The 72089-nt window shown below is 42.8% G+C and overlaps 2 protein-coding genes and 1 long non-coding RNA gene across 3 annotated transcripts; 1 reads left to right on the top strand and 2 right to left on the bottom strand.

Annotated features, from left to right (window-relative positions):
• Nucleotides 1-5679: 5679 nt before the first annotated feature.
• LOC122061662 lies at nucleotides 5680-9931 on the bottom strand. The gene is made up of 2 exons (XM_042625075.1): nucleotides 9706-9931; nucleotides 5680-6185 (listed from the first exon to the last, which is right to left on the bottom strand). Exons 1-2 carry the CDS (start codon nucleotides 9929-9931, stop codon nucleotides 5680-5682), a joined length of 732 nt encoding a protein of 243 aa, XP_042481009.1.
• Nucleotides 9932-15236: 5305 nt separating this feature from the next.
• LOC122061860 (proteasome subunit alpha type-5-like) lies at nucleotides 15237-49093 on the top strand. Its single transcript, XM_042625376.1, has 6 exons — nucleotides 15237-15428; nucleotides 15507-15608; nucleotides 32011-32069; nucleotides 47624-47726; nucleotides 48532-48597; nucleotides 48723-49093. Exons 1-6 carry the CDS (start codon nucleotides 15252-15254, stop codon nucleotides 48813-48815), a joined length of 600 nt encoding a protein of 199 aa, XP_042481310.1. The 5' UTR covers nucleotides 15237-15251; the 3' UTR covers nucleotides 48816-49093.
• LOC122061861 lies at nucleotides 19081-19444 on the bottom strand. The gene is made up of 2 exons (XR_006134731.1): nucleotides 19247-19444; nucleotides 19081-19187 (listed from the first exon to the last, which is right to left on the bottom strand). It is a non-coding gene; the product is annotated as an uncharacterized LOC122061861 (long non-coding RNA).
• Nucleotides 49094-72089: the final 22996 nt, after the last annotated feature.

Raw genomic sequence — 72089 nt, 5'->3', positions numbered from 1 at the left:
ATCAGAAAATTGCCGGGTAACATCCTGGGGAACAACCGGATCAGATTGCTGCCTCTGAGGTGTGTCTTCGATCCGTAAAGTGTTGAGCTGAGGGGGTAATGTAGAGGATCCTTCTTCAGCTCGCTTGTCGGACCTCCTCATAAAGGCAATCATCTCTTCCATAAACTTATCAAACTTGGCTTCAGTCCTCTCAAGCCTAGCATCAGTATTCTGTTGGTTCTCGGCTAACTCACGATATAATTTGTGCAACTCAGCATTGGTGATGTGACTTGCCATGGTTAGAAAATTGCAGGAAAATTTGCTCTGATACCACTTGATGCGGATCCGGATTCCAAGGACCGAAATCGGATCGCTTATGGCCCACAAGAATGACCAAAATCTCAAATTTAATGGTTGAAGGGTATTCTTGTAATTTCAGAAACAAGCAGGGCCTTAGAAATAATTATAAGGTAGATGGGGTAGTTCTAGAACTAAAACTTTAATACAAAGGCTTATTCTGAATTTTACCAAAGAGAAAAGGGGTAATGGAATATAACTTTTGGGAACAAGGGCTTAATTGTAATAACAGGAAAAATTCTTTTAAAATAAAAGAAACCTGTTCTTCTTCTTCTTCTTGTCGTGAGAACCAGAAACCAGCGGACAGAAAAAAAATTCCGATCGGTAGAACTCCTTCGATAGGGCTTGGTTGGACCTGAAATTCGAAACGAAGCTTCTCAGGATAAGGCTCTATTGATCCCACAAGATAAGCACCTGGATTTTCAATCTGGGAGGCTGCGGGAATGACCAGAAGTAGAACCTGGCGGTAGAACAGAGTCAGTCTCAGTTGCAGGTATGATAACAGATGGTAAAGGGACTTTTCGGCAGCTGAAGTCTGATGATTTGTGTCGCCTAGGAGAGGGCTTCCTGCGATCAAATCCTTGGCCCAAACAACTCACATATAAAGGAGCTCGAAACACCTCAGTAGGGCAGCAACTGTCACCCAGAACAGGGGCTGGGAAAGAGAACCAGCTAGAAGAAGAATGGAAGAAGAAAAAAGAACAGCAGGAGAAGAAGAACAGAGGGAAAAGAAAAGAAAGTCAGGGAAAGGGGAAGAAGAAAACAGTTCAGAAGAGAGAGAAAGGGAAACCACCCATGGCAGCCATCGTTTCCAACCAAAACATAAATTCTCAAATTCATTCAAAAATCTCTATTGAGTTCTCCATTACAGGGCTATTTAAAGAAAAATAATAACATAATTTTGGAAGCTAATTAAAAATGGAAACTAAACCTAGATAGCAACTAAATAAAAATCAAATCTAAAGATAGCAACTACTTCCATCGTGCAACTGCATCATAAGCACCTTCAGTCAGGTCCGCGACCAGTACAAACCTCGAGAGTAGCTATTGATGACATGGCAGCGTCATTAATACTCGGGTAGTTGTATCATTTTTCTTCCTTTTATAAGGAGTGAGGGTCAATTTGTGGCCCACTTGTTTTTCCTTCGGAGAGCTTTCCTTCGGGTTTGGTGCCTCCTTCAGAGAGCTTCCCCTCGGTCCCAATTTCCTTTCCCTTATCGTCTCTTGTTCATAAGTAAGTACCATGTCCAGTTCATCTGGGTATAGTCCCTCATCCTCCGAGAGGACAATGTCCAATCGAAGGGGTCGAAGCCCCAGGGGGATCTAAGGGATGTCCTCGGGCTCTTCCCCCTGATTCGCCCTCATCCTGCGACTCATCGTCTGCGGCCTCACCATCTGGGTCCGAGGGTGGCTCAAACGGTGAGGGTTTCAGGGAGAGGGTGCGTGAGTCCCGAGCCCGAACCCTGGACTTCCTTGAGGTGGAAGCTCTCAACATCGTTTCTACCATGGAGGAGCTTAAGTTGGGGGAACTGAGGGCTTCCTGTAGTATTTCGGATGCCTTTGTGCTCCGGCTGCCAAAACTGACAGACTGAGCCGGCTATCGGAACCCCGAAGAGCTGTGCTTGTACAAGGAGGCTTTTAAGGCCGGCCTTCGGCTCCCTTTCCACCCTTTTTTTTGCCGGAGTGTTTCGACACTACGGGATTTGTCAAACCCAGTTGACGCCGAACGGATGGCGGCAGATGTTAAGCTTCGTCGTCCTCTTCTCTAGGCACCAAAGGCCCCTTTCACTCCTCTTTGTCAATTGCTTCCTCCTCTAGGCCAGTAAAGGGCTTTCGGGCTGGTACTACTTCAGCCCTCGGAAAGACCTTCGCCTGCTGAACGGTTACCCCACATCGATCCACGGTTGGAAGGAGAAATTCTTCTTTGTGAGGTCGTCGGAGGGGGTGCCCTTTGGCACTGTCTGGGACATCCCTGATCTGAGGATGGTGAACTTTGCTTCTGCCCTTCATGGGACAGACGCAGAGTCGATGGCTATGGCTAGGCGACAGGACACTTGTCCTTTGTTGAGTCCGACAGTCTTAAGTTGGACGCCGTCTTGTTCAGATTAGGGCTTAGCCCGGGTGAGCCTTAGGCTTGTCTAAGTACATTTGGCGTCGGAGCCTCATCCTTCGTACTAACTTCTTTCGTGTCCTTTTGCAGTGAAAATCTCTAGGGCCGAAGCTAGGGCCGCTGCAGCAGAGAGGCTGGCCCAAATAAGGGAGGCCAGGGCGCGGGATGCGCAGTAGCAGCAGAAGCAGAAGAGGAAGATGGGGGCTCCCACCTCCGAGGCCCCCTTCCAAGAAGAGGGCTAGGGTCGAAGGACCCAGCATCGATGCAGTCCAGGCCCTAGCTGCTCCGGGCCATAATGTATCGTCTACCCAGGATACTTCTCTGGTGATCGAATTTCAAAGTCCAAGGGTTATCAAGGTCCAAGCCGAGGTTGGCTTCATCCCTCGCTGGTCGGGCAAGGAGGATGACACTTTGTTCGTCGAGCGTGTAGCCCGGGAGTTGGTGCAGAAGGGCAACCTTCCTTGAGATGCTGCCGAAGCTCAATGCAAGGGGACGACAACTATGATAACTAGCACCTGCATCTTTATGGCGGGGGTAAGCTTCGGCCTTTGGCCTATTATTTATTATAATTGCGTTTGCGCAAGCTTAGAACCAAGTGGGTCAGCTGGCGATCTAGGCAGAGGCCTTGGCCCGAGACCTTGGCCCGAGACCTCGAGGCTTCCGAACGCGAGAAGTCTACGCTTGAGAATGAGCGTTCGGTCCTCGAGAAGGTGGAGCACCTGGAGGCCGACCTTCACACTCGCCAGGAATGCGATCGGAAGCTTGTAGAGCTGAAGGCGCAGATTGCGGTGAGAGTTCAGGAGGCCGAGGTCCGAGGGGCCGATAGGTACAAGGCCTCTGAGGACTTTCGGGAGGTGGTCAGGCGTGCCATTGCCCCGGGTTCACGATGGGTGCTCCCGAGGTCCGAGACTGGGTCCTCGAGCATTACCTGGAGGTCTCCTTCAAAGACAGCGGGTTAATTTTTGAAGAGGGTGTCGAGGCTGCCCCAACTGCTACCGAGGTAGCCGACGACAAGGGTGGTAGCGAGGAAGAAGAGGTTCAATTGCAACACGAAGTGCCTCTGACTCCTAGCCACGATGGCTCCGATCGGGAGACTCTTCACCATGCCGAGGACGAGGCCCTGAACCCAATGGACGCCCCCTGAGGCTGCCTTTTCCGTGTTCCTTCCGACCTTCGGGCTAAGCTTCGTATTTGGGGGCTTCTCTTTTTTGTTTGTGGCCTTCAGGCCTTTTTGTGTAATTTTAGCCTTTGGGCTTTCTAATGTAATCTCAGCCTTCGGGCTTTCCGATGTAATCTCAGCCCTCAGGCTTTTTTGATGAATGCCCTAATTCCTTCGGATATCTTTGCTCCTCGCCCTGTCTTTTTTTTTTTTTTTTAAAGTCCACTAAGGGATCTTTAGCCCACAGGTTGGTGCACGAAGGCTGTGAGGCCTTATGCCAGTACTTTCTCCTAAGCGTAATATGTGCCTCAACCTGTCTTTATACGAGGCTTGGTCCTGTTGCGTCGACCTGTCCGAGGGCAGGAGCCTTGAAGGGGGGCCTTGCACAAGTAGGATTTCACCAAGTGTTAGTGTTTCCCTTCAGGTCCAGCTGAGGGAGTTTTCCTTATATACGGAGATTAGGGGGTGCCGCTGACCTGTTCAGCCCTGGGCCGAACTTCGAACCGAGGTAATGACCTTCGGGAATCGGCTTTGTCCTAAGCTCCCAACCGAGTGGAGTTCCTTTGGTTGGGACCGCCGAGGTGAGGACCTTCGGTTGGGTCCCTCGGCCTTAGCCTGAGCCCCCAATCGAGGTAATGACCTTTAGGGAAAGGACCTTCGGCAAGGTCTGCTCGGCTCGGCCTTAATCCACAACTGAAGTATGGACCTTTGGTTGGGTCCCTTGGCCTGAGCCTGAGCCTGAGCCCCCAACCGAGGAATATTCCTTAAAGACTTGTCCAAAATCAATTGCCGTGAACCAGCTTATATATTTTTCGTAATAAAAATCCTCTGAAGCGCTCGGGGTGGAAAACTACAAACTCAGACTGTTTTAAGAAGAAAAAACAAAAACTAAGTAAATGTGTATGCTACGACTACTGATAAAATTTCCTTAGGTTATTCGTGTTCCATGATCGGGATACCCTTTCTCCCCCCGTAGTCTCCAGGTGATAGGACCTTGGTTGTATTATCTTGGTGACTCTGTAAGGCCCTTCCCAATTTGGAGCCAACTTTCCTTGATGCTTCGGGTCTGATATCTCCGCCCTTCTGAGGACGAGGTCACCTATTCTGAACTCGTTTCTTCGGACTTTAGAATTATAATGCCTCGCAACCTTTCGCTGGTAGGCGGTGATCCTTTCTTGCGAGGATTCTTGTACTTCATTAAGGAGGTCTAAATTAGCTTAAAGCCCTTTATCGTTTTCTGTTTCATCGTAGTACTGAACTCGATGGGTTGTGGCTCCTACCTCCACTAGGAGCACAACTTCGGTGCCGTAAGTTAAATTGAAAGGTGTTTCTCCGGTGGCTGATCTCAGTCGTGCGGTAAGCCTAGAGGATGTTGTGTAGCTCTTCTGCCCATAATCCCTTGGAATCATCCAGCATTTTCTTTATTCCTTGAACTAGGGTACGATTGATTACCTCTATCTACTTGTTGGTTGACGGGTAACCAACGGATTTTTTCCTGTGGTCGATGCCAAAGGCTTCACAAAATGAGTCAAAAGTTGGGTTAGCGAACTGAGTTCCATTGTCCGTTACCACCCCCCGGGGGATCCCGAACCGATATACTACTGCCCTCTCTCGAAGTTCCTTATATTCTTTTCAGATATCGTAGCCAGTGCTTCGGCTTCTGCCCACTTCGTGAAGTAGTCTACTGCCACCACAACAAACTTTATTTACCTCGTGGCCAGAGGAAACGGGCCAAGGATGTCCATTCCCCACATGGCAAACGGTATCGGGCTTGACAAAGGAAAGCTCAGTAGCATGCTGCCTAGGGACGGGGGCGAACATCTAACACTCAACGCACTTTCTGACGAATTCCTCTGCATTTTTCCTCATGGTTGGCCAGAATAGGCCCTGCCTCAGTACTGCCAAGGCTCGGGCTCCCAGGTGTTGGCCACATATCCCTTCGTGTACTTCTTGACGTGTATATTCGGTGACGATGAGGTTTAGGCACTGAAGGTATGGTGTGGTGAACCCTATCTTGTACAACGTCTCGCCCTTCAATAGGAACCGTGCTGACCGCATTCACGCCTTCCTCGCCTCATCCCTGTCTTCGGGGAGGGCTCCCTTCCTTCAGGTACTTGATTATGGCATCCATCCAGCTAGGGCCGTTCTCACCAATGGGTAACACCTCTTGTGCACTTTCGGTGCTTGGCTGATGTAATACTTTAAAATACACTGGTTGTCCGAGGTCTGTGAAGTCAGAGGTGGTCAACTGCGACAATGCATCAGCGCTGGCGTTCTCCGCCCGCGGCACCTGCCTTACCTCGAACTCCTTGAAGGTTGCCACTTTCTTTCGCACCACCTTCAAGTATTCGGCCATCCTCTGTCCCTTGGCTTCATAGTCTCCATTTACTTGCCACACCACGAGCTGCGAGCCACTGTGTACCACCAACTCCTGCACCATCAAAGCCCGTGCCAGATTAATTCCGGCTATTAGTGCTTCGTACTCAGCTTCATTGTTGGAGGCACTGAAGTCGAACTGTAGGGCATACTCGATCTTGAGCCCTTCGGAGCTGACTAGTATGATCCTTGCTCCGCTTCCCGCTAGGTTGGATGCACCATTCACATATAATGTTCAAGTCTTTTCTGCCCGAGCCTCGACTACCTCCTGGGGTTCATATGGAAGCGTTGTCTTGGCTATGAAGTCAACTAGGGCTTGTGCTTTTATCGTAGTTCTCGATTTGTATTGGATGTCAAATTCTCCTAACTCTATCGCCCAGTTTACCAGGCGACAGAACGTATCCGGCCTCTGAAGTATCTTCTTCAGGGGTTGGTTCGTGAGCACGCATACCGTGTGATTGAAAATAGGGCCTCAGCTTTCTTGCCACTATCACCAGTGCGTATGCTACCTTCTCCATCTTTCTGTATCTTGTTTCTACGTCCAAAAGGGTTCAGTTAACGTAGTATATTGGTCGCTGTTTTCTTCCTTCTTCCTTTATCAGTACTGCGCTTACCGCCACTGTCAATACAACTAGGTATAACTGCAAGGTATCCCTGGTGTTTGGCTTCGTCAGTAGCGGGGGCGTCGTTAAGTTCTCCTTCAGCTGGTCGAAGGACTCTTGCATTCCTCTGTCTATTCGAACTTTTTGGATCCCTTCAAGGCTTTGAAGAAAGGAAGGCACTTGTTAGCCGATCGAGACATGAACCGTCCTAGGGCGGCGACTCTGCCTATCAGCTCCTGGACTTGCTTCACATTCTGCGGTGACCTCATATCTCGAATGGCCTGTATCTTCATCGGGTTGGCTTCGATCCCCCTCTCCGAGACTATGAAGCCAAGGAACTTTCCCGATGCTACTCCGAATGCGCACTTCGTTGGGTTCAGCTTCATGCCATATTCCCTCAGTACTTGGAACGCCTTCTCTAAGTCTTGGATATGGTGTTCTGTCTTAAGGCTTTTCACGAGCATGTCATCTATGTATACCTCCATGGTCTTGCCGATCATCCCCTTGAAGATCTTGTTCACTAACCTTTGGTAAGTGGCCCCTGCGTTTTTCACCCAAAGGGCATTACTTCATAGCAGTACAACCCCCCCTTGGTCACGAAGGATGTCTTTGGGACATCGTCCTCACACATCTTAATTTGATTGTACCTTGAGTATGCATCCATGAAGCTCAGCGCCTCATGTCCTAAAGTGGCATCGATGAGAAGGTCTATCTTTGGCAAGGGGTAGCTGTCCTTTGAGCAGGACTTGTTTAATTCTGTGAAGTCGATGCAGATCCTCCACTTCCCGTTTGCCTTCGGGACCATAACCGCGTTGGATATCCATTCGGGGTATTGGATTTCGTGGATGAACTTGGCCTTAAGCAACTTCTCCATCTCCTCATCTATCTTCTGTTGCCTCTCAGGGGCAAAGGTCCTCTTCTTCTGCTGTACTGGCTTCTTGGTCAGGTCGACACTCAGACGATGTTCTATTACCTCCCGGGCTAAGCCAGGCATGTCCGAGGCTGACCAGGCGAAGACATCAGAGTTGTCTCGGAAGAACGAGATGAGCTTTTCTCGTTGTTCACTTGGCATTAAGGCCCCAACTTGGAATTGGAGAGTGTTATCCCCTTCTTCGACGTCAACTTGTATAAGCTCTTCCGCCGGTTCCCCCCTCTGATAACTGGTGTCATCACGCAGATCTTCTATCGGGAGTGCCTCGCCTGTCTTTTCTTTTCCCCATAAGGTGGTGGCATAACACTTTCGGGATGCCTCTTGATCACCTCGACACTCGCCGACTTCGTTCTTGGTTGGAAACTTCATCTTGAAGTGTGGTGTGGAGACGACGGCCTTTAGCAAGTTTAAGCCGACTCTCCCCAGTTTGGCGTTGTATGCCGAGGTGATTTCCACTATCAGGAAGTTGATTATGACTGTTACTTGGTGGTCTTCGATGCTGCTCTTACTGGCAACTCGACCGACCCCTCTACTTTGACCGGGCACCCGAGAACCCTTGCAATATGTGTTCGACTTTCTTGAGCTTTCCTTTGTCTAGGCCCATCTTTTGGAAAGCTTCAAGGAACAGGATATCAACTGAGCTGCCATTATCCACCAAGATCCTTTTTACTCTACAATCGGCTATGGTCATGGTGATTACCAGGGCATCGTCATGTGGCTTCTGCACCCCTTCCAGGTCGTCATCCGAGAAGGAGATAACCGTCCCCGTCTTTGCCTTCTTGTTTGACCATTCAGCCACATGCACGCCTCTCACATAGGCTTTTGCTTTCCTGGCCAAGATAGAACTTTCTCCAGCGGCCAAGCATCTATTGATAGTTGCTATAACTCTAGTTGGGCTTTTATGATCGTCCTGGGGGTGAGGGTCACCTTTCTCGGGTGTTCGGTCCCTTTGCCATTCCTGATTGCCTCTGCGGGCTGTCCCCCTTCTTTCATGGCGGCCTTTGCCGTCTCTTTGGCGGTTTGCCCTGCGATCATTGCCGTCTTGGGCATCCTCCTTTTCACGGTCTACGAATCGACTTAGATATCCTCTTCGAATCATTCCCTCTATTTCTCCCTTCAGGTGCCAACAATCTTTGGTGTCGTGGCCGTGGTCCCTGTGAAAGTGGCAATATTTGTCCATGTTGCGTCTCTCAGGATGTCGTCTCATCTTCCCTGGCCACTTCATGGCTCGGGCATCTGGGGAGTCTTTTATCTGCATTAGCTCGTCCGTCCGTCTCCGGTTTAGGGGCGCATATCTTTCGAACTTCTTCGGCGGACTGGGTGCTTGATCACGTTCGGACTTTCGTCTCTTGCCTTCGGGAGGCTTATCATCACCTCTTGAGGTCCTTTTTCTCCCCCCTTCCCTTCAGCTTCTTCGTCAGTCTGGAGAGTTTCTTCCATCTGAATGTACTTATCACACCGAGCCCTTAACTCAGCTAGGTTCTTCGGTGTATGCTTCGCCAGAGACCTTTTTAGCTCTTTATCCTTGGCTCCTCCCAACAGGGCCATGAACTCTTCTTTCGGGTCTAGACCTCTAATCGTGATCTTCTCCTACTGGAAGCGCTTTATGTAGTTTCGCAGTGACTCTCCTTCATGCTGTTTGACGTTGGTCAGATTTAATGTGGTCTTCTGAAGGGGTTGGCTACTGGAGAATCTCTTCACGAAGAAGTAACTCAATTCATTGAAGTTGTGAATTGATTTTGTCGGCAGGCGGTTGTACTATAGCCTTGCCGCTTCTCTGAACGTCAAAGGCAAGGCGGGACACAATATTTTTCGAGACTCGGTGGAACTGCATCGCGACCTTGAAGCCTTCCAGATGATCGATGGGGTCCCCAGACCCGTCGTAGGTGTCTTATTTGGGCAAACTAAAACCGACCGGGAGCGGATCCCTCATGACCTCATTAGCTAGAGCTGTGTCATTAGTGAGGTCCGGCTCGCGAGTTCCTGTCTGGTTTTCTGCTACCTTACGGATCTCATCCTTCAGGTCTAGGATCATTTGCTTCAACCCTGAGTCTTCATGTCTTTGACCGTCTCCTTGGTTAGGTTCTTCATGCCTGGCCCCTGTAGGGCGCCGCATCCTTTCTTTGGTGCGGGGCTTCTCTTGTGGCTCGGTTTTGAGGGATCCGGCCGGACCTTCTCGACCTCGAGCTACTTCGGTCCTCCTCCTGAACTATTTCTGGCTGGACATGGGAGCCTCGCGTTGCCCCACCGGTCTTCTGAGAGACGATCTTGGAGACCTTCTTCATTATCTCGGCCATTCGGTTATACTTCTCTTGAAGGGCGTCGAACTGCTCCCTAGTCATGTAATCCGACGCCCTGGGAGGGGGTGGAGGATTACTGTCTCTACTCACCGAATGTTGGATCGAGCGCTGGTCCATCGTGGACCCTTCCCGATCATCGTTTCCCCGTTCTTCATTGATGTCTGCCGGGGGGGAGAAATTCTGAAGGTTCCCCCTCATTCATATTCACACTTGGCGCTGCTCTTGTTTTCTTACGATTGTTGGTTTTCCCCACCATTACTCTGTCGTTACCACAGACGGCGCCAATCTATTGCTACCGAAAATCTGTATGAGGCTGGGCGGCGATCCTGCACAAGCACAGAAGGCAGAAGCCCGGAGGTTTCTCCAGGATTAGTCTTCCGACGCCCAAGTTAGAGACCGACAGAACAATCTTTTTTCCTAGGAGTAATGGTGTGTGTTTCGACTTACCTCTTCTGTCTTTTAGGGTTTCCTCTTATAGGATTACCCCCTTTCCCAGTCCTACCAGGATACGTCTTCCTACCTTTGTAGGGAATATTCCCTATTCGGGTATCCCCTCCTCCTTACGTGGTTAGAGTCCTTCGCGTGCCCCCTTCTTCTGCTCTCGGAGTCCTGGTTGTGGTGGACGCACCTCGGCTGGGTGCCACGTGTTTCTACCTACGATGCCACGTGCCTTTGTCTTACTGGGTGGCTAATTTGAGCGTATCAAGATCCAACAAACAAGCTCTTAGTTTATCTTCCAAAATTTGAACAATCTCCTTAGGTATTTGATTAGATAGCACAAGAATAAATATTGTATCATGACCTAAACCCAGATACAGGTAAGGGTACAACCCTCGCGGGCTATGACCACATGATCCAAAACATTTACAAAAATTCAGGCATATGAGAACTCATAATAATTCATGTGTCAGCAAAATAAAACAACTCAAAGATAAAATATCCCAAAATCATACCTACGGTGGCAATCTAAGGTGTGATTCCAAAATTATGAAAAAACACTTTGTCAGAGTTTACATGAAACAACAGCCTACTACAATCATTTACTAAAGAAAAGTAAACTAATAGAAAGCTTTAGGTCGCCCTCGAAATCCGCTCTAAGCATATCTTCATCTCAATTATCTGTGATGTTAAAATAATGGATTAAGCTCAACAGCTCAGTATGGGAAAATAGTAAGAACACATCACAGGGCAGACAATCAACCAGAATCAACGGTTAAACCAAACAGTTTTAGTTTCTCAAGCCACACTTTTAATAAAACACGATCATTTAAAAATATCCTCTATTTTTTTTTTAATCACACTTTAGCCTACACTGAGGGAGATAAGCTACCACCGCTCATAATACGAGAGGGAAACATGACCTCCACAATCACACGATCAAACAATCACATTGTTAGTCACCACTCTATGACTAAGTATATACCACTGTGCATAGTGGGTATAAGTCCCGCGGCTCAACGGGACACCCCTCTTTGGTCTGGTACGGAGTAGTCTATTTACCCCCACACACCTTCACAAAATTACCGTTCATAAAATTGCTTTTTTTAAAAAACATGAACATAGGTAAAATCTCCACGTAAGAATCAACATCAATATACATCACACTAACAGTCATTTTCATCAAATATCAATTACTCCCATAAACTCATATCACACATAAACACAATTCAAAAAGTATAAGTCAGCACATATCAACGATATAAGCACACCAAACATCGTATCATACAATCAACCCACACACATGTGGTGTAATCCCACTATAATCCACATACCTCCATTTGCAAAAGTGTTACCTCTCCTTTGAGTCCTGAGTGTCCAAGAGGTCCCAATGTGAAATTAGTAATAGCCTATGTTAATTACTATCTCGCCCAAGATTTGGGTCCCATAAAGAATATTATATGTGGTCTCTATGAATTGAATCCTAAGCCTTGATATGAAATAATATTAGATTTGGGTCACACGGTTTGGGTCCCAGGAAAAACCCTAATGGTTTCCAAGAAAACCCTAACCTTAAAACAAAACCCTAAAAACAATTAGGGTCCCAAAAACCCTAAATATTGGGTCACAAAGTAATATGGGACCCAAAAAAAATATTAGATTTGATCCAGGTAAAGAAAATAAGACCCTGAAAACAATTAAGTATTAGGTCCCAAAAAGAATAAACCAACGTCTAAAACTTAGGATAAGACCTAGATTGGGTCCCAAAAGAAGAACCAGCAGAACCAACAATTTAAACTAAGGATAAGAGGAAGCTTCATTACCTGGAGTGAGCAGAAAAATAAAGAAGTAGGCACGAACGTAGTTGTCAAGGCGGTTTGCCTGGGGCCTAGGCGACTCTCACTTTTAAGTAAATGTTTTTTATATATATATTTATTTTATTTAAGCAAATGCCCCCTATTTGAATCCAATAAAAATATTTTAAAAATCAAATTCCGAAAGGATAAAAAGTCAACCCCCCAGTCCAAGAAGAAAAATTGGATTTTTGGTTGTAGGGCGATTTTCAACTTTCCAATGCTAAGGGTTTTTTTAGATCTGAAAATTTTATAAATCTTATCATGGTAGAACATTGCTAAAAGCTAGAAGTCCAGTAAAATAATCTTTTGGTTTGATGTCAATAAAATTGTTTCCATTCAGGCGATTTAATAGCATTCACCCACTTTAAAATAAGTTTGACCGGAACGTAACTTTGTCATAACAACTCAGAAATAAGTAATCTTAGACTTGTTGGAAAGCTAGTTTTGTGTTATACCTAATACAAATAGTCTCATCTAAAAATAAAATCATTTGACCAATAAACTTATTATAGAAGAAGAGCATTTCTCTAAATGTTAATAAGCCATGTTGATTTTTTGACTTGATGTGAGTGTGACTATGTTGATTTTTATGACTTGATATAGCTTAATGTTGATTAGTTTTTTATGTCATAGGGTATATGTTAAAAACATACAAAATAACTTTCGAAAATAAGGGAAATGAAAAATAACCATAGGCGATTTGATCGCCATGGCAACACTATAGCGGGCGATTCACCGCCAAATCGATTAGCCACCCCTCCACCGCCTTGTGTCGCCATGACGCCGTGACAACTATGGGCACCAAAATCCCCTTCCTCTCCCTTTCTTTCTCACGATTCTTCTTTCTTTATTTTTATAGTCCATCCCCTTTCTCCATGTTTCTCTCTCTTTTCCCCCTCTCTCTCTCTCCTACACTCCCACGGATCTCTAAAAGGGGTGGGGTCCACAAAAATGTTTTGAAAATAAAAGAACAGAAATCAATTAAATTAAACCCCCCTTATGTACTACTAACAAGACTCGAACCTAGGACCTCTAGATAGTCAAGGTAGTAACCTCTAGGCTAACTCATTAAGTCATTAGTTAAAGCCTAACTTTAAATATTTAAGCAAGCTTAGAAAATAACTTAAAAAAGATATATATTCTAAGGTTTCCTAAAATTTTGGGTGATTACACTATGTGTTTGAATAAAGTTCTTTGCTAAGTTTTTCAGTTTGGGTGATTCAAATTTTCCATATCAAAATGAAAGAGCATATTTTTCTCCAAGATTTTTTTTTTTATTTTTTATTTTTAAATAAATTTATTAATAGGTGCGAAAAAGAAGAAGAAAATAGAGGGAAGTACCCCATGACCCAATGGAAGTAAAAAAAAAAAAAAAAAAAAAGAAAAAAAAGAAAAAAAAAAGAATTAATGCTGGGATTTATATCTTTAATCTGGATGTATTATGTTGGTCTTTTTGAAACTGAGTTGGTCCCCTCCCCTGGAGCTGCAGATGGCTTATTCCAAATGGACCAGATTACCTTACGTGAAGCTTATTGTTAAAAGCATCGACTTTGTGGAAATTTTTTCTATTTGTTATTACTTGGTATCTATCAAGGAGGAAGTAGAAGTGGTGAGGACATAATCCAAGGAATTAGGGCATATTAGAGGTGACGCCGACGAACACAACATTTCACTACATTGTGGCTAGATGTCCCTTCTGTGGATGCATTTTTATATTGACTAATGTGTAGCCAACATTTCACTACATTGCGGCTAGATGTCCCTTCTGTGGATGCATTTTTATATTGACTTATGTGTAGCCTTTTTCATTTTTGTTGTACTTTTATTTTTCTTAGTGTTCATACTATTATGTGTTAATAATGTTGTAAGGGAGTAATTTAGAAGTTATTGCTGGAAAAGTAGTTTTTAGGGAGTTTTTTCTCTTTTCTCAATTTGGGTTTTAAAAGGTTGTATTTGGACAATCGATGGTATGAAGAAATAATGAATGAAAACAGGAACTGCTCCCCTCTTGCAGTGTTGGTCTCTCTCTCCCTCTCAATTTCTCTTCTTTTTCTTCTCTTTCTTGATTTCTGTTCTCCCAATTCCCTCTTCCTCCTCTTCTACTTTTCTTTTTCCCTACTTATTATCTCTCTGTTCTCTGCAGCGTGGTGATTCCCTGCGAACCTTGGAGTGAATCCAGGTTTGTGTGAAGCCAAGCCCCCTTTCTCTTCCCTTATTTATCTCTTATAGGCTACCACTCTCTCCCTTCCCCTCTCCTCTATTCCTTTTCTACCAGTCCCAGCATTCCTAGTTTTGTCTTCAATTATAGCCTTAAACACTATGGAGATTCATCATGTAACAGCAAGGAGGCAGCAGGACTGCAAAAGAAGACTTGTTCTAGTTTTCTTCAAACCTGTTCTGCATCAAGAAGCATTTTCGATGATAGTGTTCAATATTGGCCTTGTGTGATTGCTGTTATTGGGGATTATATCATGAGATGAGCTTTCACTATGAAGGTGTTCCTAGATGTTTCGAAAGAAAGTTACAGTCAATAGGGTTAATTGTGGAAGTCTGGATTGATGAGATGTCAAGACTCATGAGAAATTTTCTATCAGGTTGTCAGATGATTGAAAACTTGAGAAGTGAGACTATTGTTTTTCAGATATTGATTGGGGAAAGTATCGGCAAAAATATAAATAAGTCAGAAATATTTGGCAAATGGATATGATGAAATGAACTGGCAGGATCTCTCGTTTTTCTTTCTTTCTTTCCTTCTTCTTCTTCTTCTTCTTCTTCTTCTTCTTTTTTTTGTGTGGGGGTGGGGGTGGGGGTGGGGGTGGTGGGGGTTGGGGTGTGGTTGAGGATTGGTTCATCTGAGTCTTTTCCTTTTCTTTGTCTTCTACTTTCTACTTTCTTCTTTTTCCTCATTTTTTTTTTTCCGTTTGGTGTCTCTCATTTCTCTCATAGGTAGAAAGCATCTGTTTCTGGTACTAATAAAAAGTGGAAAAACATTGGCACTTGAGCTTGGTAACTAAAAGTGTTTTCTGTGTATTTTAGTTGATTGCTTTGAATGGGCTCATAAAAGTTTCTGTTCTTGGGTAGGGTGTTCTTTTCTGGATGAATTACAGTTCCTGGCCTTTGGATGCTCTTGGTTTGTGTGGGCAATGATATTTACTGCCAACTTCTGGGGATGTTTGCATTTATTTCATTCTTTATTTCTGTTTCAGGAGCCTAGCAGCGTGGAGAAAATTATGGAAATTGATGAGCACATAGGGTGTGCAATGAGTGGTTTGATTGCTGATGCTCGTACACTTGTTGAACATGCACGTGCCGAAACTCAGGTACGTCATTGTTTATATCAGATTGCCCCAATTACTGTGGAATTTGCTGAATATTGATTATGTGAATTTCTTTACCAGAATCACAGGTTTTCATATGGTGAACCAATGACTGTTGACTCGACCACACAAGCTCTATGCGATCTTGCCCTACGTTTCGGAGAAGGCGACGAAGAGTCCATGGTTATAACTAAATTTTCTGTTTTATATTTCTATTATACCTGGGGCACTTGAAATAGGGAAAAAAGTGAAGCTAGTTGTTATGTGCTGTCATTAATTTTTCTGACTGATTCTTGTTGAAGAATTTGTCCAGTACTTGCTTAGTTACTTGAATAGGATGGTTAACGTTAAAGTGTCTAGGTACAATGTAGCTAGGTTTGTGACTCATCCTTATGCAAGCTGTAACCCTAATTTCTTATTATAACAAAGGTGTCCTCTGTCACATTAGACATGCCAAATCATTCTCATATTTATATTTCAACTTGGTATCAGAGCCAAAAACCCTACTTAGTTTTTCTTTTCCACTGCCACCATTAGGGCTCTCTCCACATGGTCTTGGGGCTCCGGCTTCCCTGGTCAAGCATGGTTGACTGAACCATGCACTGCATTTGACCGCCTAATCCTACTGACATGTTCCCTCACCACCACCTGATCGTGCAGCCTACCTGCTCGCGCGCCAACGCCGCCTGTTGTGCCTCCCTGGTCTCGCCTCCCTGCTCGCGCCCCCACACAGCCACTGCTGCTCGCCTTCTTTGCAGCCCTGCTGCCATTGCTGTTTCTCGCTGCCGCTGCCCACCTCTCCTTGCAGGCTCCACTGCCAAGACTATTTGACTATGACTGGTCTGTTATAGGCCTACACTCCTTTAGTGGGTCGGATATGGGTAGAGGAGGGGTTTTTAAAGGGGTGGGTTGGGTTATATAAATTACCCGAGTACAATGGGTGGTCCACCGGGAATTTAGAAAACATATTAAGTAACTGGATCGGGAGATATTGGTTCAGGGGGGCGAATGGCGGTTCAGAGGAAAATTGGGTTGAGTGAATTGAGTGGTGTAATAGGTTCGGATGTGAGGGAAGGGATATAGGAGAGATACGAGAAATAGATGTTGGAGGGGATTTCGCCGAAGGCACAACGACCATAAACTAGCCATAAACTGAGAGAAAGGACAAAAAAAGTATTCTATGGCATTATCACTAAGTAAATTTTTGACGGATAAATTAAATTGATTCTGAATTTCAGCAACAAAGGCACAAAAAATAGAAAACAACTCAAAATGGTGCTTCATTAAATAAATCCAGGTAAAAATGGAAGCACCATTCTGAGTTGTTTTCTATTTTTTGTGCATTTGTTGCTGAAATTCAGAATCAATTTAATTTATCCGTCAAAAATTTACTTAGTGATAATGCCACAAAATACATTTTTGGTCCTTTCTCTCAGTTTATGGCTAGTTGTGGTATGGTAATCAACAACAATTATGAAGATAGACATTCACAAGGCCCTTATGAAGATAGACATAATAATCAACAAAAATTCTTTCCCTTATGAAGATAGACATAATAATCAACAAAAATTCTGTCACGAGATTGTCCGAGGTTTCAACCGCAAATCCCACTCCTCTGCTGCCCTTATGAAGATAGACATTCACAAGGCCTTTGCCTCGATCCGGTGGGACTTCATCTCCTCTATCCTTTTTCAAATGTCGTTTCCCCCTCCTTCGTTCACTGGATTCATTTATGTATTTCCTCACCTCGCTTCTCTGTCGTCCTCAACGGAAGCCCTGCCGGATACTTCTCCGCTGTTGGCATAAGATAAGGTTGTCCGCTCTCGCCCTTCCTCTTCTGTCTTGCCATGGAAGTCCTCTCCTGTTCCATCCAGTCCTCCACTGATCATCACCTAATCTCTCCTATCCCCAAATGCAAATCCCTTATGCTCACCCACTTGGACTTCGCAGATGATCTCATGATCTTCTCCAAAGCTGATCCCGCCTCTGTTTCCAATATCATGTCCTCCCTTCGGGCCTTCGATTCTCTCTCTGGTTTGAAAATCATTCTCCTTAAATCCAATCTCTTCCTTTCAGGTGTCTCGGGCTCTTGCCGGGCCCACTTGCTTGCCACCTCTGGATTTACCCCCGGGACGCTCCCCGTTAAATACCTGGGTCTCCCCCTTAATTTCTTCTCGGCTCTCTCCTCATCATTGCTCCCCCATTCTTGATTCTATCCGGAAGCGGCTCCAGCTTTGGAAAGGCAAACTCCTCTCCCATGCTGGGCTCCTCGTTCTCATCAAATCCGTCCTCCAGTCCCTTTTCCTTTATTGGTCGGGCATTTTCCTCCTCCTCTCCATCTCTAAATCCATCAACTCCCTTCTTTGTACCTTTCTCTGGAAGGGGCAGGAGGCTACTCGTTTCCTCCACCCTATGAGTTGGTTCAATGTTTGTCGGCCCAAGCCTGAGGGAGGTTTGGGTCTCCGCAAAATCAAGGATATCAATGCGGCTGCCATCTTTAAACTCATCTGGAAAATCATCTCTAAGCAGAAGAGCATTTGGGTCTCTTGGGTCTATTTCAATCCCCTCAAAAGAGATTTCTTCTGGATTGCCAATCCCTCTGTTGATGCTTCCTGGATTTGGAGATGCATCCTCAAGGTCAGACTTCAAGCCCTCTGCTGTCTCTTACACCATTTGTTGTGGTTTCGACTCCTTGCTCTGGCTTGATCCTTGGCACCCCGTGGGCATTCTCCTCCCCCTTCTCCCCCAGAATCATTTTCTCCGTAGGCTCGTCCTGATTATCCACTCTTGCCTCCATCCTCTCCCCTTCGAGCTGGGCACCCTCCCCTTCCGCCCCCTTTGTCGGACCTCTGGGCCGCCCTCCCCCCCATTCCTCTTGGGCATCGCGGATTATCGGACTCCATCATTTGGCTGCCCTCCCCTCTGGCCACTTTTCCTCTTCTTCTGCCTAGAACTTCGCCCATTCCAACGACCCTCAAAGACCCTCTTCTGCCTTGGCGTAATCTCACCTGGTTTAAAGGCCACATCCCCCGCCATAGTTTCACGGCCTAGCGAGTGCTCTCCTACTATCTCCCAACTCAGCCTTTCCTTCACTACCGGCACATTCAGGTTCCCACCTCCTGTTGTATGTGTTGGCATGGTACCGAAGATGTTAATAATCTTTTCTTCTCTTGCCCTTTATCCGCCTCTATATGGAAAATGTCCTTTCTTATTGCTGGCCCTCAAACCGATCCATTCTCCCCCTTCCCCGAGAATGGATATGGGTAGACATGATGTTCTTTGGCTCCACCATTTGTGACACAGTTGGGAAACTTGCATTTTGTGCCACCATCAACCACCTTTGGATGGAAAGAAACCTTCGTAGATGGACTACCAACTCCCGCTCCTTGGAAGGGATTTGAAAGGCCATCTACTTTGATGTTTTCTCCAAAGTTAGATCCCTCACCCACCGCCCGGTCCGTGACACCCCAAGGAACAGGCTCATTATTGTCTCCTGGGGTCTTTCTTCTTCTTTCATCTCCCCCCTCCCCCAAATGGCTGTCTCGCATAGTTGGTGGTTAGTGGCATGGTTTGTTTGCTCCTTCTGGGTTTTGTTTATTTTGGTTTTTTCTTCTGTTCCCCTAGAGTGGCTCTTCCTTGTTGGCTTAAGCCTCTCCCCCCCTTTTTTCCCCTTGTATATTCTTTCTCTCTTGGTACTGAATTATTTATTCATCCAAAAAAAAAAAAAAAATCAACAAAAATACCAAAGTATCTAAAACCCACCTTAGAAATAATGGGACAAGGATCCTATACATCCGAATGAACCAAAGTAAAAAACCCACCTTAGAAATAATGGGACAAGGATCCTATACATCCGAATGAACCAAAGTAAAAGGGTTCGCAGACTGTTTATTGACTCTAGGAGAGTAGCTTACATGGTGAAGCTTTCCAAACTGAGAGACTCACACTTTAAACTAGAAATAGAACAAAAATGAGAATCAAGCTTCTATAAACTCTACAAAGATTGATGGCCTAAACGACAATGAAACTGATTAGGCTTAGAATACTTGAACATGCAATTGAAGAACTGTCTTAAAAAAGATATAGCTCCCCAACCCGACGGCCTCTATCAATCATCTTCTTCGTCATAAGGTCCTGAAAACACATGAATGAAGAGAAAAGTTTACGGAACTGTTGTAAACTTGAGTCAATTTGCTCACAGACAAAAGATTAAAAGGAAAATTTGGTAATTGAAGGACAAACGATAATGACAAAGAAGAGTTAATACGGATATTGATAGTGCCTTTGACTTCACAACAGATCTATTAGCCAATGTGATAGTAGCAGAAGACTCTTGAAATGAAAAAAATATACCTGACACACCAGACATATGATCCGATGCTGAATCAATTATCTAGGGAGGAGAAGAGGAGGAAGACATACAGTGGCATTACTTGTCTGGACAAAGTAGCCGTTGAAGGCTGAGGAGGCTGAGTTTGAAACTAAGTATACCGTGCAAATTCTTGATTGTCATCTTGACCATTTTACCCTCAGACGTTTAATGACTTCACTCGTTGGTCCTAATCATCTGTCTTCCCCACCTTGCCTTCTCTCTTACTTCTATTAGTGGGGAATGATGATCGCACCCACGTTCAGCTATCTATTAATACGTTCCCACCTACATGCCTAACCGCTAGGGCCCATCCACATACATTCTAGATGAATCTTTCTCATTCCTCACTGTCCTTGGGTCTTGCTTCGAAAGCTGTCATGTAAGATTACAAAGAGGACTGCTACCGTAACTGCTTGTCGGTACAACTCTTCCTTTCCACTCCTGAGAGAAGACTAAGTAATTGTTGCCAAGTTGGCAAACTGCTTCTGAGGAGGTTTGTCATGAATTTTCCAAAAAAACCGTTGGATATGTCCTGGTTTTCCACAATGGGGTGGCATGTTCATGCTGCCCCTGAACTATCTGAAGTATTGGAGTTACTAGAAGGTTGCCCCTTACCACCCCCACTGCCAGTACTATGTGTTCCACCATGATTATTATTCTAAGAAACAAGAGTGGAGCTCTATGTTGATGTAGAATCATGAGAACTCTCTCAAGATACCCATAAGGCTCGAGAAAAGCTATCTGCAAGAGATGCCACTTTGTCATCTCCAAGAATCTGAGAACGAACAACATCATACTCTAGTCCGAGACCACCCAAAAATCCCATAATTGTGAGCTGCTCTCGCTTGTTCTACATCTTCTGCATATTACCACTAATAGAAAGTAAAGAGTTTTGCTCCTCATACATCCTCTTGAAATCAACAAAGTATTGAATATTCTGTGTAGAATACATAACTTTCAAATAATCCCACGGCTCCTTCACAGTGTCTATGTGAGTAACAATATCAACTATAGAGTTATCCATTGAGTTCAACTGTCCCAAAATACTTGCATTAAGAGTATCCCATTTAGTGTTTGTAGCAGGTATTACCTTTGTTAGATGATCCTATTGATCACGATCAATTAAAACCAGCTGCACAATTTTCTTCCACTGTTGAAAATTGGCAGCTCTTGCAAGCTGCTTGTCTGTGATCATGTGAGAGGATGAGGATACCACCTCGGTAACAACACTCTTTGCTTCAGCTTCAGCCATAATCACAAAATAATAATAAAAAATCAAATTCCAAAACCCTGTAAAAAATCGATTTTGACAAAACCTTGCTCCAGAGAAAATTTATCTAAAACCCTAACAGGGAGATAGATCACAAGAATGATTGATTCAACTTCACTAAGTAATCGAAACCAATCCAAACTGATGCACATATTCAAACTCCAACCAAAAATTTTAATAAAAACAGAGATAATAAGAATCGACTCAGAGAACAAAACCCTAAACTGGATAGTTAAGGAAGACAACTGCGGTTCACTGTAAGGGACCATAGATGGTGCTGCAATTTGGACCGAATGTCCATAGTATGTTGCTGAACAAAACCCCCAAAGGATTTGAGAAACAAGCTTCAAATGTGAAGGATATCCCAAAAATTGATTTTGGTAGGAGCCAAACCCTAAAATGTCTAATCGATTTTCTCCCTTGGAGGAAATCTTGTCTTTGAACAGTGGAATCAAATCAGCAACACATCACTACGAATGCCATGAGTCGATCCTTCAAATGGTTGATTGACTATGATCAGCCAAGCTTCTATTCCAAAATTCCAAAAACTAGGGGATGCAATCAATCCCTCTGAAAATCGATGTGACCTTTAGGATCAACAGTAACAGCCAATGAAGAAGAAAGACTTAATTTGTTTAAGGACCAAGCTTTGTTACCATGTAAATAATAAGAAAGATGAAGAGAAGGAGAAGAGAATGAAAGAGGCTGTACATTGGGAGTTACAATAGTAGTGTTGGGACTGCCCTCCTTCAATCATACAGATAAGAAACTAGAAAGTACATCTGAAATAGGTAACCAACTAACTTAGTAACTCTTAACAGGATAAGGTCCACTAGGACCAAAATAACCCTAAGGGGAATCGTGACTTGCGCTAAACAGCAAGCCACAATTCCTCTCCTTTCTCAATATTGACTTCTAACAGTCTTTTCAGGATTTGGTGATGAGCGCAATGATTGGTTATGGTATGGTCTAGGATGGGCTGTACTATCGGGAAGCAGTTCCCACTACAGTGCTAACCGCTGTAGTGGTTGGAAGCTTGTGGGATGTAAATGGGTCTTTACTGTAAAGATCAGGGTCATAGTTGTCACGGCATCAAATCGATCCAAGGCAGTGGAGGGGTGGCTAATTGATTTGGCGATGAATCGCCCGTTATGGCATTGCCATGGCGGTCAAATCACCCATGTGTCATTTTTTATTTTCCTTATTTTCTAAAGTTATTTAGTATGCTATTTTTTTATTTTCTCTATTTTCTAAAGTTATTTAGCATGCTACAAGCCTATAATATATACCCTATAACATATAAAACCAACATTAAGCAACATCAAAAATCAACATAGACCTATCAAAATACCCTGCATTTTACAAAAAATTGACTGCCTAGTGAATCAGGCGTGACCTGGCGTCCATGGCGGTGCCATAGCGACGCCTATCAGCCAATGGCAACCGCCATTTGTGAGTCACGTAAATCGTAGCACTGCCATGAACTTTTTCTACCAGGACGCCAAATCGCCGCCTTGGTGATGCCTAGGCGACGATGATCAGGGCAGATGGCCTTATTGGCTATTGAGAGGTACAAGGCCAGATTAGTTTCCAAGGGCTTTACTCAGACCTATGGCATAGATTACCAGGAGACCTTGCTCCAATGGAAAAAATGTACTGCTCTACTATCCTATCCTGCTAACCTTGGGTAGAATCTCCAATAGTTAGGCGTGAAAAATGCCTTCTTAAATGGTGATTTGGAAGAAAAAATCTATGTGGACCATCCCACTGTGTTGTGAGTTTACATCTAATACCGGGAAAGTATGCCGGTTACAGAAATCACTTTATGGTCTAAAACAGTCACCACGGGTCGGGTTTGGTCAGTTTCTCAAAGCTATGCTGCAATTTGGTTACAAGTAGAGTCAAGCTGATCACACATTGTTTGTCAGACATGATGACAGTAAAATTACTTCTCTTATAGTTTATGTGGAAGATATAGGCATCACAGGAAATGATGATACTGCAATTTCTAAAATCAAAGCTCAACTTGCAACAGGCTTCAAAATTAAGGGTCTGGGGCCTCTCAAATACTTCCTAGGTATTGAAGTTGCATGATCTGACAAGGGCATCTTTATCTCACAAAGGAAATATGTCTTGGACCTTCTTAGTGAGACTAGCATGCTTAGGTGTAAACTTGCAGACTCTCTTATTGAGACTTATCATCATCTTAGCAGTAATGGTGGAGATCCAGTTTATCAAGAAAGGCACCAACGACTTGTTGGCAAGCTGATTTATCTTTTTCACATCTGTCCTGACATCGCATATGCCGTAGGGGATTGTGAGTCGATTCCTCCATGCTCCGCTATCCACTCACCTCAAAGTAGTGTATCATATCTTGAGGTACTTGAAATATGCTCTTGGAAAGGAACTCTTGTTTTCGAACAGCAACAATACCAGACCCAAGGCCTTTACCAATGTTGATTGGGCAGGTTCTGTTGATGATCGTCGCTCTACTTCTGGTTATTGCACTTTCCTAGGTGGTAACCTTGTTACCTGGACAAGTAAGAAACAATATGCGGTCTTAAGGTCCAATGCTGAGGCTGAATACTGTGCCATGGCTCAAGGAGTTTGCAAGCTTGTTTGGCTTAGGGTTCTACTCAGAGAGTCTTGGGATATCTACTACTGGTCCTATGCGGCTCTACTGTGACAATAAGGCTTCCTTCCATATCGCTCATAACCCAGTTCAGTACGATCGGACAAAGCATTTTGAGATTGGCTGACATTTCATCAAGGAGAAGTTGGAACAAGGTTCCATTTTTGTATTCCGTTTGTCACCTCAGAGAATCAGTAAGCTGATGTGTTCACAAAAGGCTTATCTTGTAACTCTACAAGTTGGGCATGCGTGATATGTATGCACCAACTTTAGGGAGAGTGTTAAAGTGTCTAGGTACAATGTATAGGTCTGTGACTCACCTGTGAATCATCCTTATACTAGCTGTAACCATAATCTCTTATTATAAATAAAGGTGGCCTCTGTCACTTTAGACAACCCAAATCATTCTCTTATTTTATATTTCAATTTTTTCTTTGTAAGGCTTGAGGATCTGTGCTTTACTAGAAAGTAGATACCATTGTCTTGATCTTAGAAGTTCGTTTTTCCACTTGAAGAGCAGAAAATAACATTTCAACTGAATGTATGAAAAATTATACACACTTGTCAGTGTCTTCCCCGTTCACCATAGTTGTCAAGGCGTCGCCTAGGCGTCCAGGCGGTTTGCCTGGGGCCTAGGCGACAGCCGCCTTGTTGAACTGCATGTTGCCTTCTGTTTCGGCACTTATTTATGCCAAATATCATTCAAGTAAATGTTTTTTATTTCGTTTACTTAAGATATTATTCATAAATAAGCAAATACCCCCTATTTGAATCCAATAAAAATAGTTTAAAAATCAAATTCCAAAAGGATAAAAAGTCAACCCCCCAGTCCAAGAACAAAAACTGGATTTTGGTTATATGAACGATTTTCAACTTTTAAATGCTAGGGTTTTTCTCAATTATGAAAATTTTATAAATTCTATCATGTTAAAATATTGCTAAAAACCAAAAGTCCGGTAAAAAAATATTTTGTTTTGATATTCATAAAATTATTTTCATTCAGGCGATTTTAACAGTATTCACGCACTTAAAAATAAGTTTGACTGAAGCATTACTTTGTCATTGCAACTCAGATTTAAGTAATCTTAGACTTGTTAGAAAGTTGGTTTTATATTATAACTAATACAAAAAGTCTCATGTAAAAATAAAATCATTTGACCAGTCAAACTTATTATAGAATTAGAGCATTTTTCTAAATGTTGATTTTTTATAACTTAATATGACTTAATGTTAATTTTTTATGATTTGATGTGGCTAAATGTTGATTTTTAATGACTTGATGTGGCTTAATCTTGATTTTTTAGGATACAAGGTATATATAACTTACTAAATAATGTTAGAAAATTGAAAAAATAAAAAATAACACTTGTTCGCCTAGTTCGCCTTAAGGCGGACGCCTTCTCGCTTAAGCGCTTAGACAACCCTCCACCGCCTTGGTTCGCCTTGCCGCCGTGACAACTATGCCGTTCACTGCACTAATTGTATTCTTGCAGTTGTAACTAGTTTGACTTCTACTTCCAAAAAATTGGAACCTGTTGTTCTATCCCGCAATTATTTTGCTTATAATATATAAGATTCTGTGGTGTCTTTGGCTTGAATCCCTAAATATGTTTCTTTGAAATTTTGTAAAATTGTTCAATAAATGTTAGTTTTTTTTGCAATCTATTCAAATAAGGTCTTAGTGCACTGGCATGCAATTCATAAATGCTACCCATTGATCAGTGTTGAAATCTCAAGCAGTTCAACTTTTATTAGAAATAACAGCTACTGATCTAGTGGTCCCTCACAGTCCAACCATCAGAACTGGACAGTCTGCTGACTTGTCAACCGTTCTTGAGACTCCGTCGTTCAATCATGTGGTCAAATGACCCTGAACAAAAAATGTTTTTCCAATACTTTTTTTTTGGATGAATAAATAAATTCATTACCAAGGAGGAAAAGAAAATACAAGGGGAAGAGGGGGGGATCACAAACACCTAGACATAGGGCAGGGCCCAAAGGCACATGAAAAGGATACATTAGTTGGGGGGGGATAATAGATACAAGGAGACCCCAGGACACAACAATGAGCTTGTCCTTCGGGTGTCGGTGACTGAATGATGGGTAAGGCAGGCAAGTTTGGAGCTAACATCATAGTAGATGGCTTTCTAATTCTTATCAAAAAAGGGAGAGTTGGAAGTCCATCTACGAAGGTTGCACTCCATCCATATATGGTTGATTGTAGAACAAAAGTTGAGCTTCCCAGCTGTATCACAGATGGAGGATCCACGGAAAGTCATGTCCACCCAGATCCATCCTCTACTCAATGGAAGGATTGGTCTGCGAGAAGGCTAGCAAATATTAAGAACTCTCTTCCAGATGGTGGAAGAGAAGGGGCAGGAGAAGAAAAGATGATCAACATCCTCGATGCCATTCCAACAAAGGCAACAAGAATGAGAGACCTGGATGTACCAGTGGATGAGGAAAGACTGCGTAGGGAGGCAGTTGCATAGAGCTCACCAGATAGTGAAACTATGGCTGGGGATGTGGTCTTTAAACCTGATAATGTTTCTCGAAGGGATGGGGAGGACCTTTGAATCGAATGAGATCCCAGGTAGAGGTCGAAGAAGACCGACCCAAGCAGAACGGGGTACAGACAACTAAGTCGTCCCTACCTCTATAGCTTGGGGGAATGGGGGAAGGGAGGCTCAGAGGTCAGCAAGAGGAGGAGAGGAGGGGGGAGGGGTACAAAAATGTAAGAGTTAAGAAGGAGGAGAATTTGGTAGCTCGACTCAGGCCAGAGGAGTGCATAATCCTAGGAGTTACCAGGGCAAGGAGGATACCTGAAGGGTCCCAAGGGTCCAGCTAGAGAGAGGTCTAGGAACCACTGCCAATGGAGTAAGAAATGGCTCCCAAGGCTATAGGTTTGGAGGAGAGGATTTTACTCTAGATCCAAGAGGCATCAAAGGAGGGAGACAGACCAGAGACAGTTGATTTTGAGGAGGGAGGAGTAGACCCAAGAGACCCAAATACTATTCCTAGATTCTCCTAAGGCTAAGCCCACCTTCGGATTTGGGAAGGCAAACTTGATCCTAGCTAAAAGGGTGGAGAAATTTAGAGGAGTCTGAACCTTTCCAAAGGAAGTAGCAAAGAAGACTCTTAATGAGTTTGATGGAAGAAGCAGGGAGCACAAAGATACCAGTCCAATAAAGGTACATAGATTGAAGAACATATTGAATAAGGATAAGGAGCCGCGTGTAAGAGAGGAGTTTGCCTTTCCAAAGCTGAAGCCTCTTCCTAAGAAGGTCAAGGATAGGAAAGCAATGGCGGGCAGAGAGCTTGGCAGTGATGAGAGGGCGGCTAAGATATTTGACTCGGAAGGTGCCAATGGAGAAGCTTGTGATTTGGAGAAGAAGGGATTGGAGGGGATCTGAGACTCTAGAGAGAAAGAGACAGGATTTAAGGAGGTTGATGCGAAGGCTGGAGAGGGATTCAAAGAGGCGGAGAGAGGATATGATGGAAGAGATAGATGAGGGGTCTGCCTTAGAGAAGATCCTGAGGTCATCGACAAATACCAGGTGGGTGAGGAGGGCTTTGCATTTGGGAATGGGGAGATAAGATGAAGGTCAATAGATGATTGGATAGAGTAGGAAAGCACCTCAAGGGCAATAAAGAAAAGGAAAGGGGAGAGGGGACAACCTTGCCTGATACCAACTGAGGAGGGAAAGTAGCTGGCAGGGCTACCATTGATGAGCACGGAGAAGGAGGGGGAGGAGATACAAGAAAGGAACCAATAGACAAAAGTGGGCAGAAAGGACATCTGAATCAAGGCTCTAGAGATGTAGTCCTAGCGGATGGAATCAAAAGCTTTGTGGATGTCAATATTGAGCAAGGAAGCCAAGAAGTGGGATTTATGGTCAAAACCTATGACAATCTCATTGCAAAGAATGATATTATCAATGATGCTTTTGCTCGCAATGAAGGCCGATTGATTTGGGCTGGCAAGGGAGTCGATAACCCTCTGAATTCTGTTGGCTAGAATTTTATCAATGATTTTGTACAAGAGGTTGTAAAGAGAGATGGGCCTGAAATTAGGTAGGGAGTCAACCCCCTTTTTCTTAGGCATAAGACAGAGGAAGGTATGATTGATCCTCTTAATCTGGCAAGGGTTAAGGAAGAAGCTTCTGCTGGCAAGGATGAGGTTAGCAAGGATGATGTGCCAGTAGGAGGAGAAGAAGCCCATGCTAAACCCATCCGGCTCAGGGGCCTTGTTGGATTTGTGGGAGAGGACGACAACTAAGATTTCAGCATCTGAGGGAATGGCCTGAAGGGGAGGAGGGGGGGGATGAATTTGTTGAGAAGGTTGGGGGGATGGGGAGCGGGGGGCTAGGGTGAGGGGTGGAGAAGATCGGAAAAGAATGAGGCTTCCTCATCTTTGATATCTTCAGGATGAAGGGGGAGCCATCTCTGGAAATGAGTTTGGTGATGGAATTAGCATTAGTCCTAGCTTTGAGAGATTAGTGAAAGTAAGTGGAGTTGGAGTTTCCAAGCTCCAGCCATTTAATACATGATTTTTGCCTGAGGAAGCTTTCTTTTTGAGCGAGGAGGGAGGAAAGCTCAGCTAAAACAACTTTTTCTTTTTCCAGGGAGACATTAAGGAGGTCCAGTTGAAGGCGAGATTGGATAACATAAAGCTTGTCTCTACAGGAAGAGACTCTGGAAGGGATATTTCCAAAGGAATTAGAGTTCTATATCTTAAGAGAGCAGATTTGACATTCTTGAGCTTCCTCGCAAAGGTGACTAGGGGAGTGGATAAAGCTTGGACGGGGATTGCCCAAGCTTCATGGACAATAAGGAGGAAATCATTGTGGAGGGTCCACATGTCAGAATTTGAAGGGCTTGGGACCAGAAGAGGTGTGAGGTTAAAACAAGCATGGGAGGAGGGAAAGGAGTCAGCTAAGCCTCGTTGACAAGAACCTTGTCCAACTTGTAGGCAACTCTAGCCGAACCACTCCTATGGTTTTGCTAGGTGAACTTGGCACCAGACCATCTTAGGTCGTTCATGGCAATATCATCAATGCAGTCATTGAAGGACTACCGAAGGGAGATCGATGGGGACTCCCCCAACCTTCTTGTGACTAGCTCTAAGAACATTAAAATCTCTCGCTAGACCCCAAGGGAGGGGGCAGTGGAAGAGGTGATGGAACGAAGAGTAGACTAGAGTGAAAGCCTGTCTTGCACACTGTTGTGCGCATAAATGACAGTGAAAAAGAAAGTAGAGGGGCCAAAAGGGGAGGAGATGGAGAGATGGATGGCTTGAGAAGAGGAGATGACAGAGATGCTGAGGACAAGGGGATTCCAGAGAATCCAAATACGCCCATTAGGGCAATGAGCATAGTTAGAGAGGAAGGACCAGGAGGGAGCAATAGAGGAAGCGATATGGGGGGCATTAGACTCAAGGACACGGGTTTCAAGAAGACAACAAAGGGATGCATAAGAGGGATAGAGAGGAGCGGATGGAGGCATGTTTGGCGGGGCAATTGAGGCCACGCACATTCTAGATTGTCCAAGGAATCATTTGGAAGAGGACGGGTGGGCAGAGAATGCTTTGAGGATTGGAGTTGGTTGGAGCCTGGCCAGTAGGATTTTTATGTCTTTGGTGGTACTCCTTAAGTGGGGAGGCCAAGGAAGAGGGGGTCACAACCGGGGCCAAAGTTCCATTGGAAAGAGCCAAGGTCCGAATGGATCTGGGAATCTTCAGGTTGGCGTGGTAGCTTCAGATGCAATGACAATAGTCTTGGGGGGGGGGAGCCAAAGGAGGCCAATGGTAATAACTTGGAAGGCATTGGCGCATTGGTATGGCTAGCACCTTTTCTAGCAGCTCTGTGAGTGGAGGATGTAGTTGGGGCAAGAGGGGCCTTCCCGGACCTGAGTGCAGCAGTCGCAGTGGTCTCAAGAGGAGCCTAAGAAGATTTGGTCTTCAAGGGGAGGATGGCTAGTGGTAGAACCTGTCGTAAACCCAGTGAGGTGAGCTTCAGAGTTACTTGGCTGGAGGCTAGGGATATGGGCAGCAGATGGCCCCGGCGGAAGGCCAGGGAGGAGGGTCGCATCAGGCCCTGACGCGGGGCTAGAGGAGGGATGTCGGAAATAGTCGGAGCTGTGGCAGGGCTTGGCAGAGTGCCAGGAATGAGAAAAGCAACATGCCCTGTGGGAGGCCAATGATAGAGTATGGCGGAATTCCAGGGTTAATAACCGACGATGAGCGAGCTTGTTCGAAAGTAGCAGGGGCATCTCTGACAATGGTAGGACTTGGCGGTAGGTTAGGCGAGGAGATGACAAGGCAGGCTGCGCTGCAGGGGCCGAAGGGTTGGAGCTGACGCCTTCCAAGGCGTGAGAAGCGAAAATAGCAGGCGGAGGGTAAAAAAGTTGGTCAATGGAAGAGACATAGAGGCCCTCGGGCGAGAGAGATGACACTACAGGATGATGGGCCATCGGACGAGGAAGATGGCAGATCAAGGCATTGAGGAGGGTTGTCTGGTCAAGAGGAAGGGTCGGGCGGGTTGAGATGGATGTGATGATGGACGGGTGGATAAAGGAGAAAGGGTTTAGTGATTGTAGGAAGCTGGGTTGTCGGGCAGGTCAGGACACAAGAGGAGGTCAGGAGGATGGTTCAGCAAAAGGAGGCTGGGGAGGGTCTGGTCTAAAGGTGGACCAGGCTGCGAAGAGAGAGTGGCAGAAGTGGGGAGGGGGAGAAGAGGGGGAAGAGAGTTGGTGGGAGTAAAAGAGTCAGAACGGATAGAAGAATGAGAGGAGTTAAGAATTAAGAGAGGAGGGTGGTTCGAACAAAGGGCTGTGTCAGAAAGAGGCGGCAAGGGAGCAGTGAGGGCGATAGGAGAGGGAGAAGGAGAGGAAGAAGCATCAACACCAGAGATGGCAGGAGAAGTGGCTGCTTCAGTCGAACGGCCAGTGCGAGGGGACATGCTGTTATCATCAGAGCAGCAGTGGTTGGACAGGAGATCAAATCGATTAAAACCAGTTGGTAAAAGGGAGAATCCAACGGACCAATAGATTTGGCCCTGGAAGCAGGGGAATTAGGGTTCTCGGAGCGATGAAGCACCGTCATGCGGCTTCTGTCCCTGCGAGGCTTTTGACGGTGTTTCTGAGACAAGGGCTGATGGGCCAGGAACTTCAGTATGAGCAAAGATTTCTTCGGGTGGGGCATTCTTGGGGGCACATATAGTAGAGTTATGCCCAAAAGTCTTGCAAAAGGTGCAAGGAGGGGGCAGCCAGTCTTAGTGTCTCACTTGGGAGAAGGAGAACCCTTCTTCATCATGGGTGGCAACAGAGTTTGGAGGATCAACATCAGCTGTAATTTCAATGAAAATCTGGCGAAGGCCAGCTGGTCTTGGAGTCTTGTTCTATGATAAGAGTAAAGAGGTTTGCCAATCACATAACCTATTATGCTGAGGCCGTGAGCACACCAGTAGTGGAGCGGCAAATTTGGGAGAGAGATCCAAACCAGTTTTGATTTGAAGTCTACCTTGTAGAGGGAGAGATGCTGATCCCATTGCCTGAGAAAAATTGCTTTCTTACCAACCAGCCAGGGGCCTCCTTCAAGGGCAAAATTCTTTTCTTCTCATTTGAGAAGTTGAATATGAAAATTCCATTGTCAAGGAGAAAATTGACAGCATGCCAGAGACCTTCCATTTCCGAGTGAGCGAAGCATTGACGGTAGGGGAAAGGGGTGCGACTACCCAAAAAATGACAGATAATGCAATTCTTCCATTTGGATATATCCGAGTCAAGAGATCCCACCGGACATTCAACCGGAGAATCCCTGTAGGTAGTGGGGGGAATGAAGGAGAGGGGAAGGCCAACACGAGAAGGGTGGGTGGATGAGGAGGCAGTAGAAACCCAAGATTTAGGAGGGAGGGAGGGACCGGAAGTAGGATGAGGGTCCAGGGGGGGGGGCTGGAATCAGAGATAGGAGTGGTAATAGTTGAAGGAGGGAGGGAGGGAGGGAGGGTTGCCGATGGTGGAAACTGCTGGAGGGGTAGGTGGCATCAAAAGAGGTAGGGGGAGGAGGGGCAGGGGAGGTGAGAGAATGGAGCCATCATAATATCAGTACTATTGTTTTTCCAATACTTTATCCTTCTTAAAATGTTGAGATATGATATTTATGCAATGGCTGTTGAGTTGCTTCTGTCAATCAAGCTGGATGGTGAATTTTTTTTTTTTTTTAATATTCTTCCTGGCTTCCAGCATCTGCTACTTAATGGTGGATATGAGTCTTTTATGCTAATGTTTGAATGATCATCTTTTCTTTGTACAGTCTCGACCTTTTGGTGTCTCACTTCTTATTGCTGGTCATGATGAGAATGGGCCTAGCTTGTAAGTACATTTTATTGATTTTGTGAAATTCCTATTAAAAATAGTTATTGTTTTTGCTGGCCACAATTACAATCTGGCTAATGACATTGTTTTTGTGCTTACATTCTTCTTTATAATTTAAAAAAAAAAAAAAATTAATGTATCTGAAAAATTGTCTATTTTTTATCAATTTTTTTTTGGTAGAAAAAAAGATGTGCAGATGGCCTGCGCACATATCCTTGGATGTGCAGCACAGACTAGTTGTTCCATGCGGAAAAATGATGTAGCAATTTTGACTAGATATTATCCAGTTGCACTTACATGGTTGGACTGACATGAACCAGTCTGTGTACCCAGACCACAAAGAACCCGTCCAAACCTGGATTTTGGTGCAAAGGGTATTGAGGTATTTATCTATTTGTGGCAGTTATATTTGTAACTTTATTATTATTTTGATTCTGATAGCTGTCGTTAAGAGTCCAAGTTAGCTTCGAGTTCTGTTTTAGGATACGATTAAGCACCTCCATTGAGATTGATAGAGTTGAATAATGGGAATATAGTTGATTTTGGATGTTTGCTGTTTTGTGTGCCAAAGGGTTGGTTCTACTGACTTATCCTTTGTTAAGTGTTGCATATGGGTGCATGTTAGTGTAATGCGATAAGGGGAGTTTTCCCTCTATCGTGAGTTGTTGGTATAGTCAGCTTTGCCGATAGTTGTTAAGAGTTAGATTTGGTTTGTTATAGCTTCTTGCTTATTACGGCTCTATGTTTTGGGCGCACTTGGTCCAACGGTAAGGTATGAATGTTGCGACCTGGTGGTCAAACGGTCAAAACAGCCTCGACATTCTCGGGGTAAGGCTGTGTAGTTCTTGCCCCCCGGACTTCGCACATGTGGGAGCCTCGTGCACCAGGTACACCCTTTTTTTAATGTTTATGGTTCCTTCTCTAAGAAGGAATCCTGATGTAATCTGTTTTCTATAAATAAGATCTTTTCTCTGTCGGTTGTCTTTCTCATCTTCTTTCTTTCCTTTTTCCTTGGTTGCTGGTCTTCATATTCTGGTATTTGGTACATGGTATCAGAGCATTAGAGATCAGTGATCTTCCTTCAATTGGTTCCTGGTTTGAGAGTCATTAAAGGAATGTGGTTCTAATCTGATTGCAGCATCTATGCTGCCTATTGATTGGAATCTTCTCTAATTAGTGATAGCATGAAGGAAAATTAGGGCAGAATACTTCTAATACGTTCTCTATATGAAGATTCTGAAGCAACAAAGTCAGCATTGATCATCTACATACCTTCAGACTCAATTTCTGGAAAGTTTCTTCTCAGATCTGGTTTCTTAAATTACATTTTATCTAGCCATCTGATGAGGCTAATCTTTTTAGGTTTACTAGGACTCCATACAAGGTAAACTCGATCCAGATTTGGGGCCAATCTGCTGGCTTGATGCAATTTTATTTTACTTCAACTACTTGTGGCTGCTCTATTTTTTGGTCAAATTTGTGAACCATAGTTTCTGCAATTGCTACTACTCCAGGCATCTGAATCAAATTAGATTTTGGCACTTATTCTACTGGGTCGGACTCTTGTTCTATCCTTGTTTCAGGTTTATTTGACCTTTTGCTTGCTTGTGATCAGAAATCACCCAAATCTTGGTGTTATTTGCCCTATTTTGGGAAAACTTGCTACTGGTTACTGATTTGATCATATTACTACTACTGTTGATTCCTGATTGTGATTCTACACTATCTGGTACATTTGATTGAGTCTATATACTACTGGTTAGTGTTCTAATGGCAGATCCTAAACCCCCCTCCCCCAATGATATTGTACTAGTCTAGATTGCTACTATCAAACTCTGGAGCTTACAATTATCTTTTATAGGCTTAGGCCATGCAGGCATATATACATGCCAAAGGAAAGATGAAGTATATCACTGTTGATCCTCCTACTCCTGATCCGAAGGATCCATCCATCCTTGCTGCCTACAAAGAATGGATGTGTGATAATTTTATCCTCAAGATGTGGTTATGGAACAACGTTGAACCATCGATTGCCTCTAATGTCATTTTTCATACCCTTGCCAAAGGTGTTTGGGAAGATTTACATGAGAGATTTTCTCAGGACAAGAGTATTTCCCGGGTGTATGATCTGTATGAGAAGTTGTTCAACTTTAAAAAAGGAAGATGAGTCATTGAATGACTACTTTGCCAGTTACAAGGTTATCATTGAAGAACTCCAGATTCATCAACCACTTAGGGCCCGTTTGATAACGTTTCTGCTGTTTCTGTTTCAAGAAACGACAGTAACAGAAATTTCCGTTTCTGGGAACAGAAACAGAATTTTGGGTGTTTGATAAGAAAGCCAACTGAAACACTACTTAAGGTTAACGCGGGAATAAAGTTCGCTGAAACGCTCAGAAAGCCAACTGAAACACCTCCATCTTTGAAGCTCTTTCGAAGAGGAGCTCCAACAATGGCGGCTGGACGAGAGGTTTCAGTGGTAACGATAGGAGGTAAAGGTTTTTCTCTTTCTTCATCATCGGTCTTCGCCATTGCCAATGGTCTCTCCCAGGTAAGAATTGATTCTGCCGTCACTGATAAGCTAACTAAGAAACACTCCCTCTCTACGGTTTCTCTGAACAACTCGGAATCGAGATTTCTAACCCTAGAAGAATCCCGAGCTGCTCTTGTTGTCCTATTGAACAAGCTCGCTCTATCCAACGCTAGTATTCGTGACTTTCTTCCCGATTCGATTGTAGAAATCCTAAATGCTGGATTTAACCCCGAAAGCTTGGACTTTGGTTCTGTATCTGCATTTCTGGATTCCTTGTTTGCATTGAATTCGAGGAAGCCCGAGGTGGTTGGGGTGACGGATGGAGAGCTGGCTGTGTTGGAAAACTCTTCTGCCACTTTGGTTGGCATTTCTGCGCTTTTGGATCACTCCTCTTCAGTTTTGTCTACTGTTATTGATGTAGTAGCTTCACTAAGAATGGTAGTGATGCCAAACTCCGTCTTCAATATCGATTTTTTGTGCCCCATTTTTGTTTCGAGAAACGAGCGAAACAAGTAAAACTTGTTTCGTCATTCATGTTTCTTGAAGCATAAATTGTTATAAATTTCAATTTAAACAATTTATGCTTCAAGAAACAAGTGGAACGGAACACTTTTACCAAACGGTATTTATGCCGTTTCTTTGTTTCTGAGAACAAGAAAACACAGAAACACGTTTCTGGTTACGTTATCAAACGGACCCTTAATACTAATCAGTTGAAGCAACAACAGGCAGAATTTCATGTTGCAACGTTCTTGGCTGGTCTGAACCCTCAAAACCAGTCCATCAAAAGTCAACTTCTCACAGGGGGAGGGTACCGTCTCTCAATGAAATGTTCTCTCACATTTGTCGTTGGGCTACCTCTAAAAGTGACCCTTTCCCCAAGGATAATTCAGCCTTTATTGCTAATCGTAGACTTGGAGGATGAGGACGTGGCCATGGACAAGGTGGTTATGATACAGGAAGTCAACCAGTTGACAAAGTAGACTTGGAGGATGAGGAGGTGGCCTTGGACAAGGTGGTTATGATACAGGAAGTCAACCATTTGACAAAGCATCTCGTCAGTGTACTCACTGTGGCTGAACAAGTCATACTATTGACACTTGTTGGAAAAACATGGCAAACCTGAATGGGAAAATGAGATAGCTAATACAACTATGTCGGACATATACGGCGAGAAATTCTGGTGACACCACTCATAGTTCTGCATCTGGAGCATCTTCTATTGTGTCCGTCCCTTGAGATGATTATAACTAGATTCTCAAGTGTCTCCAACAGCTTGAGTCTGCATCCGCTTCCATCACCACAGCTACTTTAACTCACACAGGTAACTCTGCAATCCATTAATGTAGGACTAGATTTGACAAGTCAAACTAGACCCAAAACTGCAGGAAAATTAAACCAAAGAACAACCTGATACCCAAGCACACCCGCAATAACAACCAGCAGGACAATATTAATTTCAGCAGCTAATTGAATTCTGGACACCAGTATCGGCTAGGACAGAACAGCAGTAATTAAATTGACATAACCAGGAACTTCAGATTATTCATAGATGTTCAAATTAGTAGTAACAGTGATCCAAAATCGTAAGACAATAGTGTATAATCAGTCAGCAATCGAACTTAATTCTGGACGCAGCAGGTCACTAAAAGGCAAGGATTCAGTGATTTTTAATAACTCACAACTGACTGGACAGAACCAGCCAAAAATTGGGTCGAACCCTACTTGGACAATAGGGAACACTCGACCAAAAAACTGGGCCAATCCGACAACCAGATCTGGTTCTTCCAGTAGGGCCGATTGCTCTGTTTTGCAGAAAATTTCTGGGCAGAAACAGCATGGAACATACCTGGTTGCAGCAGTATTAATCCTTGAGAATAGAGAAGAACTGAAAGAGAATAATAGGGCTTGACGAGAACCTCCTGGACTTCATGCCGCAAGGAGTTGTTGGATCACACACCAACCCACACTTTGATCAAACACAAAGTAACCTCACAGGGAGAAACAGCGACAGCAGCATATTTTTTTGTTCATCAAAATCGTGGGCCTTAGTGTGGTGCCCTTCTTTATTTATAATGATAGGGTATGAGATTACAAAGAATAGAAACTCAAAGCTTCTAAATATTGACTGATTAAACTACCATCATGTAGTTACTAAAACTGGAAAATTGTAATCTAGTGAAACTAGAAATTAATTAAGACTGAAAAATAGAAACTAAATAAGTAACTAGTAACCCCATCATAGCCCAAGCTGTGGGCCATTAGAAGCAGCTCTGGTCGACCCAGTCAGCAACTAGAGTCAACCCTCTTATTCCTTCTCGAATAGACCTTCGGATCTGCATCAACTCTCCCCGGCTTGAAACATTCACCTCTGACGAATGGACAAGGGACATGTAGCGCTCATACAAGTAGGGGTCAAGCCTCTTGAAGTCATCAACCGACGAATGGACAAGGGACATGTAGCGCTCATACAAGTCGGGGTCAAGCCTCTTGAAGTCATCAACATGAATCCAAGTACAATCACTACGGGGACGGCCCTTCCACTTGACAAGAAAAGTGTGATAACCGGTGCCTCGGCGGGAGATCTTGTAATTATAATCCAAGACATTTTCAATAACTTCAGAAGTAGGTGGCTTCAGTTGGGGTAGCCTCAACATTTGTTTCATGTCTCCATCATCCGAATGGTGTCCAACATAAAGGTGAAGATCAGCCACATTAAACACGTTGCTATGGTTATGTCATCAGGCAACTCAAGCACATAATCGTTAGGTCTTATACGTTTCAGTACCTTATAGGGACCCATCTTCCGTGGATATAACTTGGTATTGACACCCGTCTGAAACCGTTAAGGATTTACTCGAATCATCACCATGTCCCTGGGTTTGAACTCCACATAACATTGATGACGATCAGCAGAAACCTTATACACCTCATTGTTCAAGGCAATACGTCGTTGGACGTTGGCATGCACCTCAGTGATATGACGTAAGAACTTATCAGCCTCAATACTAACTCGAGCTTGGGGTAGGAGTGACATAAGATCAATAGGTCGCTTAGGCTGAACTCCAAGTAAGATCTCAAAAGGAGTATGACACGTCCTATTCACTGAGCTGTTGTAGGAAAATTCTATAATATCAAGAATGGAAGGCCTTGTCTTCTCATAGTCTCGAACCAAACACCTCAACAAGTTTCCCAAGCTACGGTTCACAACCTCTGTCTGTCCGTCCGTTTGTGGATGAAATGCAGTTGAAAAATTCAGCTTGGTATTTGTCTTCAACCACAATATCTTCTAAAAATAACTCATGAACTTAACATCACGGTCAGACATAATACTAGTTGGCAACCCATGTAGTCGCACTACTTCCTTAAAGAAGAGATTTGCAACTTGATAAGCATCAAAAGTCTTTCGACAAGGTATGAAATGAGCCATCTTAGAGAAACGATCCACAACCACCATAATGGAATCATATCATTCTCTAGTAGGGGTAGTCCAAGAACAAAATCCATGCTAACATCAAGCCATGGTGCATAAGGAACAGGTATGGAGAGTATAAACCTGTGTTCTGTTTTCCCTTTTGCCAACTGACATCCACGGCATCGCTTGATCATATGATCGACATCCTTTGCAATGCATGGCCAATAATATCGATCAGTCACCTATGCAAGAGTCTTATCCTTCCCAAAATGTCTTAATACTCCTCCATGTAACTCCCGTATGATGTGGTGACGTACAGAAGAGTTTGGAATACAAAGCCGTGTGCCAAAGAATAAGTATCCATCATAAATGGAGTACTTTAGGTGCTATCCACCCTGTTGCAACTTCGCAAAGACCGTGCTGAAATCAGGATCAGATGTGTACTCACCCCGTATCTGATCAATGCTAATAACATGTGCTGAAAATGTGTTAAGTGTGAGCAATTTCCTACTAAGTGCATCAGCAACTGTGTTCTCTTTTCCCGCCTTGTACTTCATAACAAATATAAACTCCTGCAAGTAAGCTACCCATTTGGCATGCCTATGGCTAATCGACTTCTGTGAGTGAAGGTGCTTCAAAGCCTCATGATCAGTGTATAAAATGAACTCCTTACCAATGAGGTAGTGTCTCCAATGGCGTAGCACTTGGACGACTACGTATAACTCCAGATCATATGTGGAATAGTGCTTCTTGGCCTCGTTCAATTTCTCGCTATAGAAGCGATGGGGTGTCCTTGCATTAACACTCCTAGCCCAACATGTGAAACATCAGTAGCTACCTCAAATACTCTGTTAAAATCTGATAGGCGTAGAATGGGTGCCTTTGTCATCTTCTTCTTCACAAGAGCGAAGGCTTTGGTCGCTGTAGCTATCCATTCAAACTTCCCCTTGCCTTTATACATTTAATGATGGGTGCTATAACTGCATTGAAATTCCGAATAAATCTCCTGTAGAAGGAAGCTAAACCATGGAAGCTACGGACTTCTGTTAGTGTCTTAGGTATAGGCCAATCAGTGATGCTCTTGATCTTCTCCGGATCAGCTTCAACCCCTTTGGATGACACTATAAATCCAAGGGATACAACCTTGGGTAGCATGAAGGAACACATCTTGAGATTAATGTATAACTTCTCTGCACAGAGTACTCTTAAGACTTGCCTCAAGTGATCTATATGCTCTTCTTGGTTCTTACTGTATATCAAAATATCATCAAAGTAAACAACTAAAAAGCGACCAATTTAGGGACGAAGTACCTGTGTCATAACTCTCATAAAGGTGCTAGGTGCATTCGTCAAAGGCATACTTTCCACTCATATAAACCGTCATTGGTCTTGAAGGCGGTCTTCCACTCATCTCCAGAACGGATTCGAATCTGATGATAGCCACTCTTCAGATCTAATTTGGAAAAGACCTTTGCCTTGGACAGTATATCCAACATATCATCTAGTCGTGGTATAAGGAACCTATACTTGACTGTTATCTTGTTGATAACACGGCTGTCCACACGCATACACCAAGACCCATCATTTTTCGGCATGAGTAAAGCTGGCACTGCACAAGGACTTAAGCTCTCCTCAATGAAGCCCTTTTGTAGTAACACATCCACTTGCCGTTTCAGCTCGACATGCTCAGTAGGACAGTCTATAAGCAGGAAGGTTGGGTAAAATTGAACCAGGTACCAAGTCAATAGCATGTTGTATGTCTCTCATGGGAGGCAACTCATCTGGGAGATCATCAGGGACTAAGTCAAAAAAATTAGATAGGAGCTCTCTGATAGGTGCACTATACTTTACCTCAGGTTGGGGAGTGACTTCCCGAGTAACAAGAGCCATAATTATTCCAGTCTCATGACTTGTGTGTAAGAACTGCTTGCGGGGAATAGCTAGCAGCTCCTTTGTGGGCATAACTACTACCTTCTTCTTAATGTCAATGTCCTTCTGATTTGACCTTAGTGATCTCCGTCGTTGTATTTCAGCCGGCACATTTATCAGATAGAAAGTTGTAGGAACACCCTTTCATATGAAGGTACACAGATTTTTTTTCCCTCCAACCATGGCATCATTGTCATACATCCAGGGACGACCAAGCAATACATCTGTGAGTTTCATTGGGATCACATCACACCAAACTCTCTTCATGCTAATAAAGTTTCAGAGGAATTGAGCACCTCTTGTTCACCTGCAAGGTATTACCATTTAGCAAGGATACTTTATAAGGCTGAGGATGGGGGTCAGATTTCAAGGTTGCTTTCTTCCCAAAGGCTTCAGAGACAACATTGACACAATTGCCACTATCAATTATAATCTGACAAGTATGCTCACCTGACTTCATACGGCTGTAGAATATACAGTTACGTCGCCAATCCTCTCCTTTGGTTTCAACCACCAATATGCGAGCAACAATATTTATTTCATGAGTGCCATCTTCATTAGTGTCTTCCATGTCATAGTCATATCCACCATCATCATCATCATCATCATCCAACAGATAGGGGTAAAGAGCTGACTCATCTTCCTCATTGGGGTCTTCAGCCTCAGCTACTGCATTAACCCTCTGCTAATGTGGGCAAGACTCAGCAAAGTGTCCTACCTCTTAGCAATGGAAGCACTGTATCTTATTACTACCTGTCATGGGTGCCTTTCCTTTGTGATCAGCCCGTCGAGGAAAAGTGGACTTTGGGGGTACTAAGCTACTAGGTTTAGTGGCTGAAAAATTTTTCTTAACCTCCCCAGCTTGAAAACCAAACCTTCTAACTGACTGTGCTATAAGCTCCTCTGCTCGTAGGGCATTGTCAAAGCAATCCCCCACTGAGTACACATCAACAACTCCGATTCCGCGGTTGCTTTCAGCTCGCAATCCCAGTCAAAACCGAGATAATAGTTGTCTTTCATTCTTCTTTATGCCTGTACGAGAATAAAGTGCATCAAATTTGTTTATGTACACTGCAACAGACATAGTCCCTTGACGAAGAGAATTTAACTGGCCTTGTATGCGAGCTTTGAAGTTGCGTGGCAAGTATTTGTCAGATAGCTCGAGCTTCATCTCCTCCCAACTAGTAGGTTCTCTACCACGATCTTCCGGTTCATGCTCATAGGTCCTCCACCAATTACGAGTAGCCTCAACTAGCTTAGCACGAGCAGCCTCAACTATCTTAGCACGAGCTAGTTTCATCTTCTGTTCCTCAGGTAAATCATAATAGTCAAACTATTATCAGACAAGTCAAACTAGACCCAAAACTATAGGAAAATTAAACCAAAGAACAACCCGATACCCAAGCACACCAGCAATAACAGCCAGCAGGACAATATTAGTTTCAGCAGCTAATCGAATTCAGGACACCAGTGTTGGCTAGGACAGAACAACAATAATTAAATTGACATAACCAGGAACTTCAGATTATTCATAGATGTTCAAATCAGTAGTAATAGTGATCCAAAATCGTAAGACAATAGTATATAATCAGTCACAGCAATCGAACTCAATTCTGGAACAGCAGGTCACTAAAAGACAAGGATTCGGTGATTTTTAATAACTCACAACTGATTGGACAGAACCAGCCAAAAATTGGGTCGAACCCTACTTGGACAATAGGGAACACTCAACCAAAAAACTGGGCCGATCCGACAACCAGATCTGGTTCTTCCAGTAGGGCCGATTGCTCTGTTTTGCAGAAAATTTCTGGGCAGAAACAACATGGAACATACCTGGTTGCAGCAGTATTAATCCTTGAGAATAGAGAAGAACTTAAAGAGAATAATAGGGCTTGAAGAAAATCTCTTGGACTTCGCACCTCAAGTAGTCGTCAGATCACACACCAACCCACACTTTGATCAAACACAAAGTAACCTCATAGGGAGAGGCAGCGACAACAGCATATTTTTTTGTTCATCAAAATCATGGGCCTTAGTATGGTGCCCTTCTTTATTTATAATGATGGGGTATGAGATTACAAAGAATAGAAACTCAAAGCTTCTAAATATTGACTGAATAAACTACCAACATGTAGTTACTAAAACTGGAAAATTGTAATCTAGTGAAATTAGAAACTAACTTAGAAACTAATTAAGACTGAAAAATGGAAACTAAATAAGTAACTAATAACCCCATCATAGCCCAAGCCGCTGGCCATTAGAAGCAGCCTTGGTTGACCCAATCAGCCACTAGGGTCGACCCTCTTATTCCTTCTCGAATAGACCTTCGGATCTGCATCACCCATACTCCTAGTTTCTCTACCCCATGGATATGGACTTTGGTGCATCCTACCACATGACTGGTAAGTCAAACTTGTTTTCTTCTTTCTTCACGTTCAAAATTTCTCGCAAGTTATCCTTTCTAATGGTTTATGAGACAGTTTCACTCTCACCCACTTCTTCCATGACCTTATCCTTGGTTCTTTATGTCCAAATTACCTTTAAATCTTTTTGTTGAGAGGAAATAATGACTTGTTTCTAATGGATACAAGCTAAATCTATTAATATGGAAGAGAACATTCAAGAAATAAGTACTAGACTAAAATACCCCTAATAGATAATTCTACCCTTGTACCCTTTCACAACACTCCCCCTCAAGTTGGTGTATAGATATCACATATGCTCAACTTGCAGATAATAGGATGAAATATCTTACTATTAGTAAATACATCAGCTAATTGTTCACTGCTAGGAACAAAAGGCACATTGATAAGACCCATATCCAGTTTTTCTTTGATGAAATGCCGGACAATCTCCACATGCTTTGTTCATCATGCTGAACTAGATTGTGAGCAATGCTGATGGCAGATTTCCTGTCACAAAATAACTTTATGGGAAGAGTAGCAGGAACAACCAAATCTATGAGAAGACCATGAAGCCATAGATGCTTACAAATGCCATGGGCCATAGGCCCATAGCACGGAACTCAGCTTCAACATTAGACCGAACAATAATGTTTTCTTCTTTCTTTGGCAAGTAAGAAGGTTACCACCAGCAAAGGTGCCATAACCAATGGTAGACCTGTGGTTGTCAAGTGAACCTGCCCAATCACATCCGTGAAGGCTTGAGCCGAAGATGATCATGAGGAGAAAAAAGGATGCGACGTCATAGGGAAGATTTTAAGTAATGGAGAATGCATAGCACGACTTCCATATGTGACGAATAAGGATCATGCATGTACTGGCCATAGTTGTCAAGGCGTTGCCTTGGAGTCTAGGCGGTTTGCCTGGGGCCTAGGCGACTGTCGCTTTATTGCACTACGTGTTGCCTTATATTTTGGCACTTATTTCTGCCAAATATCATTTAAGCAAATGTTTTTATATATTATTCATAAACAAGCAATACCCCTTATTGAATCCAATAAAAATAGTTTGAAAATCAAATTCCAAGAGGACAAAAAGTCAACCCCTTAGTCCAAGAATAAAAACTGGATATTTGGTTGTAGGGGTGATTTTCAACTTTCAAATGTTGGGATTTTTCTCAATTTTGAACATTTTATAAATCTTATAATGGTAAAACATTGCTAAAAACCAAAAGTTCGGTAAAATAATTTTTTGTTTTGATGTCCATAAAATTTTTTTCGTTCAGGAAGTTTTAACAACATTAACGCATTTTAAAATTAGTTTGACTAAAACATAAATTTGTCATTACATTTCAGATTTAAGTAATCTTAGACTTGTTGGAAAGCTGGTTTTGTGCTATACCTAATGCAAAAAGTCTCATGGAAAAATAAAGTCATTTGATCAATTAAACTTATTATAGAACAAGAGCATTTCCCTAAATGTTGATTTTTTTATGACTTAATGTGACTTAATAGTGATTTTTTATGATTTGATGTGGCTTAATGTTGATTTTTGATGACTTGGTGTGGCTTAATGTTGATTTTGGTGATACAAGGTATATGTAATGTAACACACTAAATATGTTAGAAAATAGGGAAAATAAAAAATAACACTTGGTCGCTTTGTTCGCCTTAAGGAAGACGCTTTGTCGCTTAAGCGCTTAGGCAACCCTCCAACACGTTGGTTCGTCTTGGAGCCGTGACAATTATGGTACTTGCTAACCAGACTGACGGCATATGCTATGTCAGGGCATGTATGAGAAAGATAAACCCTAAACCCTCATGATCCAAACCCTTCACCTTCCCTTCCCAAACCCTGGGTTTCTGTGGCCAATCTGTCACCTTCCTCTTACAGAGATGGTCACTCCTTGTTCTTCATTACCCCCTCCATTGTGGATGACAAGAAAGTTGGAATGTGCCCTTTTGGCCTCCTGGAACCTGAAATCGCAAACTAGAAACATTATCTGGTTGGGCACTTCCTTGGAAGCAGACCACCATTCAATATTGTGAAAGGATCTTTGGTCAACCAATGGCACTCTCGTGGCCAACTCTTCATCTTTAGGCTAGATAACGGGATCTTCATCTTCAAATTTTCATCTGAAGAAGACAAGCTATCTGCTCTTGAGTGCCACCCCTGGCTGGTTGGCAGAAAACCAATCTTTTTGAGAACCTGGGACCAGCACACTGTCTTCAACAAGGTGGACTTCGGTACCATCCCAATCCCAGTCTGGGTGGCCTTCCCAAATCTCCCTCTCCACTATTGGTGCCCCTGTGGTCTAAGTATTGTTGGATCAATTATTGGCAAACCCCTTTTTTCAGACCACATAACGAAGCTTATGGACAGACTCGCATTTGCGAGGATTTGCATTGAAGTGTCGGCTGAAGCTCCTCCTCCCACTGCTGTTACTTTTATGGATGATTAAGGATTCAAGGATACTCCTTTAGCCAACAAGTCCACTATGAGTGGCTCCCCCCTCAGTGTGATATATGTAAGACCTTTGGCCACAATACAAAGTTCTTCAAGCCTAAATATGTCCCCTTTGCTGAGAGTCCATTGACTCAAAACCCTGAAGCCATTCCCTCGAGTATGCCAGATGCTGCAGTCAATCCCTTGAACAGATTGGTCTCCCCTATGGCCCACCCATGGTCGCAGAAAGCTCCAGTGTCGGAACCAGAGAAATCACGGCCTGATGGTGAACACTTTGAACTCTCGAAGATGGCGGCTGCCTGCAAGACCGGAGTCCCTTGATCCAAAGGACCGTGAGCTTCTAATCGCTGGTCATAACTGATATGCGATCCTCCTCTCTAACAAAGAAGTTGGCGAGATCTCTAACCAGTCGGATGACTTCGCCTCTAATGATGTTGACCACTCTGAAGATGCTTTGCCGCACACTACTTCTCCTTGTTCAGAGCTACCCTCTGTGGATTGTGACCCCTATTTGCCTTTGGTGTCCTTTGTCACCCCTGTTGCCTCCTCTGGCCTCCCTTTGCTGCAAGAAACCCTCTCCACTTTGATCACCTTCCCCTCCCCCTTGGAGCACGTCACCTCTTTGAGCCCACGTGGGATTGCCCCTTCCACCAACGTTTTATCCCATCCTCCTTCGAACTGTCTCCCCTCTCTTCCCAGCCCAACCCTTCGGTCCAACCGCCTCCTTCTTTGCCCACTGACAAACCATCTTGTCAGAATATGGACCTTCCTATCTCAAACTCGTGTCCTAATCCGCACCTGAGCCATCCATATCACCCACCCTTCTAATCCGACCCATCCTTACCACCCATCGACTGATCAACTTACCCACCTCCCCCTTCTCGACCCACTTAACCTTCGTACCCATTCGGGCATTCTTCCCCTGCCTTTGGGTGCATCTCCTTCACCCGATTTCTGTACCTCCCTGCAGGTCTTCCCTGCCACCTTTGCTCTGCCGGTACACACCTTGGAAGGTGTCACCCTAAAGCTTGGGTCTGCGCAGGCCCCTCCTGCATCCCTCCTCTCCGCTGGCCATCCGCCAGTTTGTTCTCAATTATGGCAACTCTCTCGACCTCCTCTGTCCTTGCTACAGAGTCTACATGGGTTGATGCTTCTGCTGTTCCACCGTCAGCCCCCACCTTGGAAGGTGGCTCCACCAACCTCAGGTCAGTGCAGGCCCTTCCTGCACACTTACCCTTGATAGGCCTCCTGCCTGTCGTTCTTGGTTCTGCTATGACGCTGCACGGCATTTCCCCCTTGGTCGATTCTCATCTCAAGGGAGCCCCTTCTCTGCCTGCGAGCTGCATTTCGGGCCCCCCCTCCATTGTTGCTCCCCGCGACCTCAGCTCCCCACTTCAAGCAAGCTACTTCCTCTGCTACGGACAACTCTGCTTTCCCTACTGATTGCTGATACCCTACTGCTCTTCCAGCAGTTGGCCCTGTTGCTGCTAGCCGTGACAAAGCTTCCAAGAAGTCTCTGCCTCCTAAGTCCATGCCCAACAAACCCATCATTGCTGCCCCTCCCATCAAGACCTCTTCAAAGATGCACAGCTCGATCCAGTAATCCCCTCTTAGGGAATATCAGCGGCAACATAAGAACAAGTCTGATGCTGCCTCCCCAGGCATTATTCTTGCTCCCCTGAGTCCTCGATCCCACACCTACCTCCTTCCAAATGACCCTTTCGATTATCTGGAATGTTCGGGGCTTAAGTTCCCTGGCAAAACAAGCTGACATTCGATCCCGTAGTCGTTCCTCAAATGCGGTCATCTGCTGTCTCTTGAAAACTAGAGTTCTGAACCCAGTGCCTCCCGTATTGTGGCTTCTATCGCTCCCTCCTGGTCCTTCCTCTCCAATTGTGGCTTTTATCGGTCCCTAGTAGTTTGTGTGATGCATAGGCTGTTCTGATGAATGAACAGGTTTTCATGGTACTGAAACAACACAGAAGCAACTCATTTAGCTGACCGTCAGGCTAACTTGGGTGTTAGGCTGCAGTCTTGTAGTCAGTGGATGGGAGGTCTTCCATTCCAGAAGAGATTGTAATTTTACTCTTTCCCCCACTTCTCATCTCTCTGTGCGACATGTTGCCTCTTCTTATCAGCGCTTTATACATAGGCATTTTCAAAATTCGGTTTAAGGTCCCACCTTATGATAGCTGTCATATTGTGCTCATCATGGCTCAAGAGCGTTAAATGTGGGCTAACACTCCATTTTTTGGTCCATGAGCTGGGGGTTCAAACCCATGGCTGCAACTGAGTCCATTGTCCAAATGAGTGAAAATTTGAACCCTAATTGTAAAGATAATACAATGGCGCTATATGGATTTTAATTCTCCTTTGGGAATAAATCTTATATGTGGACTTTGTTTCAGGTACTTTTGATGTTTCACTGTTATATAATTCCTTGATGGATGCACTAAAGTGTGAAAACAGTTTGCTCGATGGGTTATTGACATAAAGGAGCAACCCAGTGCATGAGGCTCCCGCTACTGCAGGGTCTGGGAGGGGCAAGTGTACGCCTGGCAGGCTAGGGGTTATTGACATTGGTTACCGAAAATGCCTGGCAGGCTAAGGGTTGCCAAAGCAGTAGCAGCAGCAAAGTTAGGAGTAGAAATTTTTAAGAACTGGATTTTTTACCCTCCTGAACCCCAAAGCTAGAGACATTCTTGATAAAATATCCTTGCAACCTTTGGTGTTTTTTTTCTTGATGAATAATTTCCCTGCAACTATAATTGTAGCTTTGGTTTATAGTCTACACTGTAACATGCAGATACTACACAGATCCATCTGGTACATATTGGCAGTGCAATGCAAAAGCTATAGGTTCAGGTTCTGAAGGAGCAGACAGCTCTTTGCAGGAGCAATATAACAAGGTACCTTTCTGTTACACTATTTCTTCTTTTTCTTTTTCTTCCTCTGGTAGATATGATGACTTTAGATTTCTTTAATGAATAAAATAAAAAATGTATCTGCTTACAATCGTTAGATTCCTGATTTACTGTACTAGTTTGTGTGAACTGTCAGCAGCCAAAACTTTATTCCTTGAAATGTTCATAGCATGTGCATGTGGTGTTACAGCTTTGGGCCTCACCACTGTTTTGAGATTGGGCCCACCATAAAGTGTCTTCCCAGAGAATTGTGATATGGGTGTATGGAGAGCATTCCCTTTGTCTCATTGTGATTATTTGACCTGAGTTAAATTTTACAACTTAGCCCTGTGATAATGAATTGGTGATTGTTGAAAATAAAGTATGGAGTAAGCACCACATGAGACATGCATTGTCAACTCAAAATCTTAGGTGGGCTAGTTTTGGGGTTTGAGGGAAGAAGTGCAAAGAGTGGTAATTTCCAGTTCAGTTCTTTTGAGCTCCCTGGGAGATACCTATGTACATGACATACTCCTGATTGTGCAGTTAGGTTTGGATGGATCATTTAGAATTTACTGAAAAGATAAGTCAGAGGTGAACATGAATTTGCAGATTCATAAACCAGTCCAAATCATAAATTTGTGAGGGACAAATTCTCTGATGGCATAAGTAGCCAACCTTGGCTTATGTCTTTTTTTTTTTTTACCTTACCTGAAGTCCATTTGCACATCCCTCTTTTGATTGTCAATTTCTGTACTTACTCCGGTGGTGATCTGAACATGGTAAATGTGGTTTGTTGGTTGACGTGCAGGACTTGACTCTCCCGGAAGCGGAAACAATAGCTCTTTCAATCTTGAAGCAAGTAATGGAAGAAAAGGTAAAGGATTTGAGAGACATTTTGTAATCCCTGTTGGTAATCCACTCACATACGTGTGTTCAGTTCAAGACAAGATTTTTATAGATCTTACTTTTATGCTTTAACAACTTTAAGTGTGATTTCAGGTCACCCCAAACAATGTTGATATTGCTAAGGTTGCTCCAATATATCATCTTTACTCTCCATCTGAGGTTGAGGCTGTCATCAGTCGCCTATAAAGTGAATAATCTCATCATCAATGTACTTCCTGCATCTTGTATTTCTCTGTCATTGATATTAACAATATATCTTGTATCGGTTTCTTTTAAAGAAGATAACACTCACTTCTGGTTGGGGTTCTAACCAGGAAAGCTAAGTTCATGTTTCTAAACTGATTATTTCTTGATCAATGTCACCCTTATATTTTGGAGACAGGCTAAAGTGGTTCGCTGGACAATGTGTAATTTTTTGACAATGGATCTTCTTTTAATACGCAAAGTCCAAACTAGAGATGAAATGCTTGTCTGTGTTGGAGAGACTCGGACTAATGATCATGTTTTTTGGTCCGATCAGAAGCTATACAGGATCGGCTTATGAGCCTGGGCAAATTCTTTTTTTTTCTTTTATTCCCAAATATTACCTGGGAACTAGGGAAGCCCCAAAAACTTTATTAAAATCATGAATCAAGAAGTTCATCTCCATGATCCTTGCGTGGCGACTCAGATCTGTTCTCCATCGTGTCATCTCGTTCCAATCTGCCTTTGTTCTTGGGCGACAGATCTTGAACAATATTGTCATTGCTGAGGAGATTATCTCCCATTTGAAGAAAACGAGAGGTAAAATTGGATGAGTTGCCATTAAACTGGATATGGCCAAAGTCTATGATAGACTTGAGTGGGGTTTTCTAAGGGGTATCTTTGATTTCCTTGGGTTTGGAGAGAGATGGGGAGACCTGGTGAGCTATATTATTAGCTCCCCATCTTTTTCTATTAAACTTGGGGGATCTGCCTTTAATTTTTTTAGCCTTCTAGAGGGATTCGACAACATTGCCCTCTTAGCCCCATCTTGTTTATCATGGCTATGGAAGGACTTTCTCAACTCTTAAATACATATTGGGATGCAAATTTTTTTAAGGGTATTGAGGTGGCATGTTCTGCACCTGAAATTTCTCACTTATTTTTTGCGGATGATACTTTAATATTTTGCTAGGCCACCCAGTCTTGACTTATTTGGGTATGCTTGACCTCTTCACTGAAGTATCTGGGCTCACCATTACCTAGACAAGAGTGGCCTGGTTTTCAGTTCAAATGTCCCCGCCTCCTTCAAATTGTCCATTTGTAATTTAATTGGTATTAAAGAAATGGCTGGAAATTCTAACTATCTTGGTACGCATCTTTTTCATACCAGAGCTAGAAGTAAAAGCTTTCAACATATTGCGGATAAGGTTAAAAATAAATTATCGTCTTAGAAATCTGACTTGTTATCTTTTGCATGACATACTGTGCTACTGCAATCCGCTCTAACTTCCATCCCTTCATATTTAATGTCGTGTTTTTTATTGCCCAAGTGTTTTTGTAATAAATTAGACTCTTATCTACTTGAGATTTTGGAATGGTGAGGTGCAGGATAACAAAAAGCTGCATTTGATCTGGTGGAACAAGGTTTGCAACCCGAAGCATCTTGGAGGGCTGGGCATTTGAACTTTGGAAACCGAGAACTGTGCCCTCCTTTTAAAATTAGGATGGAGACTCTTGAGTGAGCCTGATTCTCTTTGGGCTCGCATACTCTCGTCCAAGTGTTTCCCTTCTAGGTCCATTTTCCATCCCTCAGACCTTTAAAAAAAAGGGCTCTTGTTCATGGAATAGCATTGTAGTATTCTCCCTACCCTCTCTTCTATGATTTGTCGGACCATTGGCAATGGCTGTAACACTGATATTGGGTGGGACACTTGGATACCTTCAAACCCGAAACCCTTATGTGATGCCAATTTCCATCTCCCCACTCCTGTAAAGAATAGGAAGGTTTAGGACTTAATTCATGGTAATATGTGGAATACTAGCCTCCTTCTGTCATTTCTTCCTTTGAACATTGTTAATTCAATTTTAAACATCCCTATTGGTTCACAACCGAACTAGTGGTGGTGTACCCTTTCAAAATTAGGAATCCTAACCACTGAATTGGCTGCAAATTTTTTGAGTTCTGGTACATCTACTAATCTTATTAGATCATCCAATAGGTGTACATGCTTATCTCGCTACTCACACTGGTGGACTTCTTATGGAAACTCCATATCCACCCAAAATTTAAGATTTTCTTTTGGAGAATCTCCCATAAAGGAATCTTGACTTTGGATGTGATAGGAAGGTGGGTACCCACGGCACCTACTTGTGTCTACTGTAGCTCACAACAAGAAACCTTTTGCACAATTTCCTCTCCTGTGACTTTACAAAGCGCATCTGGACCGCCAGCCCCCTGGCTCTTCACACCACCTCCCTTCATGCTTCTTTCTTTCAACACTTATGTATTTCTTTAACTCTAACTCTATTCCACGTAACGATCTAGAATACTTTTTCTCTGTGTTCATTATTTTATGCTATTTTATTTGGCCTCATAGGAACAATATCATTTTAAAAAAGGAAAAAACTAAATCCCTTCAAAATTTTGTACCTTGCATTAAGTTGGATTAGTCAAATCCATCACCACTTGCAAATTCTAGTACAACAACAGGTACTAGCTCCCTCCGCTCTTGCTCCTATGATTTTCCCTTTGCTTGAATCAACCATAATGGTTTGTGCTTTAATCTCTAGCCCATCCACAAATATGACAGGTTGGGCGGTGGGGGTTTTACACAGGGTAATGCCACTTACTAATGTCAAACTATTTGATGACATCAAATTCTATTGAAGGAGGCACCATGGCTCTCTTACTTGAGGCACAATATGCACAGAAGCGGGGGTGGAGTCTGAAGGAAATCTGGACCAACTCTGAAGTCATATAATAGTTAGCAGCTAACTTTTGACTTGGACAATATTTTTTGGCCTCTAAGTGTGGCTCCTCTGTTTTTGGATGTGTATAAATCCATGGAAAATGTAGATTGCAGTCTTAGACCTCTTGATGACATGGTCATATATTTTGCTTATATAGCACAAGCAACTCTAACCAACAAAATGCCCACTCATGTATCTAACCCTGAACGATGTAGTACTTCCCTTAAATGTTAGCTTTCTCTTTTCTTTTGGTGAAAAAAAAAAAAATTCATAAATCAAGAGAAATGACTACAAGGCAGGACATAATATGCCTTACCCCAACATGGAGCAACAGCCACTCTTACTCTTGGAAATAATCAAATAAACCCCTTCTTTGTCTTAATAATATGGCAAAGCTCACGTGCAATGATCTGATTTGATAGACAGGTAAAAATTGTTTGAAGCTTCACAAGCCAAATTGGCTAGTCAGTCAATGCACGCGCATGCGTGGGGCATATTTGAGATAGCCAAAATTGGTAAAATCAAAGGTTGAATGAATTATGGCTAAATTTTCAAAATTGGACCTTGTGGCCTAGGGTTTAGGTCAAATGACCAAAATACCCTTAGATGGCCAAAATTTTCAAAATTGGACCTTGTGGCCTAGGATTTAGGTCTAAAATGATCGAAATATGGATGGTCAAAATTTCAAAATTGGACCTTTTGGCCCATGATTTAGGTCTCAAAATGACAAAAATATCCTTGGACGGCCAAAATTTCAAAATTGGACCTTGTGAACTAGGATTTAGGTCTAAAATGACCGAACGATGGCCAAAATTTCAAAATTGAACCTTGTGCCTAGGATTTAGGCCTAACATGATTGAACTACCCTTGGATGGCCAAAATTTCAAAAATGGACCTTGTGACATAGGGTTTATGTCTAAAATGATTGAAATACGATCGGATGGCCAAAATCTCAAAATTCTAGGGTTTATGTCTAAAATGGTAGGAATACCATTGGATGGCCAAAATTTCAAAATTATACCTTGAGGCCTAAGGTTTAAGTCTAAAAAAACACTAGATGGCGAAAACTGGAAAAGTGAACAAATAAAACCCCCAAAGTCGTGAGTTGCCCTATGTGACTTATTGACCTAGTTAATTAGCAAATGCTACTAATATCCTACAGGAACCACACACCGATTGCGGTCGACTTTAGGTAAGAACTATTAAGATCTTAGCCTCGCAATTAATTCTACTAGAAAAGTTCACATTAATTTCTTGCTTTGATAAGGTTAATTGCTCGATTTCATATCTCACCATTAGTCAGTTCTGACCTTCAAATTCTCTTCAAAACTGATCAATTTCTCGAGTTTTTATCTTTTGCCTTTAAATGCTCATTGTTTCGTATTGCATCTTCTCCATCCTTAAGCAAGATGACAAATTATGGTAGTTCTTTTCTTTACCCTTTGGTTGTGGCACATGCTAGCCAAAGAGGGGCATTCTATAGACACCTAATTTTTATCACCCACTTTCAGCAATGATGACTTACAGGATGTGGGTGATATCTACGCTCCCTTTCGGTGGACTTAGAATTTTGAAATGACCTACAACTCGACTTTAATCCAACTCAAAACCCTAATCTAATTTGAAACCCTAATCAGATCCAAAATCCTAATCTGGCCCAGGGCCCTACATAACCAAACCAAGCCCGATCTTGCAGCACCCAATATTAGCGTGCCATATGTAGATGAATCAATTCCAAGTAGTCTCTAATAGTATGGGAATAACATAAAAAATATTTTTGAAACCCCCCAGTTTGCAATAGAAAAATTATCCTTCCCTACAAATCCCAAATTTTTTTATGCCAAAAAGGAGCTCAACACCCCAACCATTGGATAGTGCTCGGAAAAACAATTCCAACAATATATGATGTGTGGAAATTAGACCATTGGATCTACCAGAAAAGGTCCCTAAAGTCAGGAACCCAAACAAGGGCAACCCGGGGCCAGGGAGAGTTACCATTCCACCCTTGGATCTTAAGGGCCTATAAGATTCTGGAGGGCCTATGGGGTTTAAATTGACTATTTTGCTCCTATTTTGCAGTGGGTTTGACAAATTAGCATATTCTGCAATGGCAGGCCCATGAAAAAGCTACACATTTTGGCTGACAGTGAGATTTCATACTTTTTTTGTTTGAATTGCTATAAAAGGGTCACTATTTTCCATTCGCAAGACACACCAACTTGCCTTTTCACCTACCCCTTCCCTTTTCACTCACCAAATTTCAAATGTGTGTCCAAATGCCGGAGAAGTGCCCTTAAGTCCTTATTTTGGTCTTTTTGTTGCCTAAACCCTCCTAAGCAAAAGTTTTGCTAAAGTACCTATTGGTTGTGCTACCTCAATTTGCATGCCAAAATAAAAAATCCCAAAATTTTGAAAGACCCAAAAAAATCCCTAGACATAGACAAGTCCTAAAAAAGGCCACGTCATGTTGTCCATAAGACTTGGAGACACTTAGATCCTCTCCAAATCCCAAAGATTCTTTGTTGCTCTGAAAGACCACAAGACAACCCAATTCTCCCAAGAAGGAAACATTGAAGATTGAATGCACCTCTACCTGAGCCAGGAGACCATTACCAAAGTCCACATCAGAAGGGGCCCATGCCTCTCGACCCGAAACAGGGGTTGAGCACAGGTATAATTATTCAACAAAGTAGGCTCAATATAGACTTTTAGTCCCTACGAGGTAGTGTAAATAGTAGCATAGTAATATCTTATCCATGCATGCAGTGTAGGAACAATTAGGGAAGAATGTTCATTCGAAGACTGGTTTAACTGGGTGGAATGGGTGCCTAACACTTTTCCAATTCCACAACCTGACACTTAACCCTTATCTCTAAATCAAACCAAACCAAACTTTGGTCTCTTTCTTACGAATCGGGCTCACCCATCAGGTCCTATAGGTGGCAACTCCAAATCTTATGTCTCCCAATCCCCGATATTGGACTATCATTAATATGCCGTTCAGAAAACCTATAAGGGATAGAGCCACTATGAAATAGGCCCCAAAATGTCTCCACACAGACATGCGATGGTAAGAGCCTGCAGATGCCCGAGAGAGAGGCCCAGATCCACGGCCATTACCCTTACAGAATCATATAATTAAATAGATTGAATAGCCATGGGAAAGGTTAGGTACAAACCGCCATTAAAGTCTCTTTCTCATGCTTTTCTTCTTCTTTTTTTTTTTTCCATCTATATTTTATAAATTTATTTATTATTCAACCTGTATTATCTTCTCCCACACCCTTCTTCTTATTCTCTCCCTCTTGCTCTCAAGGGCTCAACCAATCTTTGTTGGATTTCTTCAATGGAGACTACAGGTTTAAAGCCGAAACCACTGCTTTCATTTATGTTCAATATGTTAAGGTCTGTGCCAAATAGCTCCATCCCCTCTCTCTCTCTCTCTCTCTCTCTCTCTCTCTCTCTCTCTCTCTCAATTAGTTCCCTGTGGACCGTGTCTCCACTCCCATATCATAAAGATACTGCAATGGACCTTTTCATACCATTGGTATTAAGACTAAACCCAATTGTTCTGAGCATCGAAAATCCCATCTATGGCTCAATGATGGGTTTCCTTGTGTGGCTTCGTGATCCGTGTAATATGCCTAATGTAGAACACTACTCTTAAACCCGATTTATTGACCGGTTGGTTCAGTTTGGTCATGCAGGGTCCAAACCGGAAATGGTTGATTCATGGGCCCTATGGTGTATGACAGCAAGGGTGACATCAAATGTGGGGTGGTTGGACAAGATTGAGCCGGTGCCCGATGTGGTTCGCATGCCTAAGCCGTGCCCTTGCACGTATCATAAGGCCATGTACGAGTAGGAAAAGTATGTTATCGTATTAGATGATGAGAACTTGGTCCACGACAAGTGGTGGGAGTGAGATATACGTTAAGAACCCATTTCCCACCAAAATCCAGCGAGGTTGGCCATGTTTTGGCCAACAGGTGGGTGGTTACTGGTGGGTGCGACCCACCTGTAACGAAACGTGGGCCCCAACAAGCCCAACTTGGGTGAGCATGCTTGTTTCAGGTTTCCTATCGTAACAAAGTCATGTGTGCCCAATAATGCCGGCTACTTCACCCGATATTGTGATTCAATGCGTTTCGGGCCATAGAATGACAAAACCAAACACACCCTAGTAGATATTTATAATTCAAGGAAAAAATAGCATTTACTCCTCTCTCCCATTATTATTTCAGCAAGGGTTGGTGCAGAGAAGTAAAGAAGAGGGAGAAAGAGGGAAGAGAAGGGAAGGAAGTAAAAGAAAGTGTTCCCCCTTGATTTTCGAAGCTGTATCTTGCCTTTTCGTCACCGGAATAGTGATCGACGCCTTAAGATCTACATATTGAGGTAGGTAATGCCATAAGTGCTTGGAATATGATGAAACCCTCTTGTGTGTGGTCAAATCAAAGAGTTAATAGAAACCTTATATGATTTCTTGAAGTTTAAAGGAAGGGAAATTAAGATTTGAAAGCATTTTGGTGACATTTTGAGTTGGGAAAGAGGGTCCTAAGTTTTTGGGGTTTCTTGAAATATGGTATGATTTTGTTCCCAAAAACCTTGATTGAACTTGGATTCATGGTATAATCAAATGGATGAAGCCTAAAATTCGTGAGAAATGAGGTTGGAAAAACCCCCTTGGATTCCCAAGAGGTGAAATGAAGAAGAGAAGAAGAGAAGTAGAACCGGATGAACACTGGTGGGTAGCACGGCAGGTAACTAGACCCACCAGTGTGACCCCCCAGTCTTACCTGGGCTTCAGAGCCTACAGGGGTAGGTAAGACCGATGGGTACCTAGACCCGTCGATATAACCCACCGATCTTGACTGGGCTTTGGGGTTCTACCAACGGGTAGGACTGGTGGCTACCTTGACCCGCAGGTAGCACTCACCGGTCTTGGGTTAGCCCTGAGGTCCTACTGGTGGGTAGGATCAATGTGTACCAGACCCGTCAGTAGCTCTTTCCAGTGTGTCTGCCTGGGAAGTTTGAACATGTGGGTCCTCCTACCCACTTGTGTGACCTACCTGTAGCTCAAATGAGCTCCGTTTGAACTCAAACTCATCGACAACTTCCTCCGCGTTAATAAACGCATTGAGACCATATCCTTCATCATTTTATGGTCCCAAAATATATGCATTATAAGTTTCTTATTTGTGTTAGGTTTCGAGACATTTTTCTTCACATGTCGGATCTTACTTGTACCGTGTACGCATATTCTCGTACAAGAATAGGTAAGTGGGGAGAGGACATTGACTTTAAATTTTTGGAGTGTTTATTGCATCATCTTCATCTTATATATTATCATGACATCTATGAGTGCCATTTTCATGTATCTGCTTGTCTATTGTTACCACACCCCATTCACATAAAACCAAACCGATGATCGAGTTAACTCCTGTTAACCCAAAACCTACCAGGATCTTCTGATACAATAACCATAACACATCATACACACACACCCACCCACCCACCCACCCACCCACACACACACAGAGTAAGTCAAGCAAATTTTGAATTTCAACGGAAGTCTTACATGTACATACCTGTAAATACCTCAATACTCTTGATACCCAAATTGCATTACATAGTACATATACATATGGGCCCGTAGGCATGATTTATACACGAGAATTACAATTTAAACATCCAGAGCACAAAAGGGGTAACATTATAAAATAAAAAAAGAATCCCAGTTTGGTATCAGTGTTGCTGTCCCGTAACACAACTCTTGCACGGGCACTTGGCCTCGTACCCAAGACCTCCAGGGACCCACCAGTCTTCAATTGAAAACTCCAGAGTGGGTCCTGGGTCCAACTCCTCAGCCGGATAACCTGCAAGATCATCTAAAAAGTGGTGTACACGTGGGATGAGCTCACTAGCCTAGTAAGTGAAAAGAAAGACCAAGCAATCATTCGCAATACAAATGCATCTATATGTATGCAAGTCCAATTTTATTATCTTAAACCACCTAAACATCACATCTAAGTCATAGGTCATGTGCTATTTACAACCACAGTGTGCGTATGCCTCCGGTACGAGCCACGAATCCTATCCCGTGATACGCCCAAAGGGTTGCTGGAGAAGGCCAGCCGTGGGTACTAAAAAAGTAAAATGGGCCTTCCCCTACATTAAAGTAAAATGGGCCTTGCCCTGCATTAATTTAAAAGCAGTATGATTGGCCCTCTTATTATATGACCAAAGTTGCTGACCGTCCTAGTGATCGACCGGGCGTACTTCTAACCACCACCGTTGGTACACAACCTCGGGCTTCCATCTAGTGATATACCCAACACCTAAACCCCTACTGGGACGGGTTATAGCATAGGGATAAGTCATTTTTAACTGCATGCTCCTATATGAGATGGTATGATTGTATAGTGCCACCGCGTCTCATTCCACGGGCCACCAATGCATTCATGTCCAAGCCGACTACAGCATTTAGTCTAGCAATGCATCATATTCAATAATTTAAAGTCATCTATCTCATATCTCAAAGCAGGAATAAGCATTTAACAATTAAAGATATTAGGATATCAAGTCATAAATGAATTTTATAATGCACACATCAATGCATGCAAATGGCATTCGAGGATGACTAGGCTACACACAATAGTGAAATGATGTCATGGCTAGTCTGCCACAATAATGGAATGATGCAAAAACACTCCAAAAATAAAGTCAATGTCCTCTTGCCATTTACCTAATTGTGTACAATGATCACCCTTGGTACGAGGAAGATTCGGCGTGCGATAATGTGAGTTTCTAGTACAATCTATCATAAATGAGGTCAAGCTTAGTATATCTCCACTTTAGGTTCACAACCAATAGAATACGATGACCCCAACATGTTTAAAATCACCATAGGAGGTTGTCTAATAAATTTGGGCCCAATCGAAACCCAATGGGTTGGATTGGTAGGTCAACCGGTGGGGCAGGTGGCCACAGGTCCTCAGTCGTCGCTCGTCGCTCGTCGCTCGGCACAGGGCTCTGCCTAGACCAGCGGGCTAGGAACGACGGGCAATCTTGCTCATTGGTTGAGTCAATAGCCCATCTAGGACAGGTGGACTCTAGATTGGTGGGTCTGACCATTTCCAGGCACCCACCACTCAGAACCAATACTTTGCTATTCACTCCCTTTCTTCATCCCACCCTTGGGAAACCACCACAGGTCAATTCGACTGCATTTTTCACAAATATAAGGTCACACATTATGATTCCAACATAGATCTATGATTGATTCAAAGTTCTAAGCTTGGGTTTTACCTCTTTGCTCAAGAACACTTCAAAACGTCAAATCTTCTCTTTAGCTCAAGAGATCAACAAGTGCTTTTCAAATCTTGCAATTTCTTCCTCTAAATCCTTCATAAACAACATCTAGGTCCTTTATTAAACCTTAGATTCACATTCTCAAGAGATATTAACAAGATCTAAAGGATTCCTACCCAAATCGAAAGGTTTCACTTAGGGTTTATTGGGGGTTTTAGGAATATAGACTTTACTCACCTCAAATCATAGATCTCGAGATGTGGATCACTAATCCAGCTTTGAAATCAAAAGATTCAACCCTGGTGTAGCACAACGAGCAACTTCTTCCCCTTTTTCTTCCTCCTTCTTCTCTTCTCTTTCTTCTTTTTCTCTCTCTTCTCTACTTTTCTCACCCACCGTGTGACACTATAAATGAGGGAAAGAAAAGACAATAAATATTATTTATACTTGGGTCCAAATATCTCATGACCAGAGTGGTAGGTCACACTGGTGGGTCCGACCCATCCATGAGCACCCACCAATAGGCCAAAACTTAACCGAATCATTAGGATTTTGATAGGGCTCGGCCCCGACTCATATTTATGTGTGCACTTAACATAGAATACGGCTACATACCTTTATTATTCATACATGGCCCGGTGATATGTGTAAATGCATAACTTCGGCACACGGACTTCACTAGGCACCGACTCCAACTCATATGGCCAACCCAAGTTCGGAGTCACCCTTGCCATTATGTTCTATAAGGTACTCGCCTTGGCTCACTTGGGTTCAGGTCCTGTAAGACCAAATCGAACCAATCGAGAAATTCGACTGGTTTAGAGAGTAGGGTATCACATTTACCCCCCTCCTTTTTTAAAATTTCATCCTCGAAATTGTAGTACCTTGTGGTCTGAAAAGAAGAGGATACTTGGCTTGGATGTCATCTTCTTTTTTCCAAGACGCTTCTTCAAGTGAATGATTGACCCATCTAACCTTCACAAAAGAGATGGAGCGATTGCGAAGAGTCTTTATTTTTCAGTCTAGGGTTTCAGCAGGCTGTTCTTCGTAGGCCATATTAGCTTCTAAATATTCAGGTTCCACGGGCAGCACATGTGATGGATCATGGATATACCGCTTCAGCATAGACACGTGGAACACATTGTGAACATTACTGAGGGAAGGTGGAAGAGCCAACAAATACGCTACGGAGCCAACTCGAGCCAAGATTTCAAATGGGCCAATATACCTCAGACTTAGTTTGCCCTTTCTGTGGAATCTATGCAACCCTTTGGTTGGAGAGATTTTAAGGAATACCTTCTCCCTCTCTTTGGAATTCAATATCTTTCCTGTAGTTGTCTGCATAGCTCATTTGGCATGATTGTGCTGCCTTAATTCTTTCCCGAATGACGTCAACCTTGTCACACATCATTTGTATCAATTTTGGTCCAAGCATCCATCACCCTCCTACTTCATTCCAATATAGGGACGTTCTACACTTTCTACCATACAATACCTCATATGAAGTCATCCTAATGGTGGTTTGATAGCTATTATTATAGGCAAAATCCATAAGAGATATGTATTCTTCCCAACTGCCACTCATTTCTATTGCACATGCCCTGAGCATGTCTTTCAGTAGTTGTATGGTTTGTTCTGATTGCCATCGGTTTGTGGATGGAAAGTAGTACTTAGATTCACTTGTGCCCCCAAGGCTTGTTGGAGACTCTTTCAGAATCTTGATGTGAATCTTGGGTCTTTATCTGACACAATGCTTATCAGTACTCCATGTAAACGGACTATGTTATCCATATAAAGTTGGGCTAACTTATCCATGGAGTAATTGGTCCTGATCGGGATAAAATGAGTAGTCTTGGTAAGCCTATCAACTACCACCCAAATTGTATCTATTCCCTTGGGTGTACGGGGTAGTCCTGTGACAAAGTCCATGGTGATCCTTTCCCATTTCCACTTCAGTATGGGGAGTGGCTATAGAGTACCATATAGTCGATGCCTCTCTGCCTTGACCTTCTGAGAAACGAGACATTGTGCCACATACAAGGCAATAGTGGTCTTCATTGTTGGCCATCAATAACTTTGTTTAAGGTCTTTGTACATCTTCATACTTCTGGGATGAAGTGAGTATTTAGAACTGTGTGCCTCCTTCACAATCTTGTCTTGTATGTCCATGTCATCAGGCACACACAGCCTGTCCTTAAATAGTAATGCCTCGTCATTGGCTATTTTGAAGTTAGGGTCATTCATTGTCTGCTCTTGGATTTTCAGCATGATCCTTTGCAGCTCAGGGTTCAAAGATTGTTTTGCTATCACCTCTTATCTGGTGGATGGATGTACCTATAAGGCTGATAAGGATATAATCAACTGCTTAACATCATCTGGCTGATGTTCAAGCTCCAATGTTGCTCCCTCATAGAGAAGAATCTCATCCATTAACACTGCCTCTTGTATCAACTGTGGACTGACAGCTAAGTACAAAAGTGAAACTGTCTGAGCCCTTCTGACTTAGAGCGTCAACCACCACATTAGCCTTACCCGGGTGATACTGAATCTCAAAATCATAGTCCTTTATGAGTTCAAGTTATCTTCTCTGCCTCATATTTAAATCTTGTTGGGTGAAGAAGTACTTAAGGCTTTTGTGATCACTATATATCTCGCACTTCTACCCATACAGATAATGACACCAGATCTTCAAAGCAAATATGACTGCTTCTAGTTCTAAGTCATGAGTGGGGTAGTTCTTCTCATACTCCTTGAGTTACCTAGATGCATATGCTACCACCTTGCCATGTTACATGAGAACACAACCTAACCCTGCATCAGTATAGATTGCCATCCCACCTGTACCATTTGGAATGGTCAATACAAGAGTTAACACTAACCGCTTCTTCAACTCTTGGAAGCTATTTTCACATTCTTCTGATCACTCAAACTTTACACCCTTCTTGGTCAATTTAGTCATTGGAGCTGAAATCCGAGAAAATTTTTCAATAAAACATCGGTAGTAGCCTACTAAGCCCAAGAAGCTTCTAATTTCTATTACATTCTTGGGTGCCTCCCACTCTAATGGAGGCTTTACCTTGTCCGGGTCCACTTCGATCCCATTTTCAGACACCACGTGTCCTAAGAATCCTACTTTCTTGAGCCAAAATTCACAGTTGCTGAATTTGGTATATAACTGCTGCTCTCTTAGTATCTGTAGTACCACTCTCAAGTGTTTTGCATGTTCTTCTTTCGACTTCTAGTAAATCAAGATGTCATCAATGAAAACTGACCCACTTATCGAGGACATCGTGAAATACCCAATTCATTAAATCCATAAAAGCAACCGGTGCATTGGTTAGCCCGAAAGACAGCACTAAGAATTCATAATGACTATATCGGGTTCTAAAAGCTATCTTTGGTATGTCATTGCTCTTAATTTTGAGCTGGTAGTAACCCGATCTAAGATCAATCTTTGAAAACACTTTGGCACCTTACAGTTGATCAAATAGGTCATCGATGCGTGGCAATGGATACCGGTTCTTAATGTTTAGTTCTCTAATAATCGATGCACATATGCATGCTACCATCATTCTTCTTGACAAATAAGACTGGTGCACCCCAAGGTGAGACAGTTGGGCATATAAACCCCTTTTTCAACTAATCTTGCAACTATGTCTGTAGCTCTTTTAACTCAGCTGGTGCCATTTTATACGGAGCGTTAGACACTGGGGCAGCTCCAGGAGTCATATCAATGAAAAACTCTAGCTCTCTATCAGGCAGTAGCTGGGTTAGATCATCTGGGAAGACATCAGGGAATTCCTTGACTACCTCTAATTCCTCTAGTGGTGTAACCTTTGCATCCACATCTAGTACTAATGCAAGGTAGCCCTGACATCCATCTTTTACCAACTTCACCGCCTGTAATGTAGAGACGATGGTCTTTTTAGGTTGCTTTGACCTTTCAGCTTGACACACAACCTCTACTCATTCATCATCCTTCATCTTAACTTGTTTCTCGGCACACATCATATTTTCTCGATGAGATGACAATCAATCTATACCCAGAATGATGTCAAAATTTTGCATATTAAATTTGATAAGCTGGGCATCTAGTTTCTTTCCATTAATCTCAATTGGACATAGCCCACACACTTCTTTCAACTGTTCCACCGTGCCTCTAGGTGTTCTAACCACTAACTTGCATTCTAAGGTCTTAGATGGCATATCAAGCTTCCTAGCAAATCTCTTAGACACAAATGAATGCGGAGCTCTGGAATCGAATAAGACATACGCAGGTATACCTGATACAAATAAGACACCTAGCATTACATTACATATAAGTATAATAGGTTACTCAAATTTAATCACCAAGTCTTTTAATTAAAGTGTACCTGCTACTACTTTAGTACTGGCTTCAGCCTCCTCAGCTGTTAAGGCATACATCTTTCCCTGAGGCTAGTTTCCCTGAGTCAATGCAGGTCTATGGACAGGGGGCTGATTAGGTGGTGCCGCTACTGGGTACTAGCAATTCTTGGCAAAATACCCGTATAAATGACAATTATAGCATCAATTTAGTAGTGCCTGAACCGGAGTGGGAGCTCTCTATACTGACTGGAGGACAAGGGGGTCTCGGGGTTGTAGGTACCACACTAGTGTTGGGGTGGAAAAATGTAGCACCCAGTCCACTAGTCGGTCGGGAAGGATAACCCGATGGCCTATAAGGTTGTCGATAGGAGAGACCATAAGAGTATGACCCACGAAAACTCTTGCTCGGGCTACCTAAATCAGCATATGGGTTTGCCCTCTTCCACAGTCCCGGTGTTAGGGGTGGCTCTCCCTTTTGCTTATCTTCAATTGTCTTGGTTTTCTGCATAATTTGTGCATAATCAGTTAAATCCAACACCTCCAGCACTGTACCAATAGATGTCTTCAGCCCCTTCAGAAATTTCTGAGCTTTTTCCTCAGCCGGCTTCATATGGCAAGGAGAAAAATAAAATAAACTTTTAAACTGTTGCTGATACTCCAGAATGGTTTTGCTTCCTTGAGTTAGTGCCATAAACTCTGCCTCTTTGCGGTCTCTAAAGCTCTTTAGATAGTAATTTGATAAGAACAATTCCTTGGGAATTACCACTTTAAGTTTTATTTTGTTTCTAATTTTATTAGTTAGAATTTAAGAAGTAATTATTAGTTGCTATTTCAGTTTTAGATTTTGATTAAGCAAGTTTTAGTTTTGATTTATTATATAAAGGCATGTAACCCAATTTAGTAGATAGATTTTTGAAGTATGAATTAATTAATTGGTTGAAACCTTGTGGTTTGCTTGGTCGTGAGACCTTCTTCCCCCTTCCCCTTTGTATGACTCTTCTCTTCTCCCTGTAACTCTGATTTCTCTCAGAGATTCCTTTCTTCCCTAAGACCCTCCTCCCATCAAGTGGTATCAGAGCCGAAGGATCCTATCTTTTATCGTTCTCTTTCTTTCCCTTCTTCCCCATAGGTGTGTTCAAACTCTTATTCTCCTTCCCACACTACTTTTGTTCTCTGTCGAGAATTGAGAATTAAAAAAAAAAAATCAGAGATTAAGAGAGAAGACGAGAAGAAGCCGAACCAAAACAAAAAGAAAAAGAAGGCAGCAGACGAAGAAGAAGAGAGCAGTGACCAGAACACATACCTGGTTGAAGCTTCTCCTTCATTGCCAGTCGCATCAGCCCCTGGAGCTCCTCCCTTCCTCTCATTGATTCCCCTTGTTGCAGCGCAAGCTTCATTGAATCCGTTGGTTCGATCTGGAGAGAACTCAACTGCTAGTTTCTCTCTCCAAGTGGGAGACCTCCCCAGCCCCTTTTTTGTCGGTAACCCTTATTTCCCCACCTACGGCTCCTCTTTTGAGTCATTTTTTCCCCTATTATGCCCTTCTAATCTTCATTTTTCCTTTTTATCCTATATCAATATCAATTTCTGATTTTATTTATGACTTCCAAATTTGCCCTCTCCTCTGTATATTCCATTGTGCTTTCTAATCCAGCCTAAGTAATTAAAATTCTGCCATTCTCAAAAAAAAAAAAAAAAAAAAAAATTTTTTTTTTTGACCCTCCATATTTACAGTTCTACCACCCACTTGGTTATTGGAGTTGGTGTCTTATTTTATGAGACCCATAGCAACTCTGACAAAAGATTGGTCATGAAATCTTTTGTGTTCAAGTTCAGAGTTTGTTTTCCCAATGGAAAGTCTGCTAAATTGTTAATTGATGAGCGACTAAATGACAATTTTGTCTCCCGATCTGTGGTAGATATGTTGTCAGAGAGCAGTCAGATTATTTTTGAGTCAGAGGATAATGTATTTGTTGAATTTTCTGTTCCTCCTTATTACTTATTATGATTGTGCTTTTTGTGAAGTGTTTAACTCTCCTCAACCATCATTAAATTGGGTCGAGGCTGGTTGGAACAACGGGTGGATGATAAGGTGGATAAGCCGGATAGTAGGGATAGGGTGGAGCCATCATAAATGGTGGAGTACCATATGGGGGAACCAGAGGGGTACCTCTCGGTTGATCTTGAGGTACAACCCCAGGTGGTGTTCCTCCAGATTACACTCCAATACCCAACCCCACGGGAGGATCCTATGGAATAACCCCTCTAAGAAGCTGACCCTGTAGAGTAGGGTTCAAGTATTGTTGCATAGCAGCCATGAAAGTTTGTTGCTGGTGAAGCAATTGCTGCTGAAAATCTCCTTGCGACATTTGTATAAGGGTTGCCACATCACCAGGATTGATGACATGTGGGGACCCAGGATTTCATTCATGGGTGGGTTACCCTGAACCTCCTCTGGATCATGATCCACTTGTGGTGGTGGATGTGAGGATTGCCCCATGGGTCGAGGACCATTGGAAATGGGGGGTCGACCACGAGTGGTACCAGCGGCACAACCACTGGATCTAGTGTGTACCATAGTGTTCTGTACCTGGATTATCCAAAATGTAAGCATTGATTGAGTGCCACAACATTTGTATATATATTCATAATCAAATGCATTTTATATCATAGGTTACATTGATACACCACACCACATATTCAACACACCCACACTTTAATTACCAATACATAATTCGGCCTCACGATGATGCTTAACTACATGGAAAAACACCCTTATTGGTGTCTAATTGGGGCCCACGAGGCACAAAGTATTAAAAATTCTAGATTTAGGCCATTCTGGGCCTTAATACCCAAATCGGCGGGCAAAATTGACAGGCAAGGTTAGGCTAGGGCCCGCCGGTCGCAACCAAGCGACTTAAAAAGGGGTTTTAAAAACCCTTTTTCCCACGTACTTCTTTCTTTCTTTCTAACTCCTAGGCTAGGGAGACTTGAGGGTCCACTCCAATGCTTTAACTCGCGATCTTACTCACAACTCGGCGTTCATCTCTTCTTCATCAGCTCAAGTACTCAAGTAAGTTCTCTTTTCTCCATTTTCTCCTTGAGAATGATGTTTTTCGTATTCCTTCTTTATAGAACTCATAATCTCATCACATACTTCATTTCCTCCATGGAATATTTGTTTTCTTGACAATATGATGATTCATTTATGCTTTTCATAGTTTGTTGGCCTTGATTGACCAATTTGTAGATAGAAGTCTCATTTTCTTTGCCCTAATTTCTTTGTTTTAGGGTTTTCTTCTCATTTAACTTCTTTCTTTCAAATTGATGGTTCATACAATGTTCTTCACTCTCAATGCACATACATATTAGTGGAGAATTCACTTCCGTTCTTGTGTGTATGAGTTTCTCTTCATTTTGATACACACTTACCCTTTTATAGCCAAATCTTTGGAAATTTTGGGGGGTTGTTCTTCATTTCGCATTTTTTTTTTCATATGAATGACAATGCCACAACATCCATCCTCTATCAATTACCTGTAAAATAGTTTGATTAATTCTTTTGTAGGTATATACTCAATTTTCGCTATGATTGGCTCATATCCGCCCAGTATATAACTTCCATTTTCTTTAAGTTACTGTATTGGGGTTTCCATCCCCATTTTCCAATTTGTTTTGACCTCTAGCCATGATTTTGTTTATTGTTTCCCATTCAACTACATTTGGCCTTAAGTAGGTTCTCACACCCATACACTTCCTCATTACATATTCTTTTATTTGTTTCCAAGTTCATCTCTTAATATCATTGGATTTGGTATATGTATATGCACTTCGGGGCCCTTAAATTCATGTCACTTCTCATAGGGTTCATTCACCCCCCATTTTTTTTTATTATACTATTTATCACCTTCTTTTCATACTCCTTTGTTCATTTACACCTACACATTCTTGGTGCTTTCAGGTTGTCATCTAGGAAGGGTAAAGAGGTAGCCTCCTCCTCTAAAAGGAGGAAGACCACTACATCCCGAGGGAGGAATTCAACCCCCGGTTCCTCTTCCGCACCGGCCTGACCCACGAGGGAGGCCTTCGTTGACCTATCAGAATTTGATGAGAGCTTGTTCCACAGCCCTGAGACTACTATTGCATGGTCAACCTTCTCCAAGAAATTTGTCATGATGGAGAAGATGGTGGTGAACGATGACTTCAGTGCTTATCAGATGTTGGATAAGTTCACCGCTCTAGGTTGGGACCCCATGCTCTATCCCGATAGCCTGTGCTATGAAGACCTCGTCTGATATTTTTATTGTAACTTGGACGTCTCTTATGAGAATAGGGAGTACTCCCTCACCAGCCTGGTGAAGGGAGTAAACATCATATTGACCGTGGACTTGTTGGTAGCCATTTTGGGTATATCAGCTGAGGGTACTCATTTCTATAACCCCCCAAGGGTAAAGGTTGTGGGCCTAGACATGAGCCTGGAGATGTAGGAGAGCATATATATGACTATCAGTGGCAGGAAGGAGTGTCTGTTGTCCGAGACAGCTTATATCGCTGATGCTTAAGTGTTTGCACGCCTGACCTACTTTAACCTGCTCCCTAGAGTGGGTTACAGGAACCAGGTGAGTTTCATGACAACCTACATCGCTTATTGCATCTTCGTGGCCTTAGAAGATGGTGCTCCCCGACTTTGCCTCCCTTACGTCATGATAAAAACCATGGAGTATCACACCGTGCATCCCAATGATTCTGATTTCCCTTATTGAAGATCACTCACCAAGGTCCTTAAGTACTTCCAAGTGGATTTGTTGGGTGATGAGGGAAAGTATCAAGGGGACAAGTTCACTAGAGAGAACTTGAGGAGGATGGGGTTACCAGTGTCGATGGGGGCACCACAGGAGGTGGAAGAGCAAGGGCCAGAGAGCATAGAGGGAGAGTATGTTAGTGAGGAGGATGAGATTTATTTCCCTCATCCAGATGAGGAGGAGATTGATGAGGATGAGATCCTCGAAGAGTAGCCTATTGAGACTAGGGCTTCTGATCCACACTTTAGAGCTCCACCCCCTTCAGGTGGGGCCTTTGATTTTTAGGGATTGGTAGACAGTGTTAGTACTCTGAAAGATGGGCAATACAAGATTTTGGAGCACGTGGATGACAGTGTCTCCCAAGAATTGGAGATACAACATAAATTTGGAAGGATGAAGTTGGATTTCAAGACTCTAGTAGAGGAATTGGACAAAGTCTTCAAGGGTATCACAGTCGATTTTCATCGAGTGCAATGGGAGGTTGATGAGAACATTTATGTGTGAAATCTAGGGTAGTAAAACATGCATTTTACATATTTAGAATGGAGCTACCTTGGGTTTTACTCTCTTTTTGCAGGTTTTATATTTTCAAGGCCTTAAGGATTATCCGGCACTATATCTTCAATTTTACACGTAAAGAGGTCCTATTTCTTTTCATGGTTACGAAGAGGACGAAATTTTGAGCAAGATGGACGTGTTTAATTAAAAGTACACATTCGTTTGGTCACCCGTACAAATGATTATTCTTTTCGGGCCAAAAAAGAATAATGGATCAGAACTGAACCGAGATGCAGAACCAGCCCATTTGCAATTGTCCCAGAGGTACAAAGAATATTCCAAATGCCAACAAGGATCGATGGACCACATCCTTAAGTGATTGAAGATTTGTTTTTGGTAACAACAACTACCTAGTGTAGTTGGTGAGCTATGGTGTGCAAAATTCCCTTGCTCACCAAGAGGTCTCAAGTTCGAATCTCATGGTTGTTTTTTTAGAGAATTTGTTGAAGATTTCCTGCTTTTCATTCACTTAAAGCACTAAGGGCATGGAGGGGATTTCCACATCAAATTAGAAGCAAGGAAAATCGTGGAAGCAAGAAGAGAAGAAAAAAAAAGGAAAGAGAAAAAAAGGGGAGAAATAAAGATTGTCCAAATCTTCTCTCTCCTCCACATCATCACCAAAGATTGTCCAAATCACACAAAGCAAGAAGAAAATCGTCCCTAGGAGAGAGAAAAAGAAGAAAAATAAATTAGAAAAAAAGAAGGAAAGAAAATAAGCAAAAAAATTATAGAAAATTTCTCCAAATTTATTTCTCTCTTCTCTCTCCTCTATCTTAGCACTTTTGGACTCAAAAGATCTCACAATCAATTGTGGGTTTCTCCCTTTTAGGAAAGAGAAAATTGTTACCCTACCTCCCCATTCCCTATAAATACAATTCATGTAAGAGGAGGGGGGACAATTCATTCATTCTTCTAGTTTTTTTTAGTTGCTCTCTCTCTCTCCCTCTCTCACTCTTTAGTTTTAGTTCTTCTCTATTTTTGCTTTAATCACTTTTGTAATAGTTTTTTATGTCAATTAATGTAAGCATTCTTTTATTTTTATTCAGCCTTTTTATGTTTATGATTTATGCAATTGAGTTGTAATTTTTTAAGTTATAGTTCTAGGCTTAGATCTAGGTGACAAGATCACGAGCCGTGGAGCAATTGTTTTTCAAGTTCAAGCATTGATTCAAGTAAGTAGGCTCCTTCAGTAGTCTTCTCTCCCCCCTCTCATTCCCTCTTCTGACTACCTTTTCTTTCTTAATTTAGGATTTTTATTTTCAGTCGTTACATTATTGCTATCCCTTTCCCCCAAGGTTCATGGCTAGTGTATGTGTTGGCTTTGCCCCTCCTAGCCATAGAACCATCAATTTATTGCTTTTATTTTAATTTTTTTCCCTTTCCCTAAAGCCAACTAGAGTAACCCTTGTAAGAGTGACTCTCTGGTCAAGTAGGGAAGCTCATATTATGATGCATCCCTCGGGCTAAGTAGAGAAACCTACTTGTGAGTCTCTCTCTAGCTTTATCCCTTTCTTTTACTTTATTTTTATTTCAGCATTTTTTTCTTTTATTTATTTATTTATTTTCTTTTTAATTGTGTGGGTTTTTTATTTTCAGTTATTTATTTATTTAATTTTAATTGCGTGGCTTGCGTCTTTAAATTCTTAGATGACGAATGGTTAGGACGTTATTTTTAGGACGGTAATTAGAATTAGATCACAACCATTAATCAGTTCACTTTCGCATTATTAAAAAAAAATAAAAAAAAATAAAGTGGTTGCTCTCCCTGTGTTCAACCCGTAGCTACACTGATCCGTACGCTTGCGGTTACATTTTAAATCTCAAACAAAGTGGAATACAAAGCCTTGGTCGACACCTCTATTGAGCTAATCTGGTTAGAGTACCTTTTCAAAGAACTCGATCTTCCCATCAGTGGCCCTCTTGCTTTGTAGTGTGACAACATCGGTGCCATGTACCTCTCTACGAACCCTATATTTCATGCACAAACAAAACATGTTGAGATTGAATATCAGTTTGTACGAGAACGGGTTGCGAATAAACCAGTCTCTGTTCAGTTTATTTCCACAAAGGATCAAATTGTTGATGTGCTCACCAAGGCCTTATCTACTACACAGTTTCAATTTATGCATGACAAGTTGAAGATTCGACCTTCTCCACCTTCATCTTGAGGGGGTGTAATGACGTATATTGAGTCCTACTCAATCGGGTAACTCAATATACACTTACCACAAATAGGTAGCCCAATCTTGGTAGGATTATATTTCCTCTAACCATTCCTATCATGGACTCTTTCCTATATTGTACAAAACTCTAGTAAACTAGGGCAATAATATTTCTCTATAAAATGTAATGTTCTCTCCATTGAGAGTCATGAAATACAATACAATCTCTTGTGTCAACATAAGCATACTGAAGACTGCCTTACCAATTGATAAATTTGTTTTTTGAAGTCTTTCCTCACAACCACTAATGTGGCATGTGACTTGTATTTACTTTTTGCTTTCTAGGCTTGTTCACTACTGTCTGTGACTTTTGCTTCAGCTTGTGATCTAGTGCTTGTACTTTTTGTCTGGCTTTCTCTCTCCACACACTACGCAAAGCAACCTGAGACCCCTTTTTGGGCAGTGACTTCTGAATTAGAGGTTGTAGCTTCTATTTGAGTTGTTTCTTCCTTTTCCTATATGGAACATTTTCTATATACTTGATTCCACAAGACTAATTACCTTTTCCCTGACGATGTTGAGGTGGGAAAAAAGTCCTACAGTCTTTGGCAATATTCCCAAAGTTGTGGCATTTAAAACATTCCAAAAATACTCCATCAGAGGTGAGAAGTAGCTTTTGCTTTCAAATATCTTCTTCCTCTTACTATCCTTTATATGTTTCCTTCGGTTACTTTTCCCTTGCTCATATGGAACCACTCTCCTGCAGTCTCTGGCCATCTGTCCTTGCTTGTGGAAAGCATAGCATTTTACTGAATGTCCCATCTGAGGTCAAAGAATCCTACCATCTAAGGGACTTACATCATACTTGCACTCAAAATTTATGTGCCCATATGTTGGGTAATTGTATTACAATTTCTTACAAAATACAAATTGCAATACAAAGCTTTTGTAGTAGAAACTATGTTGTCGTAGTGTTGATCCTTAGCTAAAATGAGATGAGGAAAGACTTAAAATAGATGTTGAATCACCACCACAACTGAAGAAGCTTCGAACAGAATTGAGGTTGAGTCACATTTGTAATGCTACCTTTAAGGTAATTGATGCCCTCTGCTACCAAGAGTTGTTCTACACCTCTACCTTCAAGATAAAACAACCTCCCACTAGAAGATGAGGCAGTTCTTCTAGTCCCTTTTAGGAGCAAAAAGCTACAACACAGCAGCCCCCCTCTAACCTTACACTAGACTTATAGAAAATGGAAGGAAGAGAAAAACTTGTATGGTTATAATAAGTAGAAATAGATGGAATGTCAATGTGTGAATGTGTCTCTGCAAGGTATTTGATTGGGT

This window comes from Macadamia integrifolia, chromosome 14 (genome assembly GCF_013358625.1).
Source record: "Macadamia integrifolia cultivar HAES 741 chromosome 14, SCU_Mint_v3, whole genome shotgun sequence".
Classification (NCBI taxonomy): domain Eukaryota; kingdom Viridiplantae; phylum Streptophyta; class Magnoliopsida; order Proteales; family Proteaceae; genus Macadamia; species Macadamia integrifolia.
Note: the sequence above shows the minus strand (reverse complement) of the source record. Positions and strands in the feature narration are given on the sequence as shown.

Coding starts and splice junctions, on each gene's coding strand:
- LOC122061662 (XM_042625075.1), bottom strand. CDS start 9,931: ATGGACCAGCGCTCGATCCAACATTCGGTGAGTAGAGACAGTAATCCT. Junction 6,186..9,705: donor AGTTCAGGAGGAGGACCGAA/GTAGCTCGAGGT, acceptor CATCCAACCTAG/CGGGAAGCGGAGCAAGGATC.
- LOC122061860 (XM_042625376.1), top strand. CDS start 15,252: ATGATATTTACTGCCAACTTCTGGGGATGTTTGCATTTATTTCATTCT. Junction 15,429..15,506: donor ATGCACGTGCCGAAACTCAG/GTACGTCATTGT, acceptor TTTCTTTACCAG/AATCACAGGTTTTCATATGG. Junction 15,609..32,010: donor AAGGCGACGAAGAGTCCATG/GTTATAACTAAA, acceptor TTCTTTGTACAG/TCTCGACCTTTTGGTGTCTC.